Source organism: Lampetra planeri, chromosome 1 (assembly GCF_965212315.1).
Source record: "Lampetra planeri chromosome 1, kcLamPlan1.2.h2, whole genome shotgun sequence".
NCBI lineage: Eukaryota > Metazoa > Chordata > Hyperoartia > Petromyzontiformes > Petromyzontidae > Lampetra > Lampetra planeri.
Window position 1 is genome coordinate 40,519,849 of NC_136107.1, and position 72,089 is coordinate 40,591,937.

General features: G+C 51.8%; 1 protein-coding gene across 1 annotated transcript; it reads left to right on the top strand.

Moving 5' to 3' along the window:
* Positions 1–9,958: 9,958 nt before the first annotated feature.
* Positions 9,959–44,852, top strand: PEMT (phosphatidylethanolamine N-methyltransferase). The gene is made up of 7 exons (XM_078601270.1): positions 9,959–10,114; positions 20,563–20,685; positions 27,921–28,039; positions 33,723–33,871; positions 36,310–36,421; positions 40,244–40,318; positions 43,847–44,852. The coding sequence occupies exons 1-7, from the start codon at positions 10,070–10,072 to the stop codon at positions 43,899–43,901; spliced, it is 678 nt and encodes a 225-aa protein (XP_078457396.1). The 5' UTR covers positions 9,959–10,069; the 3' UTR covers positions 43,902–44,852.
* Positions 44,853–72,089: the final 27,237 nt, after the last annotated feature.

Sequence of the window (72,089 nt, forward strand, 5' to 3'; positions counted from 1 at the left end):
ATTCAGAAGAGGAGTTGGAGACGCTGCTGCTGAGACTGGAGCGTGCCACTAAGAGGTGGGGCCTTACCATCAGCCCCACCAAAACTAAGCACCTGCCTGGGTATTTTGTACCATCGGGCACTCCACCCCCACAACTCCCAATCGGTGATGGGGCAGTTGTGGAGAGAGTGGAGAGTTTCCCATACCTGGGCAGTGTGCTTATGACCGGCTCCAGTTTATCAGCAGAGGTCTCACTCCGAATCAGTCGAGCGGCAATATCTTTTCATTGGTTGCGTAACGCTGTGTGGAAGCTACCTGGTCTGTCGCTCCGCACGAAGCTTCAGGTCTTCTCGGCCACGGTCATTCCCTCCCTTCTCTACGCTTGCGAAACGTGGACCCCCCTAGTGGAGCATCTTCGCCGGTTGGAAACATTTAGGCTGGCCTGCCTACGATCCATCCTGGGTTTAACCACGCTGGATTGTGTGAGGAGCTCACAAGTCCTTGAAAGATCTGGGCAAAGTCCCATCAGTGAGCTCCTCCGGCAGGCAAGGCTGCGTTGGCTGGGTCATGTAGCCCGCATGCCCAGCCACCGCATGCCTAAACAGCTTTTGTTCGGCCGGATCGAGGGGGCTAAACGGGCGCGGCACGGGCTAGAGAAGAGATGGAGTGATGTGGTACAGGAGGACGTGGAGCTGAGTGGACTTGCCGATGACTGGTACCAGCGGTGTCAAGATCGGCCTCAGTGGAGGAGGCTCGTGAAGGACGCTACTGGGCAGTTGGAGGCAGTCGCCCTCCAACAACAACGGAGGGCGGAGGAGCGACGCTCACAACAACGAGCGGAGCGCCGGGTGGCTAAAGCACAGCAAGTTGGCACAGTAGGGGGCACAGGTGGTGCATCAGCCAGTCATCTCGGTCATCTCGGTCAGTCGACCCGTGGCACCTGGGTCTGCCCCGTGACCTCCTGCCAGCGGGCGTTCGACACTTCACGTGGCCTCAGGGTGCACATGGCCTGGCACAAGCGTCGTGGTGACGTCACCGCCACGATTATCTGAACTAGTTCTGGGCATCCCCTAGCTCGTATGAGTACCTGGTGGCTCAAATGAGTACCTGGTGCGGTGTGTAAAAGACAAAGGCGGCCGGGCGTGGTGCTGGCCACCCCCCAACACGCGGGCTTCTAACCCAAACAACCTCATTGTCGTGAGCGTTGCTCCGCTGCTCTCCGCTGCTGTTGTTGGAGGACGACTGCCTTCAACTGCCCAGCAGCCTCCTCCATGTACACTTGACGAAGACAAAGATCCACCCCATAGCCTCAGCAGACTGTTGGGGCAAGTGCTGATAGCGAGGCACACCCATGAAGGCCGGCACGGTACACGAGGGAGTGGGTGGCCAGCACCAGGCCCGACCGCCTTTGTCTCCCCCGTGGCGATGTTTCCTACTCACTGCACGGGGTACTCATTTTAGGCTGAGTCGACCTGTGGGAGACCCATAACCGGTTCAAATAATCGCCACCGGTGTTGATGGCCGTGAGCGGGATTCTAAATCAGCTCGCTGGGTTGGTAGCGCAGCGCGATCACCACCACCACCAGCACGGGACAACAAAGACAAAGATCCCCCGTAGAGCCTTGACAGACTGTTGGGGCAAGTGTTCACACACACACAGGACACACACACAGGACACACACACAATCAGCACACTGCTGAGTGAGCCCGCGTCACCAGACGCCGACCTTGACCTCCCAGGGACTCGCGGACCACGCAGGACCCCTCTGCTCAGTGGCGTCGTGGCGACTTCATCAGCCCGGGGTCAGGTGGGGCCCCAACGTTCCATTCGTCTGGCATGGTGGCACCCACGGGCTGTTCTATATCGCGGCCTCCTCTTACCCGAACCACATCGTCGCTCACGTTATCGAACATGTAACGCTGCAGGGGCGCTCCGTCTTCGCAAAATGCAGCCACTGCAGCTTCGTCGTAGTGACCTCTTTGCAAGATCACGTTACTGCCTCAATTTAAATAAGACGAGGGACGTAAATGAAAGTATTTTAATGAAAAAATTATACCCCGTTTCAAATAAGTCGCTGTTCTCTGACCCTGTTGTTGTTGGAGTCCAGGAGGGCCCCAACTCGTAGCTTTGGCCACGGGGGGGGGGGGGGGGGGGGGGGGTAAGGCGCCCCCTCCCCCTCCACGCTCGTTCCGCTGCTGCCTCTCTGCTCTCATCCACGCGGCCCCCTGCCCACCTCCGAGCCCCCCGCGGCTTCTTCCATCGCTCTCATTTTGACAGCGCTGGACGCTCGCCCACGTGGCGGGCCGACTGCTACCAATCCCCCATCGTTTCATTGTAAGACACGAAGTGCGTGCCCAGGCTCCCTTCTCCCTCGTGTCTCGCGCCGCCGGCTCGCCGGGGCACGGTGCCCCGGCTGGATGCTACGAGCGGTTGGATACATCCCTGCACCACAATGCGCCGCGTGCAATCACTGTGGAGAGTGCGGAAGCTGCTGTTCGTCAAGGAGCGTAAACCACCACCACGGGAACTCCAGTGGTCGTCCAGACAGCGGAGCGAGCAGTAGCACCTATGAATGTCGGCACTGTGTCACACGAGGGGGGGAGGGGGTGGCCAACACCACGCCCGGCCGCCTTTGTCTCCCACTTGGCCATGTTTACGACGCACCGCACCGGGTACTCATTTGAGGCTGAGTCGACCTAGGGGAGGCCCAGGACCCGGTTCAAATGATCGTTATGTTGTTGTTGTTGACCGTGAGCTGGACTCGAACCCGGGTGTCGCCGCAGCAACACCGCCCACGTGTCCACGTCCGCCCGAGGCAGATTCGCGCAAAAAGTCTGAAAATGAACGAACGCCCAAACCTCGCGCGGCTCCTGCACGCATTTGGCGACAGGAAAGGTGGCTCCGCATTGCGAGCGGGCCCCACGGTGGCTAGGAGATGTCAACTACCTCGCCTGGTTCGCAGGAGGTCGCGGGGTCGATCCTAGACCCTGACGATGCCTGCTGCTGTAAATTTAGAGTCTGCGTGTCTCTCTCCCCGTGGATTGTTCTCCGGGTCCTCCGGTTTTCCCCTCCACATTTAGAAACGTGCGTTTAGAGTATTCGGCTGCTTATTAACGTCCACGTGACGATGACGACGATACGCCACTTTGTTGAGCTCTAATTTGCGGCCAGGTCGCTCCTGAAAAAAGAGCTGCTACAGCTCCGTGGGTCTGACCTGGTAAAATACTGAAAACAGTTCGAGTGTAACAGTGGCCACACACGCACGTGCCTCTTCTTCCTCGCACGCTTCGCTCGACGTCCCTCTGCGTACGCGTGGGGCGACCGGGCGGGCTGCTCCGCTGATGAACCGCTAACCCCCACCCACCCGCCAGCCGTATTTGCACCGGTGAGCCATGATGAATATCAACATTTGTCCTTTCAATGGGGAGGTTTTCAAAAAAATATTTCTCCAAATAATGGGGTTTGGTACGAAACATGGCATTACTTAGTCCAAGCCAACGGCTACAAATATAATAAAGATATAACGATTGGATTTGTGCAGCCGCCATGTAATGTCGCGTTCAAGATTACGTTCACAGCAAAATGAGCATGTTTAGCCTGGAGGAGGAAGAGCTGTATGAGCTCTTGTATGCACAGATGTCCAGTGGGGACACGTGGTCAGAAAGTTACAACAATAAAACAACAACAACAATAAGGGTGTCACATATAGAAGACGCAACAAAGTCACGGACAGGGTATGATGAAGTACAACTTGAATAAGTGCCTAATTTAATTTCCTCCCGACGTATCAACGCTCATTGCAAGCTTGGGACAAGGCAGTACAATAACAACAGTCCCAGACCACACCATGGCAACAGCACACAGTCCCTGCAACTAAAATAAAACTAATCTATTTGTATGCTACCAGGTAAGGCCCACTGAGCTAAATAGCTTTTTTTCAGAAGCGACTTGGCTATCACAATGATAGCTCAACGAAGTGGCTGATCGCGTGGAAATGTATAGCAGCCAGACACTCGAAACGCGCGATATTCATTCTACATGTAGAGGGAAACCCCGAGGGCCGGGAGAGAAATCCACGCGACCACGGCGAGAGAGAGAGAGACACCGCAAACTCCAAACATACAGCAAGCGTGAAGATCGGGTTCGAACCCACGACCTCCGGCATCTATTATTTGCACGGAACAAGTTGCTTTGCTGTTCGATCGGAAATTCAAAACCCCTCCGATTACAAAGCTGAACATTACTTACAAAGCTATAAAATAAAAAGGCAGCTGGGACCCTTCCGCTCCGAGATTGTCCCTTTGCACGCAGCGCGCGCGGGGTGGAGTCTCGTCACCCCCAGGCTGCTCTGTTGCCCCCCGCTAGACGCCGGGCAGCACTGACCGGTAATCAGTCGGTTGTCATTCGTGATCAAGCGTGGCCCTTTACTGCCCTCGTGTTCAACAGAACGGGAGCACGTGTCGTGATTTGTATTTATTGCTTGATGACTTCGCCGGGGCTAATTAAACTAATTGTGTTTTTTATTTACTTAAACCGCTCCATTCGCGTTACTTATTTACTCCGCGAAGAACGCACGGGGTATGGGGGATAAGGTGACGATTGCTTGTGTTGCGATCGAAACGTCGTGATATTGTTATTATTTTTATTACATTTTCTATCTACGTGGCTTTACCGAAAGACCCAACGAATACGCGTGATGTTGCTTCTAAATGTGGAGGGAAAGACGGCAGGACCCGGAGGAAAATCCACAGGGCCACGGGGAGAGAGACACGCAGACTCCACAAATACAGCAGCAGACGTCAGGGTCGTTATTGAACCCACCGCCTCCAGTACACCAGGGGAGGTTGTTAACGTCGCAGTCACGGCTCAGGTCCGGCTTGGCGTCTACCACCAGCGTGGCTGGGACCACGCTCACACGGCGAGAGAACAGCCTGACCAAGGACTAGCACCCTGGACAGTTGCGACCGTCTCAGGCGGGCCCTGCAGGTCGGTCCCATCGTGAGAGGAGGAGACACACGCGCCTCAGTTACGAAATCAACAGAAAACATTTTAATCATCGATAATCGTGGCGAGACTGGCATTACTGAATAAGTACGGGAAATGGGACTCATGGGTGTTGATGATGTCGAGTGAGCTACGCTGATGGAAGTGATATCCCCGAGAAACACAATGATTCACTGGCAGCATATTCAATGTTTTTATATGGGACCCAGAACTAAAACCATATTAATAAAGCTCCCTTCCTGATGGGGTTTAACAGCCTTGAATACAAATGCGCTGCGTGTTCCTTTGAATGGAAATTTGCCCTAATTTCAGAATCCAACTAGCCCGTTTTGTAAAGCTGACCTACATAAATACACATTGTTCTCCAGTAGATAATACGTACTCTTTGGATATTTCGGTAAAGTCACGTAGGTAGAAAAATATAATAAAACATAATATATCACGACGTTTCGATCGCAACACAAGCGGTCGTCCTCAGGAGGAACAAACACAGCGAGAGAGCTGTTCCAACAACAAGACGTCATTATATATGTTGGCGAAGGACAAGCAGGCGGGGTCTGAGCTGGAAAGGAATTCCATCCCCTCACGCAAGCACGTCAGTTGTGTTAATGGGGAGATGAGAGAGAGAGAGAGATCAGGGAGAGATATTAGCATGAAATGAACTTCCGTCGCTGCATAAGAACATCGTTCCCGCATATGCGCACAACAACAGTGTTAATGGGAGATTGGCGCTTATGATGGGAGAGAGTAGGCAGAGAGATTAGGGGGATTAGCAAGTTAACGTCACGTCTGTGTGTAACACAAGCTGCGGCGCTGCCAACTGCGAGCGCGTCCACGCAAGGGAACCACCGCAACGGTGGTCGCGCCGGTGAGACGCACAGCCCCTCACACAGCAGCCAGAACCATCGATACATCGAGGCTAAGGGGGCAGAGGTGGCCATGTTAGTGAAACCCCAGCCCGTTAATGCAGAGGCACCCAACAGGGCAATGCAACTCAGAGAGTCGGAGACAACAGCCAAGCGGCGGGAAGGATGGCAGCACCACAGCAAGTGACGGCTTTGCTTGGTTAATGCCGTCCTTCCAATGATTGCTCAGCTTATACCCATCTTCTTGGTTTAAATTGTCTCTGTGTTTATATATCTGGATGGCTTAATGGATAATAAATGTTTTACATTGGTTCATCTTCAGTGTCTTTAATTACCGAATGGCAATAACCACACACACACACATGTGTGTGTGTGTGTGGTTATTGCACCCAACGCAGTATTAACCAATGGGGGGGGGGGGAGGCGCCTGCTGGATTCGAAACGTTGAACCTCAGCAACGAGCGGACCAACGCGCCACGGCTGTGGGCGACGTCACCGCCGAGAGGGGAGAGAATGCCCCACGGAGAGACGGAGCCCAGACCGCGGGTAACGCGACTGCTGGCTCAGCGGAGGGCGAATCAATGCTTGGATGGAATGTGTCGAGTATGGAGTGGATGTTCAGATGGCTCTGAAGCGGATTAAGTCGTGGGTAAGTCGCATCGCTCTTCCAAACCACCTTTGGAACAAAGCTCCCAGACCTCCTCAAAACGCGCAAACTCTCCCCCTCTCTCTGTCTCTCTTCAGCTCCCTGCCTGCGGCCATGCAAAAGGCGCCGCGCACAATCATTCGTCGAATGTTTTTTTTTATCAATGACCAAGAGTGAGACGGCACTGCGCACTTAACCCACTTCCACACATCGCCTCAGATTCCCGCTCTACAAGTGGCAGGCAACCTTGGGTGGTCCGCACTGCGTGAATCAGTCGCATTGACGGCTTGAATGCGACAGAAACTCATTTCGCTGACAATGGGGATAGCAATTGTGGCCGCGTTGATGAGGAGGGCTGATGTTGTAATCGTCACGTGACCACCCATTCCAACGAGCTGTATAAACTATGCCGTTGCACACCAGTTAGAGAAAAATCTGTTTTATTGTGATTCCAATTCAATATATACATGAAAAAAAGCAATTTAAATGTATAAAATATCAAGCGCATCTTGACGTCATTGCATGGGACGTTCTATAAACATAAGTTCTTATAGACAAAAATCTCCTAATATATAGGTCAAGACAATTTAAATGATTCTTTATTAAAATAGACATTGTGCGAAAGTAATTTTAAGGCAGAATCCATGGGAGCGGCTGTGTGTCTTGAAGATGCAGCGGTGCATGGTGGCGTGCTCGCCACACCCGAGCCTCGGTGGGGAGCGGTCGTAGAGCGGTCAGCGCTACGCTGCGCTACAAACCTGGCGACCCGGGTTCGATTCCCGCTCACGGTAAACACCAGTGGCGCTTATCTGAACCGGTTCTGGGCCTCCCCTAGGTCGACTCAGCCTCAAATGAGTACTTGGTGCGATGTGTAAACATTGCCACTGGGAAGACAAAGACGGCCGGGCGTGGTGTTGGCCACCCACCCCCTCGTGTGCCGTGCCGGTCTTTATAGGTGTTCGCTAACAACACTTGCCCCTACAGTCTGTTAATGCTATACGGGGGATCTTTGTCTTTATCTCCCCTGTTCTGTATGTTTGTTTGTATGTTTCTCCCCCTGTTCTCAATTGAGATTACACGTCGCAACGTCGCGCCCCCTACTGCTAGAACTTGGCAGGACCCTCTTGAAAAGAGTCTCGTTGAGACTTCCCTGGGTAAACAAAATAGTCATCACAGCAACATTTGAGTTCGACTGAACCAAGCGTCCCACTTTGTCAATGCCCGCTGTGCATGACAAGGCACGCACACGTCCCGATCTCAACTGGGTGATGAAGTCTGCCTTCACTTCACGACCTGGTCACTAATGACAGTTCAACCAAGCGGCTCATCATCATCATCGTGTGGCAATGTCTAGCAGATAAACACTCTAAACGCGTGACGTTGATTCTAAATGTAGAGGGGGAAACCCGAGAAAAAGTCCACGCGACCACGGGGAGGACGGGGAGGACATGTAAACTCAAAATATACACAGCAGCAGCAGGCATCGTCAGGGTCGGGATCGAACCCACGACCTCCTGTATACCGGGCGAGGTAGTCAACATCGTACCACAGCCGTGCTTCTAAGACCGGACTCAAAAGAATCCCCTTCTGTTCCGTGTAATGTGGCTGAATGTTGATCTGCCGTCTCAGCGTTTTGCTGAATGTTTGCGCAGTGAACGATGATGTTGGGTTGGCCTCGAGTGCACGGCAGGGCACGCCAGTGCAGGGGAGCTGCTGCACTTCGCTGCCCGCTACAACTCGGACGCGCGCTTTTCGCCGAGTTGTTTGAATGAAGCTCTGACGCGTGAAGGCTGCCGGGTTTGTTGATGAGCAACCCGAGAGATGTGAATGAACCACTGCGGGTAAGCGCGTGCTGCTCCATAACTCGCGCCGAGTAGTGCCGAGTGATTGCAGCGCACTTGCTCACAGAGGCGACTGAGAGACGTGAGAAATGAGGTCATGGACACAGATGGAGAAATCATTATCCAACTCAGATTTGCTGAGGGCAGTCGTGATGGCAGGGGAAATGAACGACGTTGAATTATTTCTACAACTTGAAGGAGGCTGGGTGGGTCAGGATGAAGACGCATGACAGGAAGATACGTAATCTCCACATTTGCTAATTATAACAGAGACAATAGTTGTTAGACGGACGCAACTCTATGTTTAAAGCAATTATCGAAGGCGAACTGGCATCACCAACGTGACGAAAGATGAATGTTGTAATGAAAGGCAATGTCCCTTGTGAGGCTAAAAACATTGACACTGCGTGACATATTAGATGCCATGAACTGGATCGGAAGCATTGAAACGGGCAGAAAGCGGAGGATGAAAGCACTGAGCGCGATTTGCGTTACCCGAAACAGAGAGACGCGCGGATCAAAAGAACACACAGACGCGCATTTGCAGAGGCATTACATTGACCTCTGAAGGGAATTGAATCTTTTGGCAGGACTCGTGTTTGGAACGGTCAGCCCCAATGTGCAGGAGTGAAGGTGAACTGCGCTGTTCCCAACAACGAGGGGATGGGAGGTGTGGGTTGGAGCGGCAGTGTCGTAACATCGGCAGGGTTGGTGCTGATGAAGAAGTAGAGAGTTTATTGTTCCATTTAAAACTATGAATGGGAAAGACTCTGAATGAACGCGCGACCTTAAAGAATGAATGACGCACCGCCCCTGCGGAAAGATAATGAGCAGCGGTGCTCAGGATGACGCGAATGAGTGGCGGCAGCTTCAAGCTTCAAATCAAGAATGAGTGGCTACAGGTCGCACAGACACAGGCAGGATGCGGGCATGAGCAGTGAATGAGACACCGACACGCAATGAACAAGTGAATGAAATAGGCAGGATTTGAACGAATGAATGATGCACACATTAGTCAATGAGAACAGGCACGGAATGAATGCATTCATTCATTCGAGGCGTGCACGGAATGCATTCGTGAGCGAATGATTGAGACAGACGGATGGGAGAATGAGACATGGCGATGAATGAGTGCATGAGAGAGGCAAAGAATGAATTATTGAATGAGAAGCGAATAAGACAGGCGATGAGTGAATGAAATCGGTGAAGAGTGAATGATGAGACGATATTAACGGATCAGTGAATGACGTTGGCAATTAATTATAATTGGAGAGAACGAGTGAGCCACATGAAATGAATCAATGGGTGAATGAACGCGACACGGGCGTGAATAATTGCGCGAGTGAATGAGACAGAATGAAAGAGACGGGCAATGAATGAATGATACAGGCAAGGAATGAAAGAGACAGGCAATGAATGAATGATGCAGGCAAGGAATGAAAGAGGCAGGCAATGAATGAAAGAGGCAGGCAATGAATGAAAGAAGCAGGCAATGAATGAAAGAGACAGGCAATGAATGAATGATGCAGGCAAGGAATGAAAGAGACAGGCAATGAATGAAAGAGGCAGGCAATGAATGAAAGAAGCAGGCAAGGAGCGTGGGGACGAGCGAAGCGGACGCGCGCCTCCCGTTTCTTGGGTTTCCGCGCTCCACGTGGCGACTCCACGTGGCGGCCCGTCACGTGTCCGAGACCCGGGCAGCAGCCCCGGGCCGAGGCGTCCCGCGCCCCCCATGTGCGAGTGCTGCGGAGGCTTCGGCGACATGGACATGAGCAAGGTGAGAGCCGCGGGGCCACGCGGAGCCGCGGGCGTGAGAGCCACGGGCGGAGCCAAGTTCACGGCGTTTGCGTTCGCCAAGGTTGTACTGTACAGCGCACTGTACGGGTGCGTACAGTGCGCGGTGGTGCGGAGCCTGAACTGTCACGTGATCTGCGCCAGTCGTTTAAATTCCACATTCCTATGGCGGGACGCGATCCGCTTGGGAAGCAATCTCCTGCACGCTTTGCAGGGTGGGCGGGAAGTCGCTATACCCCTCAACCAGCGGGGTGCATGGACTTCCCGCCCACCCCGTACCACAAAACGGCGTGTCCCCCAGCGTGTTTATACACAGAGAGTATACACACAGTATATACACAGTATATATACACAGAGATTATATACGCAGTATATACACACAGAGTATATACACAGTATACACACAGAGTATATACACAGTATACACATAAAGTATATATACACAGAGTATATGCACAGTATATATACTATATATACTGGTAGGAACCTCCTGGTTACACCAGCCCACAGTGGATTATTGTGTCCGTCCGTCGTGCAGGGAGGGGCTGGGTGGGGAGAGGCTGGGAGGCGAGGGGCTGGTCACCCCGTGGTGCCCTTATAAAACTCAACGTTTAACCTACTCACGCCGGCTTGTGCCCGCCCTCACAGTCGGCCACATTTGCGGAATAAACCACGCCGCCGTTGACCCTGGCCATTGACCGAGCAACCCAACGTTCCTACCAGCTCCCTCCGTAGGAATGTGTTACACAGAGTATATACACAGTATTTACACAGTATATACACGCTAGAGTACATGCACACATACCTGGCAACCCAGACAGTTTAACCCCGTATTATTTTACAGGGAAACTGAGTTTTCAGGTCCATACGGCGTGCAGCCGTTTCAATACGGCCAAGAAAATCATAACTTTATGGGGGGGGGGGGGAATGCGTGCGGGTGTGTTCATGTGAGGTGAGGTGAGGGGGACGCGGGGTCGGCTCCGTCGCTTGGTGGTGGCGAGGTCGGAGATGGGGCGCCTGCTGAACGGCTTCGTGGCGGCGGCATGACACTGGCATGTTGCCTGTCCACGTGTTTGTTAGCGTGTCTGGTACCCACAAAACAGAGACAATGGCGGCCAGGCATGGTGCTGGCCACCTACACACTCCCTCGTGTGTGCCACAGTGCCGGCCTTCGGAGATGCTGCTACTCATTACTCACAGCACTTGCCCCAGCAGTCTGTGAGAGGCTACACACGGGGGAGTGAATCTTTGTCTGTGTACCCACAACAGGGCAGTGGCACCCTGGGTCCCCTCTGAGTGTCACTCGAGGCGAGGTGAGGCCCGAGCCGGCTCGTGGCACCCGCGGGTACCGGGACCATGATGGTCGCTGCATCTGCCTGCTGACTTGCTCTGGCCACGAACCAGAACCTCCCGTGCCGGTTCAAACGTCGACCTAGATTGACGAGGTTTGTGTCTCCAAGGTAGAGATAGACACACGAGGAGATACAGATAAACAATGATGTAAAGCGAGACAATGAGATGCAGAGACACAAGAAGTGAGATGCAAGGAGATACGATATGGAAGAAGATACACAGAGATCAGGAGATGGGTGACACGAAGGGAGTTGGTTGGCAGGGTTGTGTGGAGTTTGTTGTTAGATTCCACATCTGCCACGGTGTGCATGTTTAAACAATCTGTGCTGTCATTTAAAGAGTTTGATTGGAAAATTTGGACGACTAATTTGTACAATTTAACCTCTATAAGAGTGCATCCAGGTTTGACTTGAATATCCCAGTAGAGTTTTGTCCAGATTGAATAAAAAAAACTGAATTAATTTATCATAAATTGGAAAGAATTGAAGAGTCGCAAACAATGGTTGGAGACAGCATTGTGGAGTAAAAACTAAATATTAATCGTGAATTAACAAATTAATACTGTTTTGAGACATGCTTCATTGTAAAAATAAAGGAGCACGTTCATCGCAGTCTGCTTCCCGTGGCATGTCAGCCTAACCCAGCTAACGCAGTTAGAGGTAGCAGCGTGCGCTTCCTCGCACTCGTAACGCTGTGGGTCAAATGGAGACCCCCCCGTCCCCCGTCTGTGTGCCACGCAGCTTCACGCGGAGAGCCTCTCTCTGTACGTGTCAGGGGTTGATTGCCGAGCCCAGCCAGTCCATCAAATGCCCATTGCAGCAAAGTCTATGCAGTTCAATTGGCGGCAACTTGACTTCAGCGTGAGCCACCTTAGCAGCAGCAGCAGCAGCGTTTCCAAGCCGCCTTATTCCCACGTCGCCTGAAGTGGACGCAAAGTCGGATTTGTTACCCCTCCAGACAAAGCTGCCCAGGGACGGCTGTTCTGTTGTTTAAGTGTAAGAGTTAAATCTTGGTTACGTATTCCGACATTTGTCAGTTCGCTGAGTTTCTACCAGTCAGTTTTTAGCAGGCTGTGAACTCTGGTAAATCTGGTTTAGCGCTTAGGAGGCTTTTGCAACCAATATTATCCATGATAAAGTTTTTTTGGGTTAGATCGCGTAAATATAGATGCAGTTATGGCTCATCGCCTGATGAGGCTGGTCGTTAATCGCCAGCGAAACGTTACAGTACTCGAATTGTAAATGTTGTGGGTTTACACTCCAACACACCGGTGTGTTGGAGTAGTTACTGTAACTAATTGGCACGTTTTGTTTGTGACAAACCTTACTAACTGGCTGTGCCGGGTGGTGGCGGCTTTAACGACACATTCGTATTTTTCATAATCAACGATTTTTGGGTTTAGATCGCGTTATTTATAAATGTGTCGTAACCCTCCACCACCCGACACGGCCAATCAGTAAAAAAAGTGTCACGTTGACAAAAGACAAATAGTTCACTGCTTTAGCCCACCGGTGTGTTGAAGCGTGAAACCACAACATTTACAATTTGAGTACGACGTTTCGCTGGTAATTGCATCCAGCATCATCGGGCAATTCGGTCTTTTGTCAACGTGACACTTTTTTTACTGATTGGCCGTGTCGGGTGGTGGAGGGTTACGACACATTTATAAATAACGCGATCTAAACCCAAAAATCGTTGATTATGAACAATATTGGTCGCGAAAGCCTACGTGTTAAACTGACATTCGTATTTGCGAGATCTATCCCTAAAAAAAACAACCTTTATTATGGACCTGGTAATTTGTGTTCACTAAAACTGTTAGTCCATTGCAGGATTCGTGCGATCTGGATCGTTGGCAAGTCTTCTGTCGCCTCTTGCCCTTCTTCACGGCCGTCTTTGTTTTTATCGTGAATTTGCGGCCAGCAGCGACTCTTGCTTTATCGTTCAAGATTTGAGCTTTCACGTTTCACCCGCGGTTAGGGAGTTACCGGTCGCCTCGGCAAACTGGGCCGCTGCTGCGGTGTCATTGGCGCACTGGACTTGCGATCCGGAGGTAGCGGTTTGACTCCATCTCCCAGCATTGTCAACGGGTGCAACCAGTTGGTCGATGGGCAGATCTCGCGTGTGTCATGGGTGCAGCGTGGATATTCCCACCTCTTCCAAAATTCCTGGCCAGCATGGAAGAATAGGCCAAATACCCTTTGGCTGTCTTCCAATGTGCAGATGTGGCACACGCGGGTTACTTGGGCCCGACCAAGCACGTGCCACGGTCATAGGAACCGTGTCCAAGGGCAGCCTTAGCATTTGGAATATGCGGGCATTTGACGGCTTCTATTTGACGTCTTATGTTCGTCGTACGTTGATGTGTGCATGTTGAACTTCTTGCGCACCGTACGTAGCCAACCGTGATTAATCGGAGGAAAACAAAAGTCCCTTTAGGGAGCACGCTGCAGTAAGCAGAGTTATATCCCTCCCCGCGTCACGCTGGGAGACCGGTCCGGAAGGAACGCAACCGAGGAACCACCTCGGCGACTAGTCACCAGATGAGGCTGCGTTCCTGCGTGGTGTGCAGATGAATTGTGCAACACATGTGATTAAAGTGTCACGCGGGAAAAAAAAATTCATTAAAAAAACTACTCACGTGCTGTTCTCTGGGCCATGGTTTATTAAAAACGCACGAACTTGCAGAGCTCTGAAGAACATCTCTGGGTGCTTTCACGCGAGAGGCAATGCACACAGACAAATATAACTCTGAATGTTCCCAACGACACAGGCGTTTGGTGGATGTGCCGCTCTGCTTGAGCGTGGAACAAACGTTTGCGTGCGATGGCACAGGCAATCACGGGCAGGTTGGAACAATGCGTTACATTCGCCCTTTGTGCTTTGATTTATGTTTTCCTCTATTTGCTATCGTAACGCGACGTGATAATTTTTTTCTACGCTATTTCCTTCTCTGTATATCACATTTGATAAGTAAATAAAATTGACAATCATTTTTTGTGCCCAACGCGGGACCCGTCGTGAAAGGTGAGAAGTGCCCTTGGCGGCAACGAGTGGCAGCATGGCAGCGTTTGTTTGACGAGAACCCAGCTCTGCCGATGAGACCCAGTTCGTCAAACCCAGGCACAGATTTTGTCTGTTGCTTGCTAAAACAAATGCTGCTGGATGAAAGAAGTCCCGGATGCCGATGGGGCTGATGGATTAATATCTAACGTAAGTTAAATCAGATTTGTGAGTTATTTTTTGTTTCTTAATTGGTTACCATCAACCCGCGTTTGTGTTTGAGGGCCGATCCCGGCAGTACAGTTGTTACATTCCCATTACAGGTGAAGTATTGGAAATGACGGCAGGAAACTCCTTGACGGGTAACACACTTTTTATTAAATCTTGACTTGTCACGATACAACGTGTGGTCTCTATTCTTCTGACTACTTGTCACGATACAACGATACAACGTGTGACCTCTATTACTCTGACTGCACACTTCACTTAGCTCGTGTAGACTCTATGCCTCTGGCTACACACGCATCACTCGTCTCGTGTAGACCCTATGCCTCTGGCTACACACGCATCACTCGTCTCGTGTAGACCCTATGCCTCTGGCTACACACGCATCACTCGTCTCGTGTAGACCCTATGCCTCTGGCTACACACGCATCACTCGTCTCGTGTAGACCCTATGCCTCTGGCTACACACGCATCACTCGTCTCGTGTAGACCCTATGCCTCTGGCTACACACGCATCACTCGTCTCGTGTAGACCCTATGCCTCTGGCTACACACGCATCACTCGTCTCGTGTAGACCCTATGCCTCTGGCTACACACGCATCACTCGTCTCGTGTAGACCCTATGCCTCTGGCTACACACGCATCACTCGTCTCGTGTAGACCCTATGCCTCTGGCTACACACGCTGCATGCTCACACTACACTCCGCCTCTGGGTTACACAGAGTCCCGGTCCCTACAGGACAGCGGGACTGGGTACCGCAGGGCCCTATCTCTTCCTCTCCGTCTTCAGTCTTCGCTGGTTACACTCTCCCCGTGCGCCTGTGCGCATCACCTTATATAGTCCCTGCTCACGGGAGACGGAGCGGATGCGGACCTCGACGTGAGCATCGCTCCTTAGTTAACCAATCACGACGCGCTATTTCTACGATCCGTTTTCCCCCAGCGCGTGTTTCCACTACCCAACCAATCACGCCGCGCTGCCACCCGATCACTCCCTCTCAAGCGCGTCACCGGCACACAGCCAATCAGCACCACATAACCCACGACCCCGCGCTGACCCCTGATCCTTCACCGTCAGCGCACGTCACCACACACACAGCCAATCACTACGCGCTGGCACCCGATCCCTACCCCAGCGCGTATCACCACTACACAGGCATTCCACAGTGGTGAGATGTTGATTACCTCGCTTGGTATACAGGAGGTCGTGGATGCGATGCCGACCCTGACGACATCTGCTGTATATTTGGAGTTTGCACGTTCTCTCTCCCCGTTGTCGCGTGGATTTTTCTCCGGTTCCTCCGTTTTGTCCCTATACATTTAGAATCAACGTGCATTAAGAGTATTTGGCTGCTATACATTACCACATCATAATCCACTTTGTTGAGCTATCGGTTTTGGCCAGGTTGCTTCTGAAAAAGAGCTATATAGTTTAGTGGGCCTTACCTGGTAAAGTAAAATAAATGTTTTAGTTTAGTTTAATCCCTCGTAATGTCGTAAATCGGAATGACTTTTCCCATAAATTTAATACGAAACATTAGAAATGTGTTTTGGACATTCCAACTCTATTCCTAACCTAAAAATATACACCACCTCTATCACTTTTCACAATACACAAATAATAATAATAACAACGAACATAAATATTGCAACTATTGAATAGTTAATTTGAAAACAAAAATAATTAACCTTTTCAGGGAACTCGCCGAAAGATCTGCTGCACGTTGCAGCAGCCTCCCGCGTCGCTACTCGATTTGATGATCTCATGGCGCGCGGCCGCAGGGAAATTTCATTAACGTGGAAATTCGATTTCGTTAATCGAAAAGTGTCCGCAATTTGTTAATTTGGTTCAGGCGAAATTTCGTGGAATTGAACATCCGTAAATCGAGGGATGACCTGTACTACGCTTGTTTACATAGGAACGGGCGGTTTGAATCCTAAGCATCGTTTGCAGGAGGGTCCTGCCCAGTTTGGACAGTGTCAGCCCCGTGGCCCACCGCAGAAATCTGTACAAAACATCAGCGAAGGCGGCAAAACCGTGACAGCACCGATGTATTTGTACATCTTAAGACCAATTACACGATAACCCGCTCGCCTCAAATGGTTACCGTGCTATTCGCTCTTCATGGCCGTGTAAGGAAATTGGAACCCGCTAAAGTCACGTCGCCTCCGGTGACACCGACAAGGCAGAACGTCCGCTCTTGGCCCGCGGACCATACGGGCAGTGCTGCTGCTGCTGTATGATCCCGAGTTGAGCAATTTGCTGGTCTTTTTTCAGCAATTGGGATGTTTGGCCAATGCCAGTTATAATGTATGGGGGGGGGGGGGGTGCCATTGGAGGAAACCGGAGAACCCGGAGGAAAGGCGCGTAGAGCAAGGGGCAGAGCGAGAGAACACAGACTCCACGCAGCATGGACGCCACCGGGATTCTCGCTTTGAGGCACAAATGTTCCCACCGTGCCCCCCCCCCCTGCCCCGCCGAATGAGCTCATCGTCGTGTCACCCGAACCCGACGGCGAAAATGTCACAGACACATGAAGTCAGTAATCTGTCCTTCATCCCGTCATGTTGATTCGCGTGTCCCCTGAGCTTAAGATTACTATGGAATGCTTTGGTCCTCGTGACGTGTTGTGGTGTTTGTTGGCTAATAACTGCACAGAGGCACCCTGTTCCAACGCTCGGCGGGACATGGCGACCTGTGTAGTTTGTTTCCTATGAATGTGCCTGATTGTAACATGAATTTCCACAATTGTTCATTAATTTAACACGTAGCCTTTCGCGGCCATTATCTTGAATAGATGTGTTTTGGATTAGATCGTGTAATTAGAAATGTGACCACTCTGGCTGTCGCCTGATGAGGCTGATTGTAATTGCCGGCGAGACGTCACAGTACCGAACTGTAAATGTCGTGGGTTTACTCTCCAACACGCAGCCGGTGTGCTGAACTAGTCACGAACTGGCACGTTCTGTTCACGTGACAAACCTTACTCATCGGCTGTGTCGGGTGGTGGCACGTTTAACGACACATTTATATTGACGCGATCTAAACCAAAAACAACTATATTATTGTTCATTAATATCGTATTGTTCCTTTCATTGTGTTCCGTTGTGGACAATAACACATCACTGTAGCTCCTTCAATATTACTTGAAGGTCGCGTCTATGGAGATGTTTATTTTGAATGACCCGTTAAATGCGTGGTGTTTAGACTGTCATGAAAACCATCCCACGTTTTAACAATAATAAATCATCACATCCCGAACTTTGTCAGACCATTAGTTGATGAAGGCCTCTGCATCGTATTGACTGCGAGTAAAAGTGGCTTGGGTGTGACAGATGATGAGAAGGAATGATTGCAGATGGATGGGACTGCCAATGGGATTATCAGCCACAGCAGTTAGCGGGCTCGACCACCATAGAGATGGAGCGATGAGATCAATTTAATGCCAGGTACCGCAAGAACCGACCATGTCCGTCCTGTGCTCGCCGAGTTGCATTGGCTTCTGGTTGCTGAACGAATACAGCGTTATGAGGTTGTGCTCATTACACACAAAGTGCCAAACATTAACCACAGTAGATTCCTGAACTTGTCAAGGAGCATCAACCATCATTACGTGAACTTGGGTCATCCTCGTAGCGGCTTTTGGCTGACCATCGAACAAAGACGGTCACCACATTGCGCACTTTCAGATGCCCTCCTGCGGCCGTCTGGAACGCTCTTCTGATATTTGGAAGCCACTGGCGCTATGCACTTTTACATTTAAATTGAAGACTCATTTCTTTCGATCTGCTTTTAGTGTTTGTGGCCCACCCCTACTTGACATCTATGAAAAGGAACTTCATAGTTCACAATCGTTATTTTTTCCATGAAAAAATAACGATTGTGATTCTGTTTCCTCGTCCTTACGCCGCACCTCCGATTAGCACGGTTGGCTACGCGCAGTGCGAAAGAAGTTCGACACAACAACAACAACAACGTGCCGTACCGACCTGGACTGAACTTCCACTGGCCTCTCTCTACCAATGCGGTGTGAATGCCGTGTTCACAGCTTGTGCGGTTAGCATGCAGCAGCGAGATGCCTCGTGGGCAATGCGAGAGTGAGGGGTGACGACGCGGTCCAGGCACGAGGTTTATGCCAAGAAGTGCTTTTAAATCCTGTGCGCTCTTTCTCCAGAAAAATCTACTTGCACAACATACCACCCATTATTGTTGTAAGCCTCGTCGGAATGTAAAGTCTCCGTGGTTTTTTTCTGAACGCACTTGCGAAAAATACTTTGGGTTCTGAGAATAACCTCAGGATTAAAACCAAACCAAGTAATGCTTTGCGTGGTTGTGGAGACTACGGGGCGACAAATTAAAATCTGCTGGCAATGAACGCCGCCTTTCCAGACCTGTCGCTCCCCGTGAGGTCCGTGAATCGCCTGCCGTGGTCAGACGCTGAATGTTGACATCGGCCCAGAGCGTTGCTTGCGTGGGAACAATGCTGCTGAGATTGATGCACTCCCAGAAGGCAGTGGGGCGGATGGACGTGTGAAAAGTACTTTTATTTTATTTACTTTTAACCGGATGGACAGATATGGATGGAGGGGAATTTATTTGCTAATTAATTACGTGCTAAGACCTGTGAACTATGATCTTAACTACTACTCTTTGTTTTTTCGGTAAAGTCACGTAGGTAAAAAATCAAATAAATGTTAAATTTTTTACTTACGTGACTTTACCGATTTTCTTTTTTACTTTACCTACGTGACTTTACCGAAAAAACCAAAGAGTATGAATCCTTGCAGTCACGAAAACTTCAAATCTAGAATGATTTTATCTATTTAAGTAAAAAAATGTTTACCAGGTAAGGCCCACTGAGATAAATATCTCTTTTTCAGAAGCGATCTGGCTATCACAAATAATAACTCAACGAAGTGGCTTATCACGTGGAAATTTAGAGCAGCCTAATACTCTGAGTGCACGTTGACTCTAAATATGGAGGGAAAAACCAGAGGACCCGGATAAAAATCCACACGACCACGGCGAGAACATGCAAACTCCAAATATGCAGCAGGCGCCAGTGTCAGGATTGAACCCAGGACCTCCTTCATACCAGGATTAAGAGTGAGGAATGCTTCTAAGCAGTTTCTTGCATTCCAGTAACTTGATGAATTGATGTGATTGTGTGTTGCCCTTTCGGCCGGAGGATAGAGCGGTGGCCTGTGCGTTGCTTATGTTGCATCTGCAGGGGTTCTAGTGCAATGCTAACAAAGTCACACCACTCTTCTGGAGACTCCACCAAACCTGTACCGCCCAGTCTGAGCAATGGTGGGCGCGGAAACAACAATTCTTACCTCCTACAGAGACAAAGATCCCCCGTGTAGCCTTAACAGACTGTTGGGGGCAAGTGCTGTTAGCGACACCTATGAAGGCCGCCAAAGTACACGTGGGGGTAGGTGCCACGGCACACGCCAGCCTCACGCCCGGCCGCCTTTGTCTGTTGATGTTTACACACCGCACCGGGTACTCATTTGAGGCTCAGCAGACCCAGCGGAGGCCCAGGACCGGTTCAGATTTTCGTCATCGGTGTTGGCCGTGAGCAGGAATCGAACTCGGGTGGCCGGGTTCGATTCCCGCCCCCCCCAGACCTCCATTCCCACGTGAACACCCACTTGGAAGTCAGAATGCAGACTAAGAAACGCACATTGAGGATTTTGGCTGCGTTTTTTTGCCCGGCATTGACAGAAACTGCCTTTCCACCTACACGTGAACCGGGCACGTGTCTCCTGTGTGGTGGGGCTGCATCTGGCTCGCCCGCCCGCCCACCCGCCCGTTCACGTGACTGCGTTGTGCTTCGTTTCGCAGGTCGAGTTTCCGTTGCCCATCGAGCAGCTGTCCCAATGGCTGACTGAGAGCGTGAACTGGACAGACGCCAACCTCTACACCGCGCTCGCCTGCATCGTCTTCAACCCAACCTTCTGGAACGCCGTGAGCACTTTTGGTGTCGTGGGGTTTGTTGTTGTTGACTCTGCTTGTCTGTGATTATTCATTGTCATCATTGGAGCCTGTTTCAATACTGGAGAGGTCGGCGATATGTTATTGTTATTTCCCAATTTCAATGGCCACTGCAAAGTTTGCCAGAACTGTGACCATTTTCCCGTGTCCCCCAGAGAAGGAATTCACCACCTATCGATGCATCCTAAAAGCAGCCCATCTTGGGTGTGACCAGGTCTGGCTCCGGTTCTTCTCGGATGGGGGGGGGGGGCACCGTTGCCGTGATTCACCAATGAGGAGGAGCGTGGATCTGGGTGGGGGGGCCCAATGGGACAGAATTAGAATATTTACCCTGGAGAAATACGATGAGCTATGAAGCTCTTTTTTTCCCGGATGTCCAGTAGGGGCACGGGATCGGAAAGTTACAACTATTTCTGGTGGTGCAGGGCCCAGAACATTGGGGGGTGGGGAGGTCCCCACGTACGGCCCCTGGGTGGTGAGATGTTAACTCCCTTGCCCGGTATACAGGAGGTCGTGGGTCCCATCCCAATCCTGACGCCTGTATATTTGGAGTTTGCGAGTCTCTCTCCCCGTGGTCGCGTGGATTTTTCTCCGGGTCCTCCAGCTTTTCCCTCCACATTTAGAATCTACATCACCACGCGTTTAGAGTATTTGGCTGCTATAAATGTCCACGTGATGATAAGCCACTTCGTTGAGCTATCATTTGTGATCGCCAGATGACTTAAAAAAATAGCTACATAGCTCACTGGTCCTTACCTGGTAAAAGTATAAATAGTTTTTAGTTTTATAGGGCATGTCTGGGCCACCCATGTGCTAAGAGCCGCCCGGTGTTTGGCGGTCCCCATGCTGTAAGTTTGCTGAAAGGCTTCCGCAAGAACTGCTCACGAGCTCTTTGGTGGGACTCTGTCGCCCCTGGGCAACCGTGTGGGCTCTGGAACCAGCCTGACATCTCGAGGTGCCCACAAAGACAACGATCCCCGCCCCCACCCTACAGCCTTGACAGGCTGTCGGGGCGAGTGCTGTTAGCGAGTCGCACCTACGAAGGCCGCCACTGCGCACCAGGGGGTGGGTGGCCAGCAACGTGCCCGGCCGCCTTTGTCTCCCGTGTAGCGATGTTTACACACCGCACAAGGTACTCATTTGAGGATGAGTCAAACTAGGGGATGCCCAGGACCAGTTCAGATAATTGTCACCGGTGTTTTTGGAATTAAACTCTGGCAGCTGGGTTCGTGGCGCAGCGCAGTGCTAACCTCACTGGGGTGCCCGCAGCAGCAGTGAGATGAGACACGTCCTGGCAACCCTCACTCCCCTCTCAACCACTTGGCACATTCGTCACTGACGCCGTGGCCTTCAGAGAGAGAGAGAGAGACGATGCACGACAGCCGACGTCTCGGCCAATGCTTTTATTTCTAGCACACGTTTGTAACATGCCTGCATTGTAACCGTGTTGTAACGTAAAGTATTATTGTTTGTCCATTTACGTATTTCATGACATTTAACGAAATTAATATCGTCGTCCAGATGATGTAGCTATTTTGTTGTTGTTGCCACATTACGACAATAATTATGATGATGGTGGCGGTGGTGGCGGTGGTGGCGGTGGTGTGAATTGTTTGAAGATCAACTAAAAATAGGAGACCTAGGACGATGTGTTCTTGGTTACGAAGGTCACGATGATGATTATGATGATTATATCTTAACTGCATAATGTTCATCTGCTTTGACTGCCGTAAGCTGGCTCATAAACACTGGCAGATTCTGCTGAATATTCACCATATAGACGTAAACGCGTGTTGTTATAACATCCGAAAGCTACCGAGGCACCACACCGATTGATTGTGAAGCTCTGAGCTTGCTGGCGGCTGTAGCTCCGTGTCGTGTCTCTGCCCGTGGACATTTCCCATTGAAATGAAATGTAACCGGCAGTAATGTGCGGCTTCAATAACGCGCGGTTACCACAGGCCCTGCTCGATGTTAAGACGGTCACTGCATCGCGCGCTTTCAGATGCGCTTCTGCGGCCGCCTGGGACGCTCTTCCGATATTAGGAAGCCACTGGAGCTGGGCACTTTTCAATCATCATCTACATTGAAAACTTTTTTCTTTAGAGCTGCTTTTTGTGTTTAGTTTGTTGTCTTTCCCCCGCACCTCCGAAGAGCACGGTTGGCTACGTACGGTGCAAAAGAAGTTTAACATACATACACTCATACAAACGTAACGTGCGACGTTAGCGATTATCTGGAAACAACATTCTTACCAAAGTCCTCCGTAGGCCAAAGTTCAAGGTGCACACTTTGCTTACAAGCGCTCTAATAAAGTATACGAGCCCCGCACGCCACAATCGGTTCACACCAGGTAATCGTCCGCATAGAAAAAATGCACAAATTTCCATATTACAGCACCACGCTGCACCTTGACACCTCAGCCGGAACTCATCGCAGCCCTCGCAAGGGCTCCTTGCGTTTATCGTTTTGCGGCATGCAAAGCAGGAGCGTGGCCGCAGTCGCCTGCAGCTGCTGCGCGAACGTCGCTGTCACTGCTGTCGTTGCCTTTGTTGTTGTTGTTGTCGTTGCCTTTGTTGTTGTCGTTGCCTTTGTTGTTGTTGTTGTTGTCAGCCGGTAACTTCCCGCCGCTGTGCGCGAACGTCTCCACCATTCTCCTTTCCCTGCCAGCTGCTGCTCCTGTCCAGTCGTGACCTCTGAACCCCGAGGCGGCGTCTCGCGCGCGGGGGGAGCGGCGGCGCAGCGGTCGGCGCGCTGCCGCCACGGACTCGACTGTTGTGCGCCAGCGTGCCGCGCGTCGCTGTCCGCCGTGTTGTCGGGGGCTGCTGACGCGCTGTGCCGCGGTGCGACCCGGGATCGCATCAGCGTCAATAGTTTCATTCCAACGGCCAACCGATGCGTCTTGTGTACGCTGTCAAAATATTCACTGTGTAATGGGCTTCAAGGCCCCGTAGAGCGTCATTTTGCCCAAGAGAGAGTTATCACGTTGTGCTCGTAACATCAAATAAGTTCCAATTGCGAATTCAAATGGCTGTCATCTCAATCCGTAAAAAAAAAGACGGAATGCAAATAATCACCGTCCAGAATTAATAACCTCAAGGGTCCAAAAGGTTGAGCCCCGTATCAGCGTGTCGTACAAATCGCATTTCCTGCCCTAAGCGCGGACGGCCGCTGCAGCGTCTTCAAAGGCCTCGCATCGATGCGGCCATCTCATTCCTTATTCCGCCTCCTCCGAAATCAGCTTCAGTCGTCTCTGGCTGCGTGCAATCTTCCTTTTGCCGTCGTTAAAACATATATGGGCATGTGACGTCGGGGCAGCGCGGGCGAGCGTAAGAAGGGGTGCTCGTGCCTCGGGGCGTGTCTGGGTGGCGCGAGACTACACGGCGTGCCAAGGGTCGCTCGCTACGTCGTGGCCGCAGTGACGCGAGCGGGAAGTGGTTTTCCCGAGAGTCTATTTTGGCGCTCGCCTGGTACGGTAACAACAACGACGCCTGTGCCGTTCAGAACGAGACGCAGACGAACGTGCGCCAGAATGACTCGGACGAGCGCCCGCGGTCGTTCTCGTTGTGTGAACGACGGGGAGCATCCATGGCAACGGAACCACTGAGTGCAGGCAGGAGAGAGATTTAACAGCACGAAGACGAAGATTTCCCGTGCAGCCTTAACAGGCTGTTGGGGCAAGTGCCGCTAGCAGCGAGTAGCACCTGTGAAGGCTGGCACGGCACACGAGGGGTTGGGTGGCCAGCACCACGCCCGGCCGCCTTTGTCTCCCCAGTGGCGATCTTTAAATACTGCGTCCGGTACTAATTTGAGTCGACCTCGGGGGAGGCCCAGCACCGGTTCAGATAATCGTCATCGGTGTTGGTCGCCCTGAGCGGGAATTTAACTCGGGTCGCCGGATTCATAGCGCAGCGTAGCGCTAACTGCTGCGCCACCGCTCCCTAAAAAAAAAACAACACGCACACTGCCGTGCACGGCTTTCATCCTTGTACAGACCACCAGCTCGAAAGTACTGCATTGCGTGACACAAAGTGCCAACATGGCCACACACGTCGCGGGTCTTTAGAGTTGGTGGTCTGCACCAAGGCCGAGAGGTTTTCATTAAAACGATATTGACGCAGCAGAATGTTAGGGACTAAACATATCTGTTGCTAAGTGACACGCGTTTTACAAGATTTCTCAAGGAGGTGTCATCTCTATAAGGGTGCTTGTCACAAGACCGTTTTCGATGGGCCAATTATGGGCACCGGCTCATTGCGTGGCTGACCTTCTGCTCTTTGGCGGTTCCTCCTTTGCCTTCCAAGTGGTTCTCTGTCTCTCTCCCTGTCTCTCTCCCTGTCTTTCTCCATCTCCCCCTGTCTCCCTGTCTCTCCCTGTCTCTCTCCCTGTCTCTCTGACTCTCTGTCTCTCTGTGTGTCTCTCTCTCTGTCTCTCCCTGTCTCTCCCTGTCTCTGTCTATCTCTGTCTCTCTGTGTCTCTCTGTCTCTCTCTCTGTCTCTCCGTGTCTTTCTCTCTGTCTCTCCCTGTCTCTTTCTCTGTCTCTCTCTGTCTCTGCGAAAGGGAACATACACCGCTCGAAGGCGACGGCGCGTCACACGTTGAAACATCCTCATCATCATGACTACTGCAGCAGGAACGCTGTTGTCCGGCACACCTGAGATGCGTGCGCAGGCCGAACAAAGACCGGGGCGCGTGGGTAGCGTCTAGAAGCATCCCGCTGGCTCCCGCTGCCTCGTGCGATGCCGAGGCAGCCGTACGTCCACTTCATCCTACTCGCGCGACCGTGTCCTGTTCGCTTGATCGCGTTGTATATCCATTTCGCATCCACGTTATGATGAAAAAATATGTTCCCCAATTCATTCATTGTGTCGTATCCAATTCGCGTTGTGAAAACAACACGCGGCGTTATAGGCAGAGCGGACCGTGCCTTTTAACGCGTGCGGTGGGGCATGCGTGTGCGTGTGTGACTGTGTGTGCGACTGCGTGTGTGTGCGTGTGTGACTGTGTGTGTGCATGTGTGACTGCGTGTGTGTGTGTGCGTGCGGGACTGCGTGTGTGTGTGTTGCGTGTGTGTGTTGCGTGTGTGTGTGTGTGCGTACGGGACTGCGTGTCTGTGTGTGTGTGACTGCGTGTGTGCGTGTGTGTGCGTGTGTGACTGCCTCAAATATTGGAAGAGGTCACCCCCTGTGAGTGGCTGGCTGAGGTACCAGCTGTTGAGGAAGTACTGAGGGCGATTCGGAGTCTGAGACCAGGGAAGGCACCGGGCAGAGATGATCTCCCAAGCGAAATGCTGAGGGAGGGTGGCGTTTGTGCACAGACTGCCCTATATGACATCATAACAACAGTCTGGACCACTGGACGGGTTCCGCAGGACTGGAAGGATGCCCTGGTGGTCCCCCTCTTTAAGAAGGGGGACCGTACCGACTGTAACAACTACAGGGGCATCTCACTCCTCAGTGTGCCGGGTAAGGTCCTGGCAAGGATTATTCAACATCGCCTTGCTAGGCACGCTGAGGAGAGGCTTGCGGAGCCCCAATGCGGTTTCAGGAAAGGGCGGTCCTGCACAGATGCCATATTTTCTGTCCGTCTGCTACAGCAGAGGTGTAGGGAATTCCAAAAAGACCTACATCTCTGCTTTATTGACCTGGTCAAGGCCTATGATACCATCAGTAGGACTGGGCTCTGGGTTGTTCTTCGTGCTTTCGGAGTCCCTGACCCTCTGCTCACGATCATTAAGGACCTTCATGATGGTGAGCGGGCCCGGGTAAAACTACGTGGCCGGGAGTCGGAGCCTTTCCCTGTACACCTTGGGGTGCGACAGGGATGTCCTCTGGCTCCCACATTATTTAACATCTATTTCGACTGCGTAGTTCGTGAAGCCTTCAATAGCTGTACCGGGGGAATTACCATTTGGTACAGATATAATGGGAGGCTGATCGACGCCCGGGTGCGATCAAGGGATGGCTCCCTATTGGTCAACCACGTTATGTATGCCGATGATTTGGTAATAGCTGCTCATTCAGAAGAGGAGTTGGAGACGCTGCTGCTGAGACTGGAGCGTGCCACTAAGAGGTGGGGCCTTACCATCAGCCCCACCAAAACTAAGCACCTGCCTGGGTATTTTGTACCATCGGGCACTCCACCCCCACAACTCCCAATCGGTGATGGGGCAGTTGTGGAGAGAGTGGAGAGTTTCCCATACCTGGGCAGTGTGCTTATGACCGGCTCCAGTTTATCAGCAGAGGTCTCACTCCGAATCAGTCGAGCGGCAATATCTTTTCATCGCTGTGTGGAAGCTACCTGGTCTGTCGCTCCGCACGAAGCTTCAGGTCTTCTCGGCCACGGTCATTCCCTCCCTTCTCTACGCTTGCGAAACGTGGACCCCCCTAGTGGAGCATCTTCGCCGGTTGGACACATTTAGACTGGCCTGCCTACGATCCATCCTGGGTTTAACCAGGCTGGATTGTGTGAGGAGCTCACAAGTCCTTGAAAGATCTGGGCAAAGTCCCATCAGTGAGCTCCTCCGGCAGGCAAGGCTGCGTTGGCTGGGTCATGTAGCCCGCATGCCCAGCCACCGCATGCCTAAACAGCTTTTGTTCGGCCGGATCGAGGGGGCTAAACGGGCGCGGCACGGGCTAGAGAAGAGATGGAGTGATGTGGTACAGGAGGACGTGGAGCTGAGTGGACTTGCCGATGACTGGTACCAGCGGTGTCAAGATCGGCCTCAGTGGAGGAGGCTCGTGAAGGACGCTACTGGGCAGTTGGAGGCAGTCGCCCTCCAACAACAACGGAGGGCGGAGGAGCGACGCTCACAACAACGAGCGGAGCGCCGGGTGGCTAAAGCACAGCAAGTTGGCACAGTAGGGGGCACAGGTGGTGGATCAGCCAGTCATCTCGGTCATCTCGGTCAGTCGACCCGTGGCACCTGGGTCTGCCCCGTGACCTCCTGCCAGCGGGCGTTCGACACTTCACGTGGCCTCAGGGTGCACATGGCCTGGCACAAGCGTCGTGGTGACGTCACCGCCACTTAGTGGCGAATGGCGGTTGTTGTGTGTGACTGTGTGTGTGCGTGTGTGTGTGCGTGCGGGACTGCGTGCGTGTGTGTGCGTGTGTGACTGCGTGTGTGTGTGTGCGTGCGGGACTGCGTGTGCGTGTGTGTGTGCGTGCGGGACTGCGTGTGTGCGTGTGTGTGCGTGCGTGACTGCCAGGTGGCGCGCCGCGAGCACCGCACGCGCTTCCTGACGCGGGCGTGCGGCGGCTCCGCGCACGGCGCCTGCCACTCGCTCGCCGTCGCCATCCTGCTGCTGGGCTTCTACAGAGACTACCGGTGCCGCCGCCTCAGCGCCTCGCTACACAAACTCGCCGCTCGACCACTACACGCAAATCATTACACATTTACAAATGCCACTGCGGTCTTTGCCACTCCGTTACGAGGTAGAGAAACCTATGTAATACACTTGGATTCAATGTAAACAAGTCGTTTACATTTAAGTTTTACCAGGTAAGGCCCACTGAGCTAAGTAGCTCTTTATCAGAAGCGATCTAACTGTCACAAATGGTGGCCCAACAAAGTGGCTTATCGCGTGGAAATGTATAGCGGTAAAATACTGCGATGTTGATTTTAAATGTGGAGATAAAAACTGGAGGACCCGCAGAAAAATCTACACAAGCAGCAGGCGTGAGGGTCGGGATCATACGTAGCCAACCATGCTTATCGGAGGTGTGGGTGAAGGACAACAAACTAAACACGTAAAGGAGTTCTAAAGAAGGTTAGGATGGTGACCCAGTGGTAATGGTCGTGCACCACCGCAAGACGAGTCTGTGCTCAATACCCGATGCCCAACTCGGGCGCTTGTCTGTGTGGAGTTTGTACAAGCTAATGAAACTATTTTTTTGTTATTTTACCGACTAAGGCCCACTGAGCTGTGTAGCTCCTTTTCAGAAGCGACCTGCTCACAAATGACAGCTCAACGAAGTTGCTTATCACGTGGAAGTTCATAGCAGACAAATACTCTAAAACGCGTGACGTTGATTCCAAATGTGGAGGGAAAAACTGCAGAGGGCGTGAGGATTGGGATGGAACCCACAAACTCCTCTACACCAGGCGGGGTAGTGAACATCTCCTAGCCACCGCTCTCTCTCTCTCTCTCTTCCTCTCTTATGCATGGGTTTTGTCCGGTTTCCTTCCATAGCCCGAAAAAAGAAACAATGTAACCGGTATCGGCCAAACATCTGAATGCTGAAAAGTTACCTGCAAATTTACCGGGTTGGGATCACGCGCAGCAGCAGTCGCAGCAACATCGCCTGCTACTGCTAAAACTTGGCAGGACCTTCCTGAAAACAGGTCTTGAGACTCGGTGAGGCTGTCCTGCATGGGTAGACGAGCTGAATGATCATGAATTTTAAATTGGTTGCCGATGTCTCACCATCGCAACATTCAGAACCGCTGGTAGCGTGGTGGCTTCTGGGACGTCACCGCCGACGTGACGACTACCTTTCTAACCGTCGCCGTGCGTTCCACAAATCTCGGCGAGGTGCGCGGAGCGTGGGAACGGTGCGAGTTGGTTTTGTACGAAAGTCTTAAATGGTTTCTAGCTGTGTGAGGGATCTTTGAGACCGAAGTTTATTTTTCAAGACCTGGGCACAAGGACAAACATATACTCGGCGGGCCTCTTGATCTTGTTATCTGCACGCTCATTTGCATGTCGCTCTGTCACGGCATTACTGGGGTAATGTCACTCTGACCAAAATAGATGGACGACCGAGGGAATTGATTTTGACTCGCGTGTAACCTGTGACCTTTGACTGCTACTGCACTTGAATTCCAAATATACAGCAGGTGTCAGGGTCGGGATCAAGCCCGCGACCTGTATACCAGGCGAGGTAGTTAACATCTCGCCACCGCGGTGAGACGATTACGGTAGCGATAGTGGCAACAAGGCAGGATGTTAAAATCCCGGACCTTGACGACGCCTGTATATTTGGAGTTTGAGTGTTCTCCCCGTGTGGTCGCGTATATTTTTCTCTTGGCCGTCCGTTTTTTCCCCTCCACATTTAGAATCAACGTGCGTTTTAAATTATTTGGCTGCTATAAATGTCCACATGATAAGCCACTTCGTTGAGATATTGTGATAGCCAGGTCGCCTCTGAATCTGGTAAATAGAATCGTTTTTTTTTTTAGGGGGAGTTCGATTTCCGCTCACGGCCGCCACCGGTGATGGTTATGTGAACCTGCCCTGGGCCTCCCCTAGGTCGACTCAGCCTCAAATGAGTACCCGGTGCGGTGTGTAAGCATTGAAAATGGGGGAGACAAAGGCGGCGGGGCGTGCTGTGGAGGATCCTTGTCCCAGGGCCTATCTGGCGCGTTGCCGGGCGTGGTGCCGGCCACCAGCCCCTCCCGTGTGCCACGTGCCGGCTTTCACAGGCGCTGCTCGCTAACAGCACTTGCCCCCAACAGTCTGTTAAACCTACACGAGGGACCTTTGTTTTTGTGAAGTCACCCAGCACCTCACTTGCCCTCGGTGTAAGCGTCCTCAAATGTCCATCCTGGCCCCAATGTTTTCGAAAGTCATCTTGACGTGCGGCAGTCATATCCAGTTCTCTCCCGCTCAAACAATCGTCTCGCATTGGCGCGTGGGACAAAGCACCATAACAAACAGACGTGCGGCGTGGACTTACACCGGTCTGGACCGGTCGAGGTGAAGGAACAGGCGAGCTCGCCAGCCGTGGACACTGCGACGCGTGGACGGCGGTGGAGCACATCAAAGTATTCCGCGCTCCGTCTGACAAACTCGTGTGCGTTGTCATTCACACGGTTTGTTACCGTTCCGGTGTCGGAGGTCTTTCATCCGAACGGAGCGGGGTGGGGGCGGCAACTCTCCCACTCTGCAGAAGTTGGAGAGTGCCCCCTGCTGTGAAGTTTTCATCCCCTCGAGAGATCGGGGCGCAGGTGGCCCTCGTTAGGGATGTGGCTTCGCTTACCAATGATCACTCAATCTTTATTTTACGTGCCAATATCAGTGCACATTACAGCAGAACGGGACGCTACCGTGGGGCACGGAGCAACAGGGATGAGCAGAAAGACTCCCTCGCGACCTCAGCAGCAGATTAAATCGCAACCGCACGCAAAATAAAGTACCACCGGGCGCCACGAACAGCGAGGAGAAAAATTAGTAGTGCATAAAAAGGAGAGAAACAGTTTTTTGTTTTCCTTCTTACATTTTTGATTTCTCTGGACAAGACCGACGAGTCTTGCACATAGCCGCAGGATAGAGACACACTCGGCGGGTACCCTGCAGCGCAGTTCGCCCAATTTCCATCAAAGGGAAGCCGCCAAGGCCAATCGGCCATTGTGCTCAAGGTCTGGCGGAGCTGGGAGCCTGCGGCCGTGGACTGTGGCTGGACGGCCCTGAAGCGAGACTGGGGCACGAGAAGAGAACTCGGCCCTCCCTCCGCGGGCCCCACCGCCTGGACACGGTGATCAAGGCCGCTCGCGATAGAAGGCCTTGGGCAGTATCGATCACCTTGAGTGCCTTTCGGAGACGAATGTAACTTTTCTTTTGGAGCAACATAACTGACTGCAGTGGATATGTGTCTACGTTGTACAGTGGGGAGCGGTGGTGTAGCGGTTAGCGCGCTGCGCCACGAACCCGACGACCCGAGTTCGATTCCTGCTCACTGCCAATACCGGTTACGATTATCTGAACCGGTCCTGGGCCTCCCCTAGGTCGACTCGGCCTCAAATGAGTACCTGATGCGGTGTGTAGTAAACATCGCCACTGGGGAGACAAAGGCGGCCGGCCGTGGTGCTGGCCACCCACCCCCTCGTGTGCCGTTCTGGCCTTCATAGGTTCTCGCTAACAGCACTTGCCCCAACAGTCTGTTAAAGGCTATACGGGGGATCTTTGTCATTGTCTTTTTGTGTGTATGTTGATCTTCGTTGGCACCGTACGTAGCCAACCGTGCTAATCGGAGGTGCGGGGAGGAGGACAACACTAAAAACAAAAAGCAGTCCTAAATAAATTTTCAACGTAGATTTAAAAGTGCATAGCTCCAGGTGGCTTCCTACTATAAGAAGGAAGAGCATTCCAGGTGGCCGCAGAAGCGCGTCTGAAAGCGCGCGATGCAGCGACCGTCTTCGTTCGACGGCTAGCCAAAAGCCGCCGCTGCTGCTGCTGCGAGGACGAGCGGCGTTTGTGTGACGGTGGTTTACGCTCCTTGAGATCGGCAGCAAGGTGTTGTGGTTCATATGCAGCAAGCACTTTGGGAGTAATGAGCGCGAGCACACAACGCATTCCTTCGGCAGCCGTTGAACTTCTTTCGGCACCGCACGTGGCCAACCGTGCCAATGGGAGGTGCAGGGGGCAGAAGTTGAACACAACAGCAAGAACGACGTGCTGTACCGAGCTGGACTAAACTTCCGCTGGGCTCTCTTTACCGATGCGGTGTGAATGGCGTGTTTACAGCTTGCGCGGTTTACGTGCGGCGCTTTGAGCGTTTTCCCACAAACCTTAGCGAGCTTTTCAGAGGACTAGCGAGAGATTTTAATAAAGCTTTCCCAAACCATTCGGAAACATGATCTCGATAGGATGGTGGTTGAAACGCTTTCATCCCGTCAAGAAATATGAACCCACTGAACTCAATTAGAAAACACGAAGGAACAAATTGGCAAGGCTATATCCTAGCATCGGCTTTCTTTGTTAAACTGCTGCTTAGCAAGTCGCCGGCTTGTGTGTGTGATCATTTGTGTGTTTGTGTCGTCACTGTGGGGAGCGGTAGTGCAGCGGTTAGTGCGACAAAGTCGGCGATTCGAGTTCTATTCCCGCTCACGGCCAACACCGGTGACGATAATCTGAACCGGTTCTGGGCCTGCCCTAGGTCGACTCAAACGAGTAGCTGGTGTGGCGGTGTGTAGTAAACATCGCCAACTCGGGAGGCAAAGGCGGCCGGGCGTGGTGCTGGCCACCCACCTCCTCGTGTGCCGTGCAGGCCTTCATAGGTGCTTGGTGACAGTACTTGCTCCAACAGCCTGTCAAAGGCTATGCGGGGGATCTTTGTCATTGTCTTTGTGTGTGTGTATTACTGTGACTTCAAAGCCAATGCCGAGTTCTTACACTCATTTGAGTTCAATGGATTTTTTTTAACCAATTTCCTGCAGTAAACAACGTGTGCTGCACACGCACTTGCCACACCGCCGCACTGGGAGCCCAGGCGGTCCCTCGCAGGCCATTCACAATAAGTGCGCTGCCAGCCACGCTGCCCATTGTGCAGCCAACCTGGGGCCACTTTCCCTGCCACGTCTCCGAGGTGAAGATATTTTTTGTTTCAAAATTGGATCGGAGGAATTTAGGGGTAAAAAAAACAACAACGAAAAAGGGTGAAAGCGTTTACCCGTCTCGGGATCACCACTTGTGGGTGACAAGTGGGATAAGTTTTGGCCATTCCTGGCCAGGTGGCTCATCAAACACCTAGCTCACTAACTCATTAACTCACTCATGCGTAGAGGTTCAGAGGTCTCATCCCTGCGCTGTCTTGCAGCCGTTGCTCTTGCTGGGTGTTCAACGTCGCTACGTCACAGCCTCAATCAGTTCAATTTGTCAGCGGTTGGCGACTTGGAATTGGGAGTAGACGTGGCACAGTGTGTGTATCTTTGTGTGTGCATATATGACTGTGTGTGTGACTTTGTGTGTGCATATATGACTGTGCGTGTGTGTCAACGGTAGTGCAGCGGTTACCACTCTTGCGCTACAAGCTCGGCGACCCAAGTTCGATTCCCGCTCACGGCCAGGTCGATTCAGCTTCAAATGAGCACCGGCACTCGGTGCGGTGTGTGAACATCGCCACTGGGGCGGTCGCCCGGGCGTGGTACTGGCCACCCATCCCCTCGTGTGCCACGGTGCCGGCAGCCTTCACAGGCGCTGCTGCTCGCTAGCGGCACTTGCCCCAACAGTCTGTTAAGGCTACACGTGTAGGGGGGGATCTTTGTCTTTGTGTGCGACTCGGTGTGGCAGGTTTTCGGAAGCGATCCGGAGCCAGCCGAGGGTGCCGCTGCTGGACAGGGGAGCGCCGGTGTACGCGGCGGGGCTGGCGCTCGTCTCGCTCGGCTCCCTGCTGGTCCTCGCCAGCTTCTGGGCCCTGGGCATCACGGGGACGTTTCTGGGTGAGCCCCCGTGCGGTCCCTGCCCCGGATTGCGGACCGCTTGATGTGGTGGCGAGGTGTTAACTCCCTCGCCTGGTACGCAGGAGGTCGTGGGTTCGTTTCCGACCCCGATGACGCCTGCTGTGTATTTGGAGTTTGCGTCTCTCTCCCTGTGGTCGCGTGGATTTTTCTCCAGGTCCTCCGTTTTTTTTCCCTCCACCTTTTCCCTCTACCTTTAGAATCAATATCGTGCATTTAGAGTATTTGGCCGTTATACATTTCCACGAGATAAGCCACTTCGTTGAGCTATCATTTGTGATGGCCAGGTAGCTTCTGAAAAAAAGCTACATAGCTCAGTGAGCCTTACCTGGTAAATGTAAAATAGTTTATAATTTTTGGAGATGCAGTCCTGTATTGTTGCTCGTTAATGCGATCGCTTACCGCACCTCTGATCATCACGGTTGGCTACGTACGGTGCGAAAGAAGTTCATCATACGTAAAATATAAATGCGATGAGCGTAAAGCGACCTTCCCCGTGTCTGCAGGACCCGCTGTGTGCGCTGTGTACAGCCTGGGCAGACGAGAATAGCCGGTTATGTCTGGGACAGTACAGCCAGCGCGCTCACCACGTGGGGACCGCTGTTTGTCTTTGCGTTGCAGCGATCGGCAGTGCTCCCGTGTGCGTGCGCGCACTGATGCAAAGCGATCGCTCACCGCGTCACTACTGTGGTTCACGTGTGATATATATGAATGGCTCAATTTGGGACGTGCGTACGTCTGTTGAACTTTTTTCGCACCGCACGTTGCCAACCGCGCTAATCGGAGGTGCGGGGGGGGGGGAAGGACAAAAAAACGAAAAAACAACAAGCAGCTCTAAAGAAATGAGCTTTGAATGTAGGTGATGTAAAAGTGCATAGTTTCCTGTGGCTTCCTAATATTGGAAGGAAGAGCATTCCAGACGGCCGCAGAAGCAGCGCATCTGAAAGCGGGCGATGCCGTGACCATCTTTGTTCGATGGTTAGCCAGAAGCCGCTGCTGCTGCGAGGGATTACAGGTACAGGAGCAACCATCCCACCCCCCCGGCAGACTTAATGCCCAATTGCAGACGCAGGCGTTGAGTCACCTCGCACCGCACAGAGACAGCCGCTGCAGCTGGTGCACCTTTGCATGTTTGAGAATCGATGGCGAGCCGCTCGTGCCCTGGTGCAGGACCACGCTGCTGCTCGCGCAGTATCAGCTGGTGCCGCTCATCACGTCAACCGCATTCGCTGGACAAGCCCATGGCAGGTCTACTGAGTATTTCGTACGGCTGCTGATGTAGATGCAGAACAACAGCTACAATGGGAGCAGCAGGGTAGTGAATCATCGCTGTCGTGTCTCATTTGTATTTGTGGGTCGCGTTGTACGGTCTCTGTTGTGGACGACCACAGTCGCACGCATGCCAGTGGATGCGGATACCTGATGTACAAATGGAATATGCAAAACTCTCCAGTAGGAGACGTCACAGCGATGATACACTACTCTGCTACTGCTCCTGACGTCATCTGGGCTTGACCACCTGCATGTGACATTGTAGCTGTAGCGCTGCATCCACATCGTCAGCAGCCGTATGAAAGAAGACGACGTGGGGGTGACTGCTGGGCTCCTGTGGAGGAGCCAGAACCCACATTGGGCACTGAGACACAGCTGAGGATTTGTCCTGGATCCACAGCTGCTGTGTAAACGTCGTCACGCAGAATCATCGCGGGCGTAGTTGTGGGGTATGCAAGTATCTAGGCGATAACCCGGCAATACGCCTCCCTTCACATATTGGTTCCTCCACGTACAGAGTATTCTTTACAGAGTATTCTTTACATATCCCGTGAGCCACACGGCCTTCTGAGGGCGCATACTTTCAGCAGCATCGGTTCAACAAGAAGCAAATTCCGCGCCGATTTGGACATGCAACGTCTCACCAGTCGAGCGAGGCTTGCCAGAACTAATCCGATCTAATTGAATGTTTACATTTAATTAGATCGCCTTCACTCATGGCGCTTGTCGTAGCTTACAAACCGGTGACACGGAGTGGAATGATGTAGTTGGCAGGGGCGTGCTACAAGGGTTGAGGAATGAGAGACAGCGATAGAGGATACTTAGGGATCACGACCATTCCAATACTTGCAACTCAAGGCATATTGTTTACACAAGACGTGTTGCAGCATGCTGTCCATCAACTTGCAGCTTCTCCATCTGCAGTGCAAGGCAAACAAAACGAACAACCCAAGAATGACTGAAAACTCATCGATCGTTTGTCAGCTGTAGTTTGGATATCCCAGCGGGGTTGCCCGAATCAGTCCCCCATGAATTGTTGGCCGCAAAAGCGAGATTATTTTACAGCGAGTCACTTGGCCAAAACATTTGCTCGAATTCCCTCCCTCCCTCCCTCTCTCTCTCCGTGCGCGCGTGCCGTTTGTCAACAGGCGACTACTGCGGTATCCTCATGGACGGCAAGGTGACCGGCTTCCCGTTCAGCGTCACCGACAACCCCATGTACTGGGGCTCGACGCTCAATTTCCTGGGCTGGTCCTTAATGTGAGGAGCGGTCGCACTCGCGTTTAATGTTTAATGTTTTCGTTTTTTAGTTTGTCGTCCTTTCCGCCCCCCCCCCCGCATCTCGGATTAACACGATTCGTCAGGGTTATGGGAGCGACGGAGCAACTGAATATACTGTACAGCGAGTACAAATCCCACCGCCGACTTTCGCATTTGATACCAGGCAGTGACTTGAGAGTGTTCATTGTGTAGCGCTGTAGATGGGCTGCGCTTACCTGCAATGGCAGACAGGGCCCATCAGGGGCGGTACCGGCAGGGGGGTCGCTTCATTCCCCAGCCCAAAAGCAGGAGGGGGCTGTGGGGTGTCCTGGGATCCCCCGGGAGCCCCCCTCCTGGAACTCTCTGGAAGAGAGGCGTGGCCAGAGACGGACACACCTGGGAGGTGTATTAAAGCCAGACCTCTCAACAGGTTTGGGGCCAGTCCAAGACAGAAGCCAGAAGACCAGCCAGCCTAGGACCCTGGGACCCCTGGCCCCGCTGTCCTTGTAAGGGCTGGGGCTCTGTGGGCCAGTGGTGAGACCCTGGGACTCCCGGCCTGACGTAAGGGCCGGGTCCGAGGAAGCCAGTGGTCGGGACCCATACATTGGCTGGGTCGGGTCAGATAGCCTCTTCTAGGTCAATCGTAGCCGGAGGACCTGAGAGCGTGGCCGGTGTTAGGCACGTGAGCCTGGAGGCTGTGTTCCTAGGTTGTATCAGGGAAGGGCTGTTGCCTGAGTGAAGGCAGGAACTGTTGCCTGAGTGAAGGCTGTGGACTTGCTTTGTGCGTTAGAAATTAACGCGTTGCCTCTACAAGTGGTCTCCAAGAACTCACGACAATTGCAATGTTGTCACTTCGCCAGGGAGAGACCTGGGGCGACTGTGACAACGCGAGGGATTTTGTCAGACTTCGTGCTTATTTATTTATTTTACAAAAATTGCGGACAACTGATACATTTTAGCGTCGCCGGCGCCACTTGCGCGCCGACGGGCTGACGTTAGCCGATGGTTGCGCTTTGCACCTCGTCTTTGCACCTCGTCTTTGCACCTCGTCTTTGCACCTCCTCTTTGCGGGCGATGAGCCCTGGTTGGCTTCCTGCACGCCGGAGCTCGCGTCCGTGATCTGTGCAAGCCGCGAGGGCCCAGAAGCGCAAACTCAACGCCACGGCGCTGAAAGCTGCCATTGACCCAGACTTGTATTTATTTCTCTCTCTCTGTAAAGCTCTTGGCTTCGCAAACGAACACGTCGTCGCATACCTTCGCTTTGCAACTATCGCCGTAATTCACCAGCATCAGGCGCGGTACGCCCGCACCGCGGGGAAATAGGTCACCCTTTATCCCTCGTTGCTTAGCGTCCGTGGCCCTGGTTGCCTGGCGACCGGCCGTGTTTACGTCCGTCGCCTCTCGAGTGCCGGCGGATTTTTTGGATCTTGAGCGGAAGACTGTGGGCCGCCACGCCGCGGCCGACCAACCCCGTGTTGGAACGAACAAAAAAAATGGTTTTGTGAGCCATTCATTTGAAGGGTAGACAAAGGTGACGCTTCCCCATGCTGCTGTGCGCTTTTAGGAATATTGGGGAGAATTTATGCCTCGTTGGAACAATGGAATGTCACAAAACATGTGAGTGGCGCAGGCAGGAAGGAAATTACCGACCGTTGATAGGCTAATGGTTTTCTCGAGGCAAAATTTGCAATGCCTTACAAGAGGGGGGTCATGTATTGTCAAGGATGTTGTTTTTGTTGTAAACAGGACAAGCTTGAATTTCGATTTAAAGCTTTCGTGACTGCAGGGATTCATATTCTAGGTTCTTTCGGTAAAGTCACGTAGAAGGGAAATAATAAAATAATGAAACATAAATGGTTATTATGTTTTCTTTTTATTATTTTATTATTTCCCTTCTACGTGACTTTACCGAAAGAACCAAGAATAGGACAAGCTTGGTTAATTATGTTTATTTGACGTGAGATTCTGACCCCCTGATGCTTTGCAGAAGCGATAATCTTTAATTATTGTGTTTAATAATGATAAATTTGCTCAAATAGCAATAAAATAGGAATTGTGTTAAGATGTTCAAACACCAAATAGAAACCTTTTGCAAAGAATCAAATTCGCATTAACCATACACGGTACATGCCAAGCAAGCATGCTCTGACTATGCCTGGCTTTGTCTTGGGAACTGATTGGTCTACACCAGAGACAGCAGCCTTCTTGAGCGCCTCGTCTCAACCAGTGTTAGACCAGAGACCAAAGACAGAAAGCAAACAGCAAAACAGTTTAAAGATTTATTTGTTTACCTTCGTGCGAATGTTCAACTTATTTCGCACCGTGTATAGAACATGGTAAACACAAAAAAGCAGTTATGAAGAAATTAGGTTTCTGTCAGCGTATGCCAGGGTTAAAATGGAATTAATTCTTCATTTTTTCATCGCTAATTGTTTTAGTGCATGAATATAAGACGTGCGAAAGGCACGATGTTATTTATTACGAGACCGACTAAATTTAAAGTCCCTCGTTCAGTGAACGTGGTCGGACATTCACGGAGAGCGGCCCCCACCTCTCCAGCTGCGGATCCCTCGCCAACCCAAAACCACTCCTGGCAAAAAAACACTCCAACCCACAAAAACTCCAACCCAAAACCACTCCTGGCAAAAAAACACTCCAACCCACAAAAACTCCAACCCAAAACCACTCCTGGCAAAAAAACACTCCAACCCACAAAAACTCCAACCCAAAACCACTCCTGGCAAAAAAACACTCCAACCCACAAAAACTCCAACCCAAAACCACTCCTGGCAAAAAAACACTCCAACCCACAAAAACTCCAACCCAAAACCACTCCTGGCAAAAAAACACTCCAACCCACAAAAACTCCAACCCAAAACCACTCCTGGCAAAAAAACACTCCAACCCACAAAAACTCCAACCCAAAACCACTCCTGGCAAAAAAACACTCCAACCCACAACCACTCCAACCCACAACCACTCCAACCCAAAACCACTCCAACCCACAACCACACCTGGCAAAAAAACACTCCAACCCACAACCACTCCAACCCACAACCACTCCAACCCAAAACCACTCCTGGCAAAAAAACACTCCAACCCACAACCACTCCAACCCACAACCACTCCAACCCAAAACCACTCCTGGCAAAAAAACACTCCAACCCACAACCACTCCAACCCAAAACCACTCCAACCCAAAACCACTCCAACCCAAAACCACTCCTGGCAAAAAAACACTCCAACCCACAACCACTCCAACCCAAAACCACTCCAACCCAAAACCACTCCTGGCAAAAAAACACTCCAACCCACAACCACTCCAACCCAAAACCACTCCAACCCAAAACCACTCCTGGCAAAAAAACACTCCAACCCACAACCACTCCAACCCAAAACCACTCCAACCCAAAACCACTCTTGGCAAAAAAACACTCCAACCCAAACCACTCCAACCCAAAACCACTCCTGGAAAAAACCACTCCAACCCAAAACAACTCGGGTTCGATTTCCGCTTGACAGCCAACACCAGTGATGATTACTTGAACCGGTCGTGGGCCTCTCCTAGGTCGACTCAGCCTAAAATGTACCTAGTGAAATGGTGTGTAACATCGCCACTGAGGAGACAAAGGCGGTCGAGCGAGCTACTGGCCACCCACCCTCTCGCGTGCCGTGCCGGCCTTCATAGGTGCTGCTACTCGCTACTAACAGCACGCCAACAGTCTGTTAAGGCGACACGGGGGATCTTTGTTCTTTGTGGTGATGGAAGTGCTGTGTGGGTGTTTAAGGGCATGCCGTGCTGTGCTGCTGTGGTGGGTGCAGGCAGGCCAGCCCCGCCGGGATCATCTTGACATGTGGAGTCGCAATCTCCTACAGGGTGGCCATCGCCTTTGAAGGGTATGACGACGATGATAACGACGATGACGGTGATGATGGTGATGGTGATTGCGTGCATGTGTGGGGTATATGGGGAGCGGTAGTGTAGCGGTTAGTGCGCCGCGCTATGAACCTGGTGACCCAAGTTCGATTTTCGTTCACGGCCAACATCAGTGACGATTATCTGAACCGGTCCTAGGCCTCCCCTAGGTTGATTCAGCCTCAAATTAGTACCTGGTGCGGTGTGTAAAAACATCGTCACTGGGGAGACAAAGGCGGCCAGGCGTGGTGCTGGCCACCTACCCCCTCGTGTGCCGTTCTGGCCTTTATAGGTGCTCGCTGACAGCGCTTGCCCCAACAGTCTGTTAAGGCTATACAGGGGATCTTTGTCTATTTTGGTGATGATTGTGATAATGATGGTGATACTCGTGATGATGATGGTGCTTGTTATGATCATGATGATGGCAATGATTGTGATGATGATGGTGCTTGTTATGATCATGATGATGGTAATGATTGTGATGATGATGGTGATGGTTGTGATGATGGTGATTGTGATGCACGCCTTCACATATAGCGCCACGCGGATCAATCTCACGTTCGATTTTGAGGTTTTATAAAAAAATGTCAACTGGGGCCAAGGCTTCCTTTGCCGAGGCCATTTGTGGGGTTCAGTTTAAACGTGAGAGGTGGTTTGTCCGATTGAAATCGTTGCTAAAAACTTAACTTAAACTTTGTATTTTACCAGGTAAGGCTCACTGAGCTACTATGTAAGCTCTTTTTTCAGAAGGTACCTGGTCACAAGTGACAGCTCCAACAAAGTTGCTTATCGTCGTGGACATTTATAGCAGCAGCCAAACACTCCCAACACGTGGTGACGTACAAACTCTATATAGACAACAGGCGTCAAGATCGGGGTGTAACCAACGACCTCCTGTATACCAGGCGAGGGAGTTAACATCTCGTAGGCACCGAGAGTGAGTCTTCTGAGGACTAGGTGGCCAGATCATTCACCCGGCCGCTGTTCATCCCGTCACATTTTATCACCGTCACAGATCCGGACCGATTTGCCACCGATTTGTGGTTGGTTCAAGCACACATGCGGATAAGAGCAGGGTGGGATAAGATCAGTTTCAATGCATTCTTCTCTGTACTACTAGTTGATTCAACAATGACAAAAACAACAACTTTTTTTGTTACAAAAATATAGAACAGAATTAAAAAGCTGTGTTTGTTACTGCGCGTGCTGGAAGACGGACATGGGGTCGTTATCCCACGCTCTCTTATTGCGGAATGTTGCGCAGACACGATGCGATAGAAGTGTTTCGTCAGCGCCACACGTGTTGTTCACGCGATGTTCACGCGATGTTCACGCGTCTTTCACGCGATGTTCACGTGCCGTCCACGCGATGTTCTAGGGATCTTCACGCGTTTTCACTTGTTCATGCGCTGTCCACACGTTGGTCACACGTTGGTCACACGTTGTTCATGGTACGTTCACGCGATGTCCACGTGTGGTTCATGCGATGTTCACGCGATGTCCACGCGCTCTCCACGCGTTGTTCACGCGATGTTCACACGAGAAGGGAATGTGATTTTGGATGGAAGTGCTAACGGAAAATGTACAAAGAGGAGGAGATTGTATAACAGTTGCGTAACACAAGCTGGTTTTGTCAAGGCGAAATTTGGTCGTAAATACTTAAAACGCGTTCAAACGCACGAAGGTGCAAATAATATGCATTAACTATAATGAAAAGAAAAATATTCGGTAGTGCATGTTTATAAATTCCTCTTAAATCATTATTGCAGGTTGTAAATCCTGCCTGCTGAGTGCCAGCGCGATAACTCGTTAAAAAGACGAAGCAATTACAGGAATCTTGTCGCCGCTGCTTTGCCGCTGACATGTGGGTCGCTGCTGACACAACGTCGCCGGCTTGCAACTCGCCCGTCTCTCTTCCACGCGTCGTGCGTGCTCAACATCAACGTGTCGGCTCTGGACACAGTCACAATGCACGGCCATTGCAATGACAATACAATGAGAAATAAATCAATACCATCTAGAGTTGCGCAAACTGTTAAAAAGGGTCGTTGTGGCTGTGAGCTTGTCGTTGTTGTGTGCGGGTGTGCGACAAGCCGTGGTGTTGAGTTGGGACTGTGAGTGTGGTGGTGATGGTGATGATGGAGTCAAGAGTGTGCTGATTGCTTCTGGGGGGTTGTACCAGAGGTGTGGTGCTGCAAATGAGAAAGATCTGTCTCCCAGGATCAATATTATGAAACGAGCCATTTGCCCATCCAAGGACGGGTGTATTGCAGAAAATCTGAAACTTGCAAGCGAAGAGCAGACCACGACGTGATATATTCATTGCATCAATCCGTGTGCAGTTTGTAAGGCCGCGGTGACGCAGACCTATTACATGTCAAGGTTATAATCCCTTGTTCATCACGACGTCCTTTTTACTTTGATGTCTCAACAGCGTGACGGAGATCATGTGACGTGAGGGTTCTGCCTTTGTAGTGGGGGCTGTGAGTTGACGCCGAGGAGGGGGGAGGAGGCGCCTCGCCCCCCCCCATGTGGAGTGACGTCACCTGCTCATGTTTATTAATGAGGGGGCTGGTCGACGTGGAGTGACGTCACCTGCTCATGATTATTAATGAGGGGGGGGCTGGTCGATGTGGAGTGACGTCACGAGCGTTAAGGACAGCCACTGCTGGGTGATGAGAGTGGGTAGAGCGAGTGAGACCAGGGTCACGCGCTCTTATTCAGGGTGCTGAGTGAGTGGGCACTGCCGGCTCTGGGCGCCGCGGTGGCGAGACGTTTGAGGCGTTGTTACCTCCCTCGCCCGGCACAGATCTTCACCAGAAGTGACCCGGCCACAAATTGACAAGCTCAATGAAGTGGCTTTCATCATCGTTAGGACAAATTCGTAGCAGCCAAACAATGCGAACGCACGTTGATTCTGAATGTGGAGGGGAAACCCAGAGGACCCTGGAGAGACAAATCCACGCGACCACGGGGGGAGAACGAACAAGCAACTCCAAATGAAGAGTAACTGGCTCTTTATTTAAATGCTTCCAACGCCACTTGATGATTGCATTTGTCACGAGCTGCAGGCTTCTTAATGACAGATTTGGGCACAGATCGTTCCGTGGGCTAAGCCAAAAATTATGAATTGGTACCGTCTGAGAAAAGCTACGACGCATTTATATTTACAAGATCTCACCCAAAAGTGCTTTATTATTATGGAGAAAAAAACACATTTACCTGTTCGCTTTGAGATGGGAGAAGGTTTACGATCACGTTCTGATTTGATTTTTTTCGCTTGGCTAATTAACCGTAGCGAGTCGTTTTGGCATGTTGTAACGTATGTGATGTTTACATTGTCCAGGGCTCTTATTGTCGCGGCGCTCCTGCTGCTGTTGCTGCTGCTGCTGCTGCCGCCTCATGCGCCGCCTGCCTCGCATGCCGTGGCCGCGCTTGTTGTTGAATTTGTGCCGTGACCCAGTTTCCCCAATTGCTTAGATTTTTTGTTGTTGTTTTTGTTGTTCCAGCCCCTTCACTCGAGCCATTTACGAGCAGAGAAACGTGGGATTGAAGCGACGCTAAAGTGGCTCACGCGGCCACGCGGCTACGCGGTGTTGTGGCCACGCGACGCTCTGCAGCTGCCATCCCTGGCGATGACAGCAATGCCGATCTCGCACCCAGCAGCACTTTTGATTCCGTGTGTCGTTTTGTTAAAGATTTCTATTTCTAATCGCTGTGCGGGCAATTAAAATTAATCAACTTTACCAATGCACATCGCGCGTTGATATCCGCGTAGCTTGTGTTTGCCTCAATATTAACACGTCCCTTTCTTTTCGTTATTGTTTTTCTTTGAAATCTGATTTATAAAATGCGCAATAAATGCACGATGCCAAATAGGATCGTGCGTTGTCAAAGTTTTTGCGCGGGCGCACACCTCGTTTCAAAACTGCTCGACGCGAGCCGTCGATGTGTTGAGACTTGCACCGCCCTTGCGCCAGTCTCTGGTCTCGCACCGGCGGTGACACGAGGCCAGGGACGAGGCTGTCTTGGTAGTAGGCCAATCAGCTTCGAGGACGATGCGTGCGCGATTATCAAAGCACGTCTGTTTGCATGATATACCACAAGCGTGAGGTGTTGTTAGCGCAGACTTACCCCGCTCCTCCAATTAGCACGGTTGGCTACGTACGGGCGCAAAAACAAGTTAAACATACACACAGGCCTGACCACGCCTCGTGGTACGTATATATTTGGCGTTGGAACATCTCGATACCTCCCGTGATTTTTTGTCGGACGTTTACGCGATCTAACCCCAAAAACCTCATACGGAGGAGACATCGTCTGCTGATGTATCAGCGTGGGCTTCGATAAGCACACATTCATTACTGCCTCAATGTTTCTTTTCTTATAATTGAATGAATAATCTAATGTTTTTTTTATATTGGTCATTATGCGTGAAAAGATAGCTGCATTAATTCTCAATGTTTTTTTGCAAAAACATTTTCAGAAGAATGAACGACGTCATTATGAATAGTACATCGTTATTGAAGTTTATGTAAATTGCTGTTACAAATCAGATACCTTGAGCATCTAAATTACAACCCAACATTAAAACCCTGTACAAGGGAGACGTGATGTTTTACGAGGGGTATTATCATGTCGTGGGTGTGTGTGTCAGTATGTGGGGAGTGGTGGCGCAGCGCTTAGCGCGCTGCGCTACGAATCCGGCGTCCCGAATTTGATTCCTGCTCACGGCCACCACCAGTGACGGTTATCTAAACCTGTCCTGGGCCTCCCCTAGGTCGACTCGGCCTCAAATGAGTACCCGGTGCATTGTGTAAACATCGCCATTGGGGGAGACAAAGGAGGCGGGGCGTGGTGGAGGATCCTTGTACCAGGGCCTATCTGGCGCATCGCTGGGCGTGGTGCTGGCCACCCACCCCCTCGTGTGCCGTTTTGGCCTTCAGAGGTGCTCGCTAACAGCACTTTCCTCAACAGTCTGTGAAGGCTGTACGGGCGATCTTTGTTTGGTCAGTATGTGGGGAGTGGTACTGCGGAGGTTAGCGCTGCCCCGCCCTACGAACCCTGAGACCCAAGTTCGATTCCTGCTCACGGCCAACATCGGTGATGAATATTCCATCGGACCGTTTCCCTCTGGGAATATTGAATAGTGAAAGTGGTCGCAGACTGCATCGATGCAAAGTTTGCGCTTCATTGGTGCCAAAGTGAGACCAAGGGTAAGTCATAGTCGTTACCAAAATCACAGCAATTTTAGGCGAAGTCTACGCTCGAGATTCGTATGCCCAGAGGAGGAAACTGATAACATAAATATCACCACTTTATATAATGGATTTACTTATACATGATGTTGGCCAGTGCATTTAAAGTTGGCAGGGAGACATTGGAAGACAAACGGAGAAAGATAATTGTCTGAAACCGCGAAGGACGTGTCCGGGGGAAAGGGGAGAAATCTGAAGATGGAATTACGTGAAGCTTATGGCGGGACCCCGGGATCCCACAAGTCCCCGGCTCTCGCATGAACTGCGTTGCGACGTCATTCTATGTCTGTTGAAGGCGAACGCTCCGGCGATTTATCCCTCTCGACGAGCTCTACACGATGCGCTAATCATAAGTTTCAAAGTTTTGTTTCTTCTGCGCATTCGTCCTCGCTGCTGCGCTTGGACGACACGACAAAAGAACGATCCGTGCCAGGCGGGTCGCGACGTTTGTGTGCGCGGTGGGACGGAGTCGCCAAAAATAAATTTATTAATTGCGATTTATTCGGGAAGGTTCATATGAAGAGCGCGCACAGTGGACTGATGAACGGAACGTCGCAAGCGATGGGAGGTGGTTGAAAGCAGAGAAAAATGAAAAGAGGTCAATGATTGCCAATTCACTAAAATTGGAGCACCTCGTGTGAGAAGGGGCGAACCGTTGCTCACGGTGGAGATGGAATATTGAAATTAGTTTAGGAATTTTATGCCGAACTCCGTCGCAAACAAATGCACGCAGTTCTAGATTTGAAGCTTTCGTGACTGCAATGATTCATATTCTTAGGTTTTTTCGGTAAAGTCACGTAGGTAAAACATTAAAATTAATGAAAGTAAAATAAAACAAAATAAAAATAAAAAAATAAAAATCACGACGTTTTGTGTTGCCTCCGAAACGTCGTGATTTTTATTTTTATTTTGTTTTATTTTACTTTCATTAATTTTAATGTTTTACCTACGTGACTTTACCGAAAAAACCTAAGAATATAAATGCACGCAGCCCCGCGCGACCAGCGCCTCTCTCACCCGCAGAGGACGAGGAAGCTCCGGGTCTCGCACTTATACGACACATTCAGATTCAGCCACGATGAAGGCGTGACGTCGCCAATATGGTGGCGTGCAGCGTGGTATCGACAAGGCTCGATTATTGCAACTCGCTACTCTACAGGACGTCTGGCAAAAAAACTTTAGCAAGCTGCAGCGTTAACAGAATTCTTTGTCACGCGTCATGACGGGGTACCGCGAGATCGGACCGTGTCCATCCGGTGCTCGTCCAGCTGTGTTGGCTTCCGATTACCAAACGAAACATGTTAAGGTCGCGCTTATTACACACCGAGCGCTTGCCTCAAATGAAGCACAACACCTCGCTAGTTTCGTCAAGGAGCATACGCCATCACGTGAACTCCGGTCATTCTCGCATCGTGCACTTTCAGATGCGCTTTTGCACATCAGATATTAGCAAGCCACTGGAGCTATGCAATTTTAAATACTAACTGAAAACGAATTATTTTACAACTGCTTTTATGAGCTTAACACGTAGCAGGCTTTCGCGACCAATATCATCGATAATAGATTTTTTTTGGGTTAGATCGCGTAAATTTATAAATGTGTCGTTAAACCCGCCACCACCCGACACAGCCAACTAGTAAGGGTTGTCACGTAAACAGAACGTGGCCAATTCGTCACCAATACAGCACACCGGTGTGTTGGAGAGCCAAGCCACAACATTTACAATCTGAGTACGACGTTTCGCCAGTAATAACAACTAGCTTCATCAGGCGACAGCCAGATTTGTGGAGAAGTCTACCTGTTTCGTTCCTTATATAGAGGCGTAGATGTGACCACGCTTCTGCGCTCTTGCACAATGTGGGGGGAGCGGGGGGTCTATTGTGTATGTTAAAATATCCCTACCAACGGTAATCCCTTTTGAAGTGCGCTGCCCTTTGCAGGCATGCATTTAAATAATGTATTTTTTGATTATTCGCTTCCACGCAGCACTAAGATGGTAGCTATCCGAACGGTTAAAGTTATTTTGATTTCTTTCAATTTCGATAGCTTCTCTAATTAGTCTTGGCCAGTAGTTGCTAGTTTTGCACAGAACTTCAACATTATCAAAATCAATTGATTGTCCTTGTTGGCACGCGTGTTCTGCTGCTGCTGACAGTTGCATTTGGGATAATTTAATATTTCTCTGATGTTCTTTTATTCTCGTGCTGATCATTCGTCCTGTTTGCCCAACATAACATTTACCACACGTGCAGTTAATCCTGTACACACCTTCTGTTGATAGCTTCGGTAATACATCTTTTGTACCAGATATTAAATTCCGTATTTTATGTACCGTGCCAAATCTTACTCGGATGTTTTGTTTTTCCAAACATCTGGCGAGTTTCTCAGTTACTCCCGCAATGTACGGCATTTTGATCGTTTTAATTACTTGGGCAGTTTCAATGCTCGTGTTATTTGATTTGGTTTTGGAATCCAATGCCCTGTTGATTTGTGCATCATTGTAGCCATTCATTTGCAGCGCTTCTTTAACATGTTGAATTTCACTTCTCAGACTGTCACCATCTGACACTACCTTAGCTCGATGAATGAGCGTCTTGATAAGAGCAGATTTCTGTGTGGGGTGATGGTGTGACTGCATTCAGTTAGGCGTCAGTAGGCGGTTAATAAACACTGCTATTTTACCATTTCGACAGCTTCATTCGCTTAATTCGGAGTTTCTCCGAATTGTCTTCACTGGCATTCCTCAAAAGATGCAGAGATTCAAAGGTTATACCACACGCAGTTAAAGTAACTCATCACACAAAGTCACTTAAAGCTAATAAAATACTACATGAAGCTAGTGAGTTGTGGCTAAAAGAGAGATTCCGGCATAATAGAAGTGAACTCAGTGACACTTCTAAATCACGAATGTCCTTACACGTGAGAATGAGTAACAGTGTCTCTACAGACCACTGGAATATAATCGACACAATTACACAGCAATCAGCTGATAATGTATTTAACAAAACTAACACTACCCAAATTAACAAATTTGCTAGACTGACTAACAAACAACTCTGAACTAAAAATTTACATTTCATAAACAAAACGGTGATCAACATGACTAACGTTGAATTATCCAGCGATATGGTTTCAGTCCGGTCTAAGGGTCTTAACTTTGCCGTTGCCCCACGTACAATCCCTGTCGATGAGATCATTGCTGAAGTGGAATCAGCAGTTAGACATCCCTTTAATCAAGCTGAGATGACTAGGCATGAGGTTGCCAAAATAATTGAGAACAGCAAATTGCCAAAACCAAATATTAGCTTGAGTGCAGCAAAAGCCTTAAGCCAAAACACCTCTACTATGGATGATTGTTTAGTTTGTTGTCCTTCTCCCGCGCCTCCGATTAGCGCGGTTGGTCACGTACGGTGCTAAAGAAGTTCAACGTACGTACGAAGTCAACTCTGCCCCCTGGCAACAACAGCAGCAACAGCAGCAGCACAGCGTCAGGAAATGGGTCAAGAAGTGGGTCCATTCCTCCAAGCATGGCGGCATTCGACATTCTTAAGAGACCAAGGAATGACCCAAGAATCTTCTTCTTGGTTCTTTCGGTAAAGAACCAAGAAGATGAATCCCTGCAGTCACGAAAGCTTTACATCGAAATTTGACCCAAGAATGTCAGCTGGTCGCGCTACAGAGCAAGCAATTGGATGGCCCTGGAGAGCTTTGGCGGTTGGGTGACAACGACCATCAGGCTTGCGTCTGGGTCAAGTGAGCAGCTCATGGCAATGTGCAATACGTGGAAGGAAATCAACAAAGTGTGTCAATGACGATGCGTGAATATTAAAGATACCGTGACATGAACAGCTGTAGGCCGATATGTGCCTGTGCCGGATACTTTGATGGAAAAAAAGCAACATGCTTCACCACATCGCGTTCTCGAGTGGTTATCAGGGCTCCCTCCGCACGCCCTCCCACCCCAACTTTCTCCTGCTGCACGCACGAGCGCAAGAACGGCACATCGCACGCGACATCATCCAGTTTGTTTTGAACCAGTTTATTTAGACGTATAACAGCTAAGATGCCGATTTAAACACCTTACCATTAATGCAGCAATCTAATTTAGTATCGTATATCAGAGGCGCTAAACAGGAGAGAAGGGCGCGTGTCATTTGGCTTGGGTTGCGTTCGCTCTGCCATTGTACCAAGAGCGTTATCATGGTCACTCCAACCCCTCCGTAAGATAGTCCGCGCCTCTGCTGATCCTTTAACGCCGCGCGCGCGTGTCACCGTGACTTTGCGGTGTGCCGTTATAGACGTGACGTGGGCTTCTTACAGCCAGAGCCTCTGTGCTCCTCTGCGCGTCTCTCTGCACGTCAAAATATGAAACGGGGCCGATCGGGAGTTGGGGTCGGAGGCCCGTGTCCGTCGCGCGGTCGCAAAGCGCCGTCCGTGGTCTCTCCGCTGCCGAATGACAGAGTCCTCCGGCAGGCCGACGTCACCGCCCTTGTTTGTGACGCGACACGTGACTTCCTGCCTCGTGGTGAGGTCCACTCCGAGATGTTGACTCCCTCGCCTGGTGCGCAGGGGGTCGTGGGTTCCATCCCGATCCTGACGACGCCTGCTGCTGCTGCTGTGTATTTGTGGAGTTGGCGTGCCTCTTTCTCTCGCTGTGGTGGTCGCGTGGATTTTTCTCCGGGTCCTCCGGTTTTCACGAAGACGGTGGTCACCGCATCGCGTGCTCTCAGATGCGCTCCTGTGGCCGTCTGGAACGCTGTTTCGATATTAGGGGTAGCCACTGGAGCGATGCACTTTTAAATCATCTCGATTGACAAATACATTTCTTTAGAACTGCTTTTTGTGTTTAGTTTGTTGTCCTTCCCCCGCATCTCCGATTAGCACGGTTGGCTACGTACGGTGCCAAAGAAGTTCAACACACGTACACATACCAGGCGAGCTAGTTAACATCTCTCCACCGCGGCACTCTGAAGACCAGTGAGATTTTCTATCGCAGAGGGAACGTTGGCAGTAATGAGGGAAGTGTGGGATTCAAAATGTATCCAGGAATCAAATATTGGCATCGCTATCCCGCTGCCTACCCAGGAAAGTCTCCCCGAGTTCACGGCGTCTCGTTCGGGAGTCGTCTAGACGAGGGGACGATGCTGATGCTGCTGCTGCTGCTGCCGCTGTCTGGAATCCCACTTGAGTGATTTGCAGGTAATGGTTTGTAATTGTGATGTTTGACTGACACCGGTTACATTGGAATAGAGGTTTCTGTTAGCTCTGGGAGGAAACGAGAGAACTCGGGGGAAACTGATGCTGAACAGAGAGAAAAAGAGAACACGCAAATGCAGAGAGAGGGTCGCCCCAGTCAGGAATAGAACCCATGCGCTACGTGCTGCGAGACGCAAGTCTTACCACTGCGCTGCCACCCCGTAGACAAACACATACACAAGTGCTTAACACCCGAAGCTAATGAGTTCACATCATCGTCGCGGTGGCTAGGAGATGTTATCTCCCTCGCCTGGTATGCAGCAAGAGGTCGTGGATTCGATCCCGACCCTGACGCCTGCTGCTGTATATTAAGAGTCTGCGTGTCTCTCTCTGCCCGTGGTCGCGTGGATTTTTCTTTGGGTCCTCCGGTTTTCCCCTCCACATTTAGAATCAACGTCACGTGTTCGGAGAATTGAGCTGCTATGGATTTCCACGCAATGATGAGCAGCCACTTGGAGGAGCTGCTATCATTCGTGATCGCCAGGTCGCTTCTGTAGACGAGAGCCACGTGCATTGGAGGGCATTGCCTGGTGAACATAAACATGTTTTAACTTTTTTTGTTTTCATTGAAGTTTTCGTGACTGCAGGAATTCATTTTCTTTGGGTCTCTTTTTTTCACCTGAAGACGATTGCTTGTGTTGCGATCGAAACGTCGTGATATTGTTATTAATTAGATTATTTTTTCTATTTACGTGGCTTTACCGAAAGACCCAAAGAATATTGTTGCGTTTGATTCAGAACCCTTGGGAAGGTCATTCCCGGCCACAGCAGAAGAGCACGGGGCGATTTCCCCTTTCTTGTTCGGTTGCTGTGGGGCTCGCGCGTGGAGAGAGGCAGGTGCGCTCGTCAACACAGCCGATTAAATCTTCACTCGCATGTACAGTACCCTCTATTACGCCTCCCAATTTCTGAATCTTGGGTTCACCTAATGCGTCGGTCATGAAAGCACATATTTCGCTTTAATTAGCACTCTGCAACATCTCTAACATCATTAACGTATCGATTAGCATTCATAGAACAGCATGTCACCGCTTCAGGAGGTGCCAATTCTATCTGCTTGGGATGACAAAATGAAATTACGTAAAATCTTTTGCGTGAATTGTAATCGCCAGTGGGTCTTCACCAGGGATGTTTGTTCCCTTGCCTGGGATCGATCCGGTGCCGTTGGTGTCAGTCGTTGTCACGTGTGTGCGTGTCACGTGCGTGCGTGTCACGCGTGTGCATTTCACGCAGTGCCCATGATTTTTATTAGTAACACTTTCAGGAGGCGCGTTGGGAAATCTCGAACGTGTGAACGCATTCGGTGCAGTATGTTCCAATGCGGTGGCGAGATGTTGACTACCTCGCCTGGTATGCAGGAGGTCGTGGGTTCGATGTCGACCCTGACGACGCCTGCTGCTGCTGCTGTATATTTGTGGAGTTTGCGCTGAGAGTTTTGGCTGCTGCTTTACATTTCCAAATGATGATGATGAGCCCCCTCTCGCTGTGCTGTGCTCACCTGCCTGTTGAAGTTAACCACTCGACGTTGCTGACGAAGCGTCGGCTGCCAATGTCGGAGTCGTTCCTGAGCCGTCCCGGGCACGTCGTGTTCCCAGCACAACGCCACGCAGCGCGTCACTCAGCACCTCGGTCATCGGCCTCACCGCACGGCGATTGGCACTAATAGGTAACAGGCGGCTTTGGTGTAATGGGAATTAGGGCATTTATTCACGTTTGCATTGAGCCGCAAGGGAACCGTTCATCCCTGTTACCTGTCAGATTCGTGATGAACACATGCTCCCTCGTACTCGTAGTGGTGGCTCCCCCAGCTCGCTTTGCCCGCCGACAATCAGGCACCAACCACCGCACCAACTCTCCTCGTGGCCACCGACCTCTGAACCGTGATGCCAAACTAAATCGTGCGCTGCTTTTGGAGAGGTAACCATTCGACGCCTCAATGCTGAACGGTTACCTGCAAATGCCTCGCTTGGAACGGCATTGGATCCCCGTTTCACGGACGGCGTTCGCACGACGCGACTTTCGCTGAGCGAGCGCCGCGCCCACGATCCCGATTGACTTTCTTGGGTAGACGCGAGAAGAATGATGCAAATATTAGTCGAGTGTGTGATGGAATACTCGCTATGACGAGTCCACTACCTCGCCTCCCACCTCGCCCCCCACCTCGTCTCTCACCTCGTCCCCCACCTCGTCCCGCCCCACCTCGTCCCCCACCTCGCCTCCCACTTCGCCCTCCACCTCGTCCCGCCCCACCTCGTCCCCCACCTCGCCTCCCACTTCGCCCCCCACCTCGTCTCTCACCTCGTCCCCCACCTCGTCCCGCCCCACCTCGTCCCCCACCTCGCCTCCCACTTCGCCCCCCACCTCGTCTCTCACCTCGTCCCCCACCTCGCCTCCCACCTCGTCCCCCACCTCGTCCCCCACCTCGCCCCCCACCTCGTCCCGCCCCACCTCGTCCCCCACCTCGTCCCCCACCTCGTCCCGCCCCACCTCGCCCCCCACCTCGTCCCGCCCCACCTCGTCCCCCACCTCGCCTCCCACTTCGCCCCCCACCTCGTCCCCCACCTCGTCTCTCACCTCGTCCCCCACCTCGCCCCCCACCTCGTCCCGCCCCACCTCGTCCCCCACCTCGCCTCCCACCTCGCCCCCCACCTCGTCCCGCCCCACCTCGTCCCCCACCTCGCCTCCCACCTCGTCCCCCACCTCGTCCCCCACCTCGCCCCCCACCTCGTCCCGCCCCACCTCGCCCCCCACCTCGCCTCCCACTTCGCCCCCCACCTCGTCCCCCATCTCGTCTCTCACCTCGTCCCCCACCTCGCCCCCCACCTCGTCCCGCCCCACCTAGTCCCCCACCTCGTCCCCCACTTCGCCCCCCACCTCGTCCCGCACCTCGCGCCCCACCTCGCCCCCCACCTCGTCCCCCACCTCGTCCCCCAGCAGCAGTAGTAAGAGCGCTGTTACCGATACGCCAAAGAAGCCCGCGTGCATTGCTCGTACAAAATAAATAAATAATGCAGCGGTCCCATGACCCCTCTTAGCAGCCCGTTCGACGAGCGCTCCCCACTCCCCCAGCCCTCCCCACTCCCCCAGCGCTGCGGGGCGCCCTTATCCAGGACATAGCCCTGGAGAAATGCCTCCGCAACGGCTGCTGCCGGCTGGTTGGGGAGGGGCCAGGCCATGGGCCAGCGGGTAAAATACTCGACCCCAACCAGCAGGTACTTATTACCCCGGGCGGTGACCGGGAAGGGACCCAGGATTTTCAGCGCGACCAGCTCGTTGACACGGGACACCTGAATTGACTGAAGGGGTGGACAGGCCCGCCTAGCCGGGTGCTTCCGCCGCGCACACTGTGTGCAGCTGTTTAACAAATCGGCGACATCGCGCGCCATCCCTGGCCAAAATAAATCCAAATGCAGCGTGGCGAGCGTTTAATGAATACCTAAGTGCAAGAGTCGTTCGTGCGCGGCCTACACAGCCCTGCCCCGCAGAGCGGTAGGAACGACGATTTTGTAACGGCGAGAGCTGGCGTCCCAGGACATGAGGAAACCATCACGCATAACGACAGCCCCAATACCCTCCCGGCAATCGCCAGCACGTTCGGCATGACGGCGCAGCCTAAGGAGGGAGGCATCCTCCATCTGAAGGCGTCCCCATTAATCCAGAGCCAGCTCAAGCAGCGAGTCACGAGCAATCAAATCATGCGAGTCGGCAGTGGAGACAGGCCCTGTGTCGACAACCCCTGCCGCCGCCACCGCAATGGGAGATGTAGGTGCAGCCAGTGGGCGACTTGCACCTCCGAGAGCCCGTAAAGCTCGCGCAGCCCTCCCCCAGGGGAAGGCGCGATAGGCCATCAGCGTTTGAATGCCGCGTGCCCTTCCGGTAGATTACCGTGAACGCATAATCCTGTAGGACTTCTAGCCATCGTGACAACTGGCCAGATGGCTGGTCTATTTTTAGCGCATACTGCAGTGTCGCATGATCGGAGCAAACTGTAAACTGCCTGCCGTACAGGTACGGTCGATACTGTTGTACAAAGAACACAGTAGCGAGCAGTTCGCGGCGGGTAACGCAATAGCGCTGTTCTGCTGGGGACAGCACCCTACTGCCGTAGGCGATGACGCGTTCAACGCCGCCAATGACTTGCGAGAGCACTGCGCCAATGCCTGTATTACTGGCGTCAGTGTCCAGGATGAAGGGCAAGGTGAAGTCAGGGTAGCACAAGGGAGGGGCGCCGACAAGTGCGTCGCGAAGCACCTTGAACGCCCCGTCCTCGGCATCCCCCCAGTGGAACTTAGCACCTTTAGCCGTTAAAGCATAGAGGGGCTTTGCTATTGACGCAAAGCCCTCAACAAACCGTTGGTAATAGGACGCGAACCCTATGAAGCTGCGGACCTTACCCACAGACGTGAATTTAAGGTTAGCGGTCCGCATCCTGACAAACACAGCCCTCAGTCTATCCAAGTGTTCCTCGAACGTGCGACTGAAAACAATTACATCCAGATAGATGAGACACGAGTCCCACTGCAGCCCAGCGAGGACCAGCTCCATAAGCCGCTGGAACGTCGCTGGGGCTGAGTGCAGACCCATGGGCAACCGATTGAATTAAAAAAGGCCCTGTGGCGTGCGGAACGCGGTCTTCGGTTTAGACGCCTCGTCCGAGGGCAGTTGCCAGAATCCGGACAAAAGGTCCAAGGTGGAAAAGTACCGCGCCCCCGCCAAGGTATCCAGTGACTCGTCCATGCGAGGAAGCGGATACGCGTCTGCCAGCGAAATTTTGTTGAGTTTCCGAAAATCCACGCAAAATCACAAACTGTCATCATGTTTTTTGACAAGCACAATCAGTGCACCCCATAAGCTGGTGGATGGAGCCACAATGTCCGCAGCCAGCATGTCATTGACAGCCAACCGGACATGTTCTTTCTCTGCCGGGCTCAGCCGAAACGGATTCTGCCGAATGGGAGCGGAATCGCCCGTATCAATGTGATGGTTCAGTAGATTAGTGCACCCGATATCAAATTTGTGCTTGCTAAAAACATCGGCGAATTCACGAAGTAACATACGCAATTGCGATTGCTGTGACTCGGGAAGATTATGAGCCCCCGAACGGAGGGAATCCAACCAACCGTCGTCGGGGTCAGAATGTGCTTCGGACCGAGGCGTACCATTCACATGAGCCACGACGGAGTCAGTGTGGAGTGGCAGCGATGCATGAGCAATCACCGCCCCCTGGGGCACGACCTTTGTTCGCAACCCCACTTCTGACACCAGTTGTAATGTTCTTGTATGGAGACGGAGTCGACGTAGAGGCAACACGGTTTATTTGTAATATAACAAGATACACTCAATCCCTAATACAAAGGGGTAGTGGCCCCTTTCACCCACAACCTGGGGAGGTACAGCCTCCGGGCTATCGTACCTAGTCACTTTGACTCCTTTAGCCCTCCGGCTGGCTAGACCTAGGGGAGGCTGACCCACCGCTGGTACGGTGGGTCCCTGACCACTGGCCCGTCCGGACCTGGCCCTCACAAGGACATCAGGCCGAGGGAACCTCGGGGTCCTAACCTCCGACCACTGGCACCGCACTGAGCCCCGGCCCTTAAAAGGACGTCGGTGGCTTGGGGTCCAGGGTCTTGTCTCCAGGCGGGCTTCTGACTTCGGCTTGAGGCGAACTAACCCCGCGCTCTCAAGAACCCGCCTTATATACTGTTTCTCCCTGAGGGGCGGGGCTCTGTGAGATCGTATCACCCCCCAGCCCCCTCCCCTCAGAGGGGTTCTAACCACTGTTGTCCCAACCGGTCCGGACCGGTTTCTACCGCTCCCCACCGAGGGGCGGGGGGTTCTGTGGGATCGCAGACACAGCCCCCTCCCCCTGGCAGGTCCCGGCCAGGAGTACACAACCATCCCATACGGGTAAGCACCCTGGTTCTGGCGCGCGTGTGTGTCAACATGACCACCAAACATTTACAATTTACTGTACGCAAATTGAAACTTCACCTACAAAAACAATAAAATCTTCCAGAAAAAGCACCATTTGTTTATGCTGCGTACAAAAATGTGCTAAACAATACCATTTTGATGTTAGATCACAATAACAATCATAATACAATATAGATTAAAATTTTAAGTATAACTCTACTACATCAAAAAATCGGACTAAACTAAACCTTGATAGAAATGACTAACAATGCTATAAAAGCAATGTAACAGTGATCATATAAAATGTGATTGAAAGTTTACAATAGCGACATACATAACATATATTACTAAACCTAGCATCCTTCGCGAGCTGCATGAGTCAATCCATAATAACAGGAGTAACAATAGTAGTAGCAGCAACACACTATAATCAAAATACATGATAATTTCTCGCATTGGTCATCTATAACTGTATATTTGATTTCAGGCCACTGGATAGCAGTGGCAGCTAGGGTTGTACGACTCCTCTAGAGCAGTTCTGAGTGATCGTCTTGTTGGTAACGATCCAAGCTGGAGTTTATTTGCGACAGCATTCCAGACTCTGGGGGCATCTATAGCAAAGGCCCTTCCTCCAGTATTTGCACGGCAACAAGGAATGCGAAGCTGGTAAATGAGCGAAGATCTTAAGTCATATTTGTTTTCCGAAACAATGAGGAGATCCAGCAGGTAATCTGCGGGTCTTTTTGTCAGTACATCGTAAATAAATAAGATCTGATGCATAAGCCGTCGATCATTAAGACATGTTAAGTTTGACCCAATGTAGAGATCGCAGTGGTGGGTCCTATATGGGCAGTTCAATGCAAATCTTAAGGCCGAGCGCTCCCCACTCCCCTAGACCTCCTCACTCCCCCAGCCCTCCCCACTCCCCCAGCCCTCCCCACTCCCCCAGCCCTCCCCACTCCCCCAGCCCTCCCCACTCCCCCAGCCCTCCTCACTCCCCCAGCCCTCCCCACTCCCCCAGCCCTCCGCACTCCCCCAGCCCTCCCCACTCCCCCAGCCCTCCCCACTCCCCCAGCCCTCCCCACTCCCCCAGCCCTCCTCACTCCCCCAGCCCTCCTCACTCCCCCAGCCCTCCTCACTCCCCCAGCCCTCCCCACTCCCCCAGCCCTCCTCACTCCCCCAGCCCTCCTCACTCCCCCAGCCCTCCTCACTCCCCCAGCCCTCCTCACTCCCCCAGCCCTTCCCACTCCCCCAGCCCTCCTCACTCCCCCAGCCCTCCTCACTCCCCCAGCCCTCCTCACTCCCCCAGCCCTCCCCACTCCCCCAGCCCTCCTCACTCCCCCAGCCCTACTCACTCCCCCAGCCCTCCTCACTCCCCCAGCCCTCCCCACTCCCCCAGCCCTCCTCACTCCCCCAGCCCTCCTCACTCCCCCAGCCCTCCTCACTCCACCAGCCCTCCTCACTCCCCCAGCCCTCCTCACTCCCCCAGCCCTCCTCACTCCCCCAGCCCTCCTCACTCCCCCAGCCCTCCTCACTCCCCTAGACCTACTCACTCCCCCAGCCCTCCTCACTCCCCCAGCCCTCCCCACTCCCCCAGCCCTCCTCACTCCCCCAGCCCTCCTCACTCCCCCAGCCCTCCTCACTCCCCCAGCCCTCCTCACTCCCCCAGCCCTCCTCACTCCCCCAGCCCTCCCCACTCCCCCAGCCCTCCTCACTCCACTAGACCTCCTCACTCCCCCAGCCCTCCTCACTCCCCCAGCCCTCCTCACTCCCCCAGCCCTCCTCACTCCCCCAGCCCTCTTCACTCCCCCAGCCCTCCTCACTCCCCCAGCCCTCCCCACTCCCCCAGCGCTCCTCACTCCTCCAGCGAACGCATCTTGGACGCTAAGCGAGGTCCACTTGTGCATCGGATGAATTCACGACACCTTGCCTTGGTTTCACTTCTCATGCCCGCACAGAAGCAGCAGCAGCAGATGATGATAGAGAGACGAGCTCTACCGATGGGGAGAAAGAATGATGACAACGGACCACGTGGTCGCGTCATGCATCGCAGGCACGCATTATCCTGGTCGATGACAAACGAAGCAAATGGGCTTCATCTGGTTGTGGATTGATGACGATAATGATGATGGAAGCATTAATGGCTGTTGTCCAGGCCCCCAAGATGTGCGTTTTCAAATGACAGTTTAAATTCCTACGCTGGGACAAAGTGTCCTCCTCCTCCACCGCCTGTACCTTACATTGTTTACAAACACGGCAAGGTCAGTTTGTCTCTCTCTCTCTCTCTCCATCAAGGTCTCGCTCTCTCGCCCTGCTCATTCTCCCCGCCCACCCACTCACTTGCTCTCCTGCACCCCATTCAGAGTGATGTTGCTGTTTTGAAGGCGCCATCCGTGTGTTTTCGGTAAACATTGAAGCGTCTTCATGGTGGGGGTGTTCTGTGTTGTTTTTTTTCCAAGATAAACTAAACTCTTTTCATGTTGCATAATAATAGTTGTTTTTTGTTTAGACCGCATGAATATAAATGCGTCGTTAAATCCGCGACCACCCGACACAGCCGATTAGTAAGGTTTGTCACGTAAACAAAACGTACCAATTCGTTACTAGTTCAGCACACCGGTGTATTAGAGAGTAAACCCACACACATTTACAATCTATTTTATGTAGGGTGTGTAGGTATATATGCCTACGGGGGGGGGGTAAAAATATTTTTCGGTGGGGGGGTCGACAGTTTTCGGAAACCTTTTAGATGAATTATTTATCCGCCACTTTCTATTACTTTTTGATTAAGGACTTCTTCAAGCCTCTTTTGACATTGTTCATTGACAAATGGACAGACAAACGGAATGCCGGGCTTTCACAATAGCTTAGTACTTGTATGTATATGTTATGTTTTTTATGAGAAGTTTTGAAATATAGCCTCCTCCAAGTTCCGTCTTTGGTTTTATTCATGGCCACAAGGACCTGCTCTGACCTCTAGTGGAAAAATATGCAACCTACATCCGCAGTGAAATTTTGTCAAATGATTGACAACTATTTACTGTCTGTATCTGTGCTGCATCTGAGTGTACTATTTTTTAAAAGTTTTTTTCTTTAACTTACCAGGTAAGAGTCCACTGAGCTATGTAATTATATTTCAGACGCGACGTGGCCATCGCAAATACAATCTCAACCAGGTGGCTGATCATCATGTGGACATGTATAGCCAAATACTCTAAACGCGTGATGTCGATTCTAAATGTGGAGGGGAAAACCGGAGGATCCGGAGAAAAATCCACGCGACCACGGGGAGAGAGAGAGAGACACGCAGACTCCAAATATACAGCAGGCGTCATGGTCTGGATCGAACCCACGGCCATCCTGTATACCAGGCGATGTAGCTAACATCTCCTAGCCACTGTGATGATGAGAGAGAGAGAATGCAAACTACAAATATACAGCAGCAGGCATCGTCAGGGTCCGGATCGAACCCACGACCTCCTGTATACCAGGCGAGGTAGTTAACATCTCCTAGCCACTGTGATGATGAGAGAGAGACACGCAAACTCCAAATATACAGCAGCAGCATCGTCAGGGTCCGGATCGAACCCACGATCTCCTGTATACCAGGCGAGGTAGTTAACATCTCCTAGCCACTGTGATGATGAGAGAGAGACACGCAAACTCCAAATATACAGCAGCAGCATCGTCAGGGTCCGGATCGAACCCACGATCTCCTGTATACCAGGCGAGGTAGTTAACATCTCCTAGCCACTGTGATGATGAGAGAGAGACACGCAAACTCCAAATATACAGCAGCAGGCATCGTCAGGGTCCGGATCGAACCTACGATCTCCTGTATCCCAGGCGAGGTAGTTAACATCTAGCCACCGCGGCGACTTTGACGTTCGTCACTGTGTAAAGAAGACTTTGTGACCGCTCCTCATGAAGAGTCAAACATTTATAGCGGCAATCAATGAATATAAGCGCGTGATGTTCATTCTAAATGCGGGGTGGGGGAACCTCGCTCGTGAACGTCACAAGAATCGAATCGTGGTGCAGGGTTTCACAATGATGGAGCAATGGAGCGGGTTGCAGTCAAAATCAAACTGGAAGCTCTCCGCTCTCCCCGCTGTCCACGCAGCCACTGCCTTGGCACAACTGGAACACGCTGCTGCCACATGTCAGCGTATCACGTGGCGGCGCGGCCTATTGTCGTTGCAGCTCTGGCAACAGGTAGCGCCGGTTCATTCAGAGCTTCTTGTTTGTATTTGAAAGCTCCCGCTTAAAGGCTTTAGGAGGCTTGCTGTGAACCGAGTGACTGTAAGATGCGAGAGTGATAAGCGATCGGTATTACACTTTGCGAGCTTGAGTAGGGGTAGCTGCGCTTACCAGACTCGGGGTCTGAGACTCAGGGACTGAGACTCAGGGGGACTGAGACTCAGGGTCTGAGACTCAGGGACTGAGACTCAGGGGGTCTGAGACTCGGGGTCTGAGACTCAGGGGGTCTGAGACTCAGGGGGACTGAGACTCAGGGTCTGAGACTCAGGGGGTCTGAGACTCAGGGGGTCTGAGACTCAGGGAGGCTGAGACTCTGGGGGTCTGAGACTCAGGGAGGCTGAGACTCTGGGGGTCTGAGACTCGGGGTCTGAGACTCAGGGACTGAGACTCAGGGAGGCTGAGACTCTGGGGGTCTGAGACTCAGTGGGACTGAGACTCAGTGGGACTGAGACTCAGGGTTTGAGACTCAGGGAGGCTGAGACTCAGGGAGGCTGAGACTCAGGGGGACTGAGACTCAGGGACTGAGACTCAGGGACTGAGACTCAGGGGGTCTGAGACTCAGGGTCTGAGACTCAGGGAGGCTGAGACTCAGGGTCTGAGACCCAGGGGGTCTGAGACTCGGGGTCTGAGACTCGGGGAGGCTGAGACTCAGGGAGGCTGAGACTCAGGGGGACTGAGACTCAGGGGGTCTGAGACTCAGGGTGTCTGAGACTCGGGGTCTCGAGCAATGACGGGCAACCCAGGCGAGTCGGTGGGCCACGTGAGCTTCCCTCCTCCCCCCCAGGGGGCCGCAAGTTTGACATCGCCACTTGTGCACTCGTCATCACCCTCGAGACGCACTGAGACCGGGCCACCACGAGGGACTCCACGGGACCCAGGTTCCCCACCGCTCATGTCGGAGTTTCTTGAAGCCCGCGTCTCGTCCTTTGCTGCCAACAATGTCCCGTAAGAGGTCCTAGCCGGCGCGACGTGACTGCCGTATGCTTGCAACCAGGGGTTGTGTTGTGGACAGCACAGATTCGTGAAATCTTCCAAACCCCACTGAGCTGCAGGACGTGGCTGTGCAGAAGCGGTGCTTGTCATCCCATCTGTGGTGTGGGTCCTTGATTGTGGATGAATACTCACTCCGCTGTCATTCCAACTGCAACAAAAGAAACACTCGTTAACAATCTGGCAAGCAAAAGGATCTTCTCATCTTGGGGGAGCTCCACTCCGCGAGAATGTCACCGCACCGCTCTCAGGCGCGTGTTCGGGTCGCACCGCCAGGTCTCTTGGCGCGACGTCCGACGTTTCGCACCACGTCCTGGGCGCTTTCTTCGAGAATTGCTCTGAAGAGAACAGTGCCGGAGACGCTTCCGGCAGGTGGAGCGAAATGTGACGACGTTGGTGGCGTGCAACCCCCGACGCACTCCGCGGCGAGTTCCACGGCCCAAACCACAAACAACGTCACCACACACCCCTCCTGGGAGCTTTGCAGTGATGACAACGCCTGACTCCATCTCAGACCGGAAGCAGGAAGAGTTCTTCACGGCTCTGGCAGTCGCCTGACGAAGCTGGTTGTTGTAATCGACAGCGAAACGTCGTTAACTCGAATTGTAACACGTTGCGGCTTTGCTGTCCAACACACAACCGGTTAGTGCTGAAATAGTCACCATTTGGCACGTTTTGTCCACCACGTGACAAACCGATTGACTGTTTCGGGTGGAGGCGAGTTTACGACACGTAACCCAACGGCACACTTGATTGTGAATAGAGAATAATCGGAGGCATCGCTGTGGAGAGTTTGAGTAACAAAAGGCACGCCTCCTTCCCATAATTGTCTCTCCACGTTTAATAATAAGAGGGTTTTTTCTTACGCATCACATCCGCCACATGGCCTTCTGGGAGCGAATCTTGTCAGCCGCATTGGTTCAATCCGGGCAAACTTCGGCACCTGTCACTCAAACACTCCCAGGTGCCTGCTGCTGCTGCCTTTGCTGGGTTCCAGCTTTAACCTAGAACCCAGGGGCTGTGAAGCCAACAGCCGTCCCTGCGCTAGGTCTCACATCGGCTTCATTAGCAACCCTTTTCGTCCTAAGTGGAGCCGGTTTCGCTCTCGCACAGCTCCCATTGATCGTGGCCACCGCTCACCAAGATGCGGCCCCAATTGGGGGATAATTCTGGCAGATTTCCATCCACGCTCATCTCGGCGTAATTGGTATTGCGTGCCTTCGGCGAGGTGCTGGACGGAGAATTAGCAATTGTACAGTAAAACGGGGTCATGCGATGAGGCTAGTTGATGACGATTGCTTGCGTTGCGATCGAAACTTCGCGATATTTGTATTTATATCTACGTGACTTTACCAAAAGACCCACAGAATATGCATAATGATGTTTTTAAACTATAAACTAAACTTTTTATTTTACCAGATAAGGCCCACAGCTATATCTATTTTTCAGAAGCGACCTGGCCACAAATGATCGCTCAGCGAAGTGGCTTATCGTCGTGTGGAAATGTAGAGCAGTGGCAAAATATTCCAAACGCGATGTTGATTCTAAATGCGGAGGGGAAAACCGGAGGACCCGGAGAAAAATCCACGCGACCACGGGGAGAGAGAGAGACACGCAAACTCAAAATATACAGCAGCAGCAGGCGTCAGTGTCGGGGTTGAACCCACGACCTCCTGCTCACCAGGCGAGGGAGATGACATCTCGCCAGCGTGGTCCCCATGGGGAGATTGACCCTGTACTCTCTGTACGGTATATGATTTGCTACGCTGCATCAAGGTATGAGACCGTATGATGCTGCACGTGAGAATGACTACTTATTGCACAAATAGCGGTGTTGTTAGATGCGTTACATTTCTAGCTTTTTGTTAAACTTTGCGTCATTTTGGTGATTTTATTGCAGCTTTTAATGATATAATTAAATAAGCGTCACTATTGTATTCATCACATTACACTAACAATGTTGTGGAAAATGTCCAGGGATGATTCATACGGGCATTTTGCCCACCTGCCTCAATTTGAAAATTATCTATTTTTCCAAGTTTCTTAGAATCAAAGCCCACATTTGTAAACAAGAATATTATAATAATGATAACCGTTTATAGATAATGAACATCAACACTCTGCAAGGAGAAGTAAACGCAATATGTACTAAATTTCGATTTAAAGCTTTCGTGAACCAAGAAGACAATATATACTATAAGGAGAGTCGGATGATGAGTGAGTCTCTCACAAACATTATTCACAGCAACTGCAGAAGGCGGTTTCTCAGCCCGGGACCGACTCGCGATTGTAGGCAACATTAACCATTTGATATTTGCTGATGTGGAAAATATAATTTTAAGCACTGGAGATTGGCCGAGGCAATTATGAAATCACTTTTAAGGAGGCTGCAAAAGTTGGGCTCAAGAGAAATATGAGCAAATAGAAATAGCGTGGAGATACACGTCTGCCGAATAATTGAAAACGCAGCAGCAGCAGCAGCAGTCCACCCAGGCTGATTCACACCGGGGGTCGCCGTCCCTGTTCCGCTGATTGGGGCTCACGAGTTTGCCCCACGCAGAGAGAAGCTTCGAGCTGTGAGAATGAGGTCGGGATGGTGGAATGACTCACGCACACAGAAACACAGAGAGGATGGTGACGGATGTGAGGACGGGGATGACAATTGTAATGATGCTGTTGTCAGTGTCCATGACGATGATGGCCTTAAAGATGCTGATGAAGTTCATGGGTCATGATAGCGATGATTGATGATTATCGTGATGAACATTCATTGGTGATTATAGTGATGATGAATTATTGATGATGACGATGATGATGATATGGATATTCAGAACGTGTGCGCTGTGATTTATCCATGGAAACTTCATTGACTCTCTGGACTTTTTCAGGCGTATCATGCATTTGTGACCTAGTACACAAGAAGATTCCACATTCCCATAACAGGGAAAGAATATTGTTACTAGGATTACCACTGTGACTCTCACCTCGTAGAGCGTGGATCAATACACACGCACGTATCAATTACAACGTGGTCCTGCGTATTGCTGCCACTGTGTGCCTCTAGGCCTGTGCTCAGCAACAGCGTTACAAAACAATCTATCAATTAAAATAAAATCTAGCAATTAATGTAATCTATGAATTTAAATAATCTAGCAATCTAGGCACTTCCATAGGGCCCGTTGCATCGGCAGTGCATGTTAGTTCTGGTCCCGTGTCGATGTACGGGGGTTTTAACAAAAGCCACGGCGCAGCGCCTTGCCGATCCGCCCCTGCTGCGCATCTGTGAAAAAAAGCTGCGGATCTCATCGGATTCCTGCTCCAGGATAATTAAAGATTTGAAGTTTTGATTTGTTCCCGTGCGTTGTGTGACTGCCCATCACACGAACACGGCAGATACCCACTTTACGAATCGGCATTAATGTTGTATTGCTTTCTGCCTTTGAGCTCTTTGATAGAATACGGATCGTTTGAAAAAAACACAATTGCTTCAATTTATCGAAGGTCAAGAAGGGCTAGAGCACAACTCGTATTGCATTACTTTTATATGATTATTTCTTTCGCCTTACGGGATTAATATTGCTAATGCCATTTTGTAATTTTCCTGTTATAAATGATCTCCCACGCCTCGCGTGGTGCGTAACACCGAGCACACAGCAGCGGCAGCAGGAGCGGCAGCAGCAGCGAGCCACGTGAGGTTAGCGGCACGTGGAGACTTCCAACGGCGCTTTGAACATCATCCTACCTCGCCTGCGATGAAGGAGGTCGTGGGCTCGATCCCGTATATTGAACTTCATTCGCATCGTACGTTCCCAACCGCGCTAATCGGAGGTGCAGGGACAGGAACACAAACTAAAGACAAAAATCAGTTCTAAGGAAATGGGTTTTCAGTATAGATTTACAAGTGCTTAGCTCCAATGACGCTAGTGCCGACGGTATATTTGGACTGTGCGTGTCTCTCTCCCCGTGGTCACGTGAGTTTTTTCTCCAGGTCCTCTGGCTTTTCTTCCAGATTTAAAAACTTGCGCTTGGAGTATTCGATAAGCCACTTTGTTGAGCTGTGTCGCTCTTTTTCAGTAGCGACTGGCCATCACAAATGATAGCTCAACGAAGGGGCTTATCATCGTCGAAATTCAGATCGGCCAAATACTCAAAACGCGTGCCGTTGATTCTAAATGTGGAGGGAAAAACCGGAGGACCCGGACAAAAATCCACGCGACCGCAGGGAGAGAGAGACACGCAAACTCCACATTTACAGTAGGTGTCAGGGTCGGGATCGAACCCACGACCTCCTGTATACCAGGCGAGGGAGTAATAATGTATACGTATAATTATATACAAACATTCCGCCAACATAAGCCGTCAGTGTTCAGCCTTGGCAATCAGCGGATTTTCTCGACAGCTAACATTCGTAAGTGGCGCAACTTGTAAAAGGCTACATCAAGTAAGCTACATGTTTTATATGGATTATTACATGTACGTCACTAACCGAGGCTCTCTACAAAGCTGGCCCAGCGCACGTCAGCTCCCTCCCTCCCTGCTGTGCGAGGCGACACAGCAAACGGCTGCCTCGTGTTTGGCTTTTGATGATGATGATATTGTTTTTAGTCAGTTCAGAATCATAATCTTTGTTTCGACAATGAGCAACATTGCACCGACCTATGCTCGCCAATAGCAGAGCCACGATGATATCATTTGACTTTAGGGTCCCGTGTGTTAAAAAGTAATGCAAGCTACGTTATGTTATTATTTGTACATCACACTCTACCTTGACAAAAACAAGTATGGATCAGGGCGATTCCGCTGAACGCTCCGATGCTGAACACACCGCTTGCACAAAATTACTCAATTTGGAATTACACAGCAACATCGCCCCCTACTGGGAACAACTGGACAGGAGCCTCCTGAATAAAATACAACTCAGAATCTGTCTTCTTTGGTTCACAATTCTATCACCGTATGACTTTCTCAAATTTTCGTAACCACAATGGTTACACACATCTCGAGTGTGTCTTTACACCTAGACAGGTATGCGTGGGGTTTGTTTAATTATATGCACAGATCAAGTCTGCGACACCTCTCACAGATGTTAACTACCTCGCCTGGTGTGCAGGAGGCCGTGGGTTCGATCCCGACCCTGACGCCTGCTGCTGCACACGTGGAGTTTGCGTGTCTCTCCCCGTGGTCGCGTGGATTTGTCTCCGGGTCCATCCAGGTTTTCCCTCCACATTTAGAATCAACATCACGCGTTTAGAGTGTTTGGCTACTGCTATAAATCTGCACGTGATTATCTGCTCTGTTGAGCTATCATTCGTGATAGCCAGGACGCTTCTGAAAAAGCGCTACATAGCTCAGTGGGCCTTACCCCGTAAATTAGAAATAGTAAACAAAAAGTAAATATGGCAACTTTAAAAGGAACTAAGCGTGTGAATGAGCCCTTGGACCACAATGAAACAATCGATAAACTCCCTTGTATCACTCCCAGTGCCATAGAATCCATGTGACGCGTGGCGCTCGCAGCCCTGTCACAGCTCGCTCACGCAACTGCTGCCCCGGCTGAGTTCGAGCGAGCCGCTCTCGAGGCTATTTGGCCTACTCTTCCATACTGGCCACAGACCACCCACCGCCGTGAACCCATTCATACTCCTGGGCCCATAGGAGGCGCTGGGGATTTAATTAACTTGCCCCCCGCTGCTTCAACTGCCACGCCGGGAGATAGAACCCGATGCCCTCTGGGTGGTAAGAGCGGTGGTGTGGTGAACGTTGCACCGCCGTGGTTGGCGTCATGCGTGCACTTCTCTCGAGCAATGCCAAGGTTTTTGAACAACAACAAGAGACGTCCACGTCGAGCGGGAATAGCAGCAAGGGCGAGGTCGCACGCGGCTTCTCGATTCTCGCCATTCGCGTTCGAGGGCTGCGCGCGAACACGGGACGAGCCATCTCCCTCCCCCATGATGAGCGCTCTCCCTCCCCCACGACGGTGACAGCGGCCACAAATGAGAGTGCAATTTCTGTCATGGTTTAAAATAAACTGCGGCATTTTCATTCTAATTTTAAATCAGAAATTGGATCACTCGTATTGGGAATTTTTCATCATTACACGAAATATATTTTTTTATTGAAAAGAAAATTGTGTTCTCATCTGGTAACAATTTGCTACAATTTCAATACAAATTTGCTAAGTTTCAATTGTGTCCTCGCTGTAGATTAAATTGACCACTCGCCCTTGTTTAGTGTCTTGTAAATGTTAAGTGTTTTGATTTCAGCATGGCGAGATTCACCTGGGGAAGTTGTCATCACGAATGTTCACCTGGGGAAGTTGTCATCACGAATGTTCACCTGGGGAAGTGTGTGTGTGTCTGTGGGTCTCTGTGTGAGTCAGTGTGTGTGTCTGTGGGTCTCTGTGTGAGTCAGTGTGTGTGTCTGTGGGTCTCTGTGTGAGTCAGTGTGTGTGTCTGTGGGTCTCTGTGTGAGTCAGTGTGTGTGTCTGTGGGTCTCTGTGTGAGTCAGTGTGTGTGTCTGTGGGTCTCTGTGTGAGTCAGTGTGTGTGTCTGTGGGTCTCTGTGTGAGTCAGTGTGTGTGTCTGTGGGTCTCTGTGTGAGTCAGTGTGTGTGTCTGTGGGTCTCTGTGTGAGTCAGTGTGTGTGTCTGTGGGTCTCTGTGTGAGTCAGTGTGTGTGTCTGTGGGTCTCTGTGTGAGTCAGTGTGTGTGTCTGTGGGTCTCTGTGTGAGTCAGTGTGTGTGTCTGTGGGTCTCTGTGTGAGTCAGTGTGTGTGTCTGTGGGTCTCTGTGTGAGTCAGTGTGTGTGTCTGTGGGTCTCTGTGTGAGTCAGTGTGTGTGTCTGTGGGTCTCTGTGTGAGTCAGTGTGTGTGTCTGTGGGTCTCTGTGTGAGTCAGTGTGTGTGTCTGTGGGTCTCTGTGTGAGTCAGTGTGTGTGTCTGTGGGTCTCTGTGTGAGTCAGTGTGTGTGTCTGTGGGTCTCTGTGTGAGTCAGTGTGTGTGTCTGTGGGTCTCTGTGTGAGTCAGTGTGTGTGTCTGTGGGTCTCTGTGTGAGTCAGTGTGTGTGTCTGTGGGTCTCTGTGTGAGTCAGTGTGTGTGTCTGTGAGTCTCTGTGTGAGTCAGTGTGTGTGTCTGTGGGTCTCTGTGTGAGTCAGTGTGTGTGTCTGTGGGTCTCTGTGTGAGTCAGTGTGTGTGTCTGTGGGTCTCTGTGTGAGTCAGTGTGTGTGTCTGTGAGTCTCTGTGTGAGTCAGTGTGTGTGTCTGTGGGTCTCTGTGTGAGTCAGTGTGTGTGTCTGTGGGTCTCTGTGTGAGTCAGTGTGTGTCTGTGGGTCTCTGTGTGAGTCAGTGCGGCTCTGTGTGACCTCGTGCCCTCTGTATAACTATGTGGGTCTGTATGTAAACTCGTGTCCTCTGTGAGTCTGCTTGTCCCTGTGCGACTCTCTGGTGCCCAGTGTGAGACTCTGGGTCGCTGTGTGAGTCCGTGGGTCTTTGTGTGAGTCTGTGCGTCTTTGTGTGAGGCCGTGGGTCCCTGTGTGAGTATGTGGCTGTCTGTGTGAGTCTGGGGGTCTCTGTGTGAGTCTGATGGTCTCTGTGTGAGTCGGAGGGTCTCTGACTCTCTGTGTGAGTATGTGGCTGTCTGTGTGAGTCTGGGGGTCTCTGTGTGAGTCTGATGGTCTCTGTGTGAGTCTGAGGGTCTCTGACTCTCTGTGTGAGTCCACTGCGAGTGTTTGAAGGCCCCTCCCGACAGAAGTGGGTCGAGCGGGAAATTGCAGCGATGCACCTTTAACTCTTCCCTTTGTGCAATGATGCAGCATTCATTGACGCCTTCACTTGCAAAAAAAACCAGAAAATTAGGTTTCACTTCGATCCTTTATTTATTTAAATAATGGTAATGAATTAAATCAATGCCTCAAATCAAATGAAGGGCGGCGAGGTTGTGTGGTAATGAGCAAGTGGGCGGTGGGGAGGGTACCCGTGGGGGGGGGGGTGGTTGTGGTGCATTGTCCCCCAAGGGGAGCAGGCGACCGACTCCCCGCGCCGGGTCCCACCTCGCCGTGGTTCGGCCCCACGCAACGTGCCGCGAGCCCACGTGGTGGGAGCCCGCTGCGTGCCTGCTGCGTGCCCGCTGCGTGCCTGCTGCGTGCCCGCTGCGTGCCTGCTGCGTACCCGCTGCGTGCCACTGTGGCCAGGGCGGTGGTGGCCCAGCGTCACACGACGATGTTACAGGTCAGGCCCACTGAGCTGTGTCGCTCTTTTTCAGTGGCGACCTACCCACAAGTGATAGCTCAACGAAGTGGCTAACCACGTGGAAAGGTTGCGCAGTCAAAGCCCAAGTTTCTAAATGTGGAGGCACACACAGGAGGACCAGGAGAAAAATCCACGCGACCAAACATACAGCAGGCGTCAGGGTTCGGGTCGGGGTCGAACCCACGACCTCCTGTGTACCAGGCGAGGGAGTTGACATCTCCTAGCCACCGTGACGCCCACACAGAGAGGGCCACCTCAGTGTGGAGGAGGGGAGTCGGATATGGAGAAAGAGCTGCGTCAGACAGAGATGAAGAGAGTAGCAGTCCCCCCAACACCTCCACCCTCAGCCTCCCCCTCCATTCCCACCACCCTGGGCCTCCCCCCTCCACCCTTAGCCCCCTCCTCCAGCCTCCCCCTCCATTCCCTCCAGCCTGAGGCTCCCCCCAGCAATCCCCCCTCTATCCCCTCCACCCTTAGCTCCCACCCCCTCTATCTCCTCCACCCTCAGCCTCCCCCCACCCCTCAAGACCCTCAGCATCCTCGCCCCCCCGAAAGACAAAGATCCCCCGTGTAGCCTTAACAGACAGTTGGGGCAAGTTGGGGGCAAGTGCTTTTCTTACGAGTCGGGGTGGCCAGCACCACGCCCCCCACCCCCAACACGTGACCCCCGTCCGCCTGTGCCGGAGAGGTCACGTGCGATAGAGGTCACGTGGCTCTCCCGCATTCGACCGCCACGTGCGTGGGCCCCATGCACCCCGTCAGCTGCTCCCCCATACCCCGTCACGTGACCCACGCAGCCACCAGCCCCGTGGTTCCATGGCCAGTTGAACTGTTCTTTAGAACCGCTTGTTGTTGTCTTTTAGTTTGTTGTCCTTCCGCCGCGCGCACCTCCGATTAGCACGGATGGCTACACACGGTGCAACATGCGTTGCATTCTCTCCCCAGTGGCGTAGCCACCGTAATTCAACGTCGGTTACATTTTCGGGACGAGTTACCGCGAGCACGTGTTTTCGGCAGTGCCCTTGTGACGGGCACGGGCGGTGTGCCGGCCACACACACAGACGGTTGCCGTGGAATCGAGAGGATTCATTTGCAGGATGATCGACCCGCCTTTCGGTGCTCGGAACACGCATCAACAAAGCGACGTTCGAGTTTACATTGATAAGCCGGGAGGGCACTCAGGAGACCATTAAGGAGAGAATCTCGTTTGCAAGAGTGGCCTGGTTCGGCAAAAAAAGGAAAGCAAACGAAATAAAACGCAGCAATTAAATAGAATTCATACCTCTTTCTCGGAAACAAGTGGATGTCTCTTTGATGTCCCTTTGATAAATACTGCAAACAGTGTTCAAGTGGACTTGCGTGTACAGGGACAATGTTGTGGCCTTCATTGACAGGGGAATTGCGAATATGGATAGGATAAAGGGTCCAGGAAACCCTCCCCTCTCGCGGGTTGAGCTGTCGCGGTGTTTTGCGGTCGACCGCGGGATTCTTCTCCGCGTGGCAACTGCGCCGCTCGCGACGACGACGACGCTGCTGCTGCTGCGGCTGCTGCTGCTGCTGCGGCTGCTGCTGCTGCGGCTGCTGCTGCTGCTGCGGCTGCTGCTGCTGCTGCTGCGGCTGCTGCTGCTGCTGCGGCTGCTGCTGCTGCTGCTGCGGCTGCTGCGGCTGCTGCTGCTGCGGAAGAGCGTACGCAGCGCCGCCTCGTCTCCGTCTTCTTCTCCCTAGCGGCCTCTCGCGGGTCCCATGCCGCCACGCGGTGTTCCCAGCCTCCAGTGAGGCTCACCAGCCCGCGATGTCTTCCCGTAGGGCGCAGCACTGCAACGCCGCGGTGCCGTG

Bases quoted from the DNA above. Each gene is read 5' to 3' on its own strand.
- PEMT (XM_078601270.1), top strand. From the start codon at position 10,070: ATGTGCGAGTGCTGCGGAGGCTTCGGCGACATGGACATGAGCAAG. The intron at 20,686-27,920 runs GTGAGCACTTTT...CGTGACTGCCAG, and splicing joins ACCCAACCTTCTGGAACGCC to GTGGCGCGCCGCGAGCACCG. The intron at 28,040-33,722 runs GTGCCGCCGCCT...TCGGTGTGGCAG, and splicing joins GGCTTCTACAGAGACTACCG to GTTTTCGGAAGCGATCCGGA.